The sequence below is a fragment of the Gossypium raimondii genome, chromosome 7, assembly GCF_025698545.1.
Source record: "Gossypium raimondii isolate GPD5lz chromosome 7, ASM2569854v1, whole genome shotgun sequence".
Classification (NCBI taxonomy): Eukaryota; Viridiplantae; Streptophyta; class Magnoliopsida; order Malvales; family Malvaceae; genus Gossypium; species Gossypium raimondii.
In genome coordinates, this window is record NC_068571.1 from 16,035,355 (window position 1) to 16,106,693 (window position 71,339).

Genomic DNA, 71,339 nt, shown 5'->3' on the forward strand with positions numbered 1-71,339 from the left:
CCCATATATATTTCTTTCTCATTCTCATCTTATCTAATATTATTTTTGAAACATTATTTCACTCACTAATGGTGACATTCACAAGCCAAAAGACAATATGAAACAAGCATCGGTCACATATTTCCCTTTATTTTTATTTTTTTTCTATTTCAACTGTTTCTTTTCAGGTATTAGAATATATATTTTCTTTCTTTTTTCTTCCTGAATACTCATTAACAGGTATTTTAAAAAATACATACGCATATCGCCTTGACACAATGATAACAGTAAAAAACATTTTAAAAAATCAATAATTAGCTAATGATAAGTGGACGATACTATCAATATATCAAGCTGACATTAATAACCATTATGAAGAATAAATCATTTACGTAAATAATTTTCTACTTGAATCATTTTCATAAATAATTAATTCTTTAACATTGGTAGAAAAAATAGCCGGAATTAGGAGTAATTAAAGTAATTAATTGACACTCGATAGATAACAGCAAGCGACCATTTTTCATTTATGCCTTCGATGTTTGACAGTTGGCTTACGTATCATAAAAAGCGTCCTTTTAGCTAACTTTATTTTTTAGGTAAATTGTACAATTGCCCACTAAATTATAGGTAAAATTTTATTTTGGTGATTTAATTAAAAAAAGTTACAATTTGATCATTGAATTATTCGAAAGTTTTTATTTAAGTCATTAAACTATTTAAAAGTTTTAGTTTAAGTTACCGGACTATTAATTTAGAGAAAAAAAAAGCTCCACCAATGAGCTCCAAGCAATAATTTGATGATCAGTATGGTGGATCAGTACTCATCGGCGAGTAGAAGAACGTACCGTACCTTAAATCCAAATTGATCTGTTGGTCAATGTCAGAGATCGAGGAAAAAAGCTATTTGAGTTTTATTTATAAATTTGTAACGTCCAAAGTTGTTTAATAAAAGAAAAATAGTATAGAAGAAGAGAAAGAAAATTTCGATTAGTGCAGGTAGTATAAACAGAGAAAGCCATATATAGCATCAATTGAACAACCTTTTGAATATTTCAATGATCAAATTGTAACTTTTTTAGTTTAGTGACCAATAGTATAATTTACCCTATTTTGTGGGTACAATCCTTTTGGTTAACTTTACATTAAGATGCGGTATGGTGCTTGCTCACCTCACCCTTTAATCATGTAATTGAGGATTCGATCTTACTCATGGGATGGAGCACATTTATAAAATAATTACTATTACATATGGTCGATATCCTGGTTTTGAAAAAAAAAACGTAAAAGAAAAATTAAGGACATTGTTTGTCCATGATTATGTAATCTTATCCTATCTATCATTGATCTTCACGCTGTTTCCAGGTACTATCATATTTGTATTATTGCTCCTGACTATCCAGCATTAATAGGACCTACCTTGAACCATAGCTCTTATCCTTACTATTGGTCCTGACTATCCAGCATTAATATGGTAAAATATTATAAGATACTTCCCTTGAACCATAGCTCTTATCCTTTCTCCAGGCCATTTTTACTTTCTTTCATCTCCTTCCTCTACAATCTTGTTAGATTGACATAACAATCCGCCTCCGACCTTACCTTCATCTTGTTGTAAGAACTAAAAGCATCCAAACCTATTTAGCAATCCCATAGCAACGACACAATTACACAAAGAGAAAAGGGTAAGCAGGGCAGGCAGCTAAATTACAATCAGTTGTGACCTTCACCGATCTTTCCTCCACATTGGTTCATATGTCTTTTACTTTAACTCCAATTTCATTCTCTATTACCCTACACCAACAAATCAAATCAAAATACCTTTCTTTCATTTATCTCCCCAACTTAATTTTTTGTTTTCTTTTTTAACGTCATTGTTACCGTACATCTCCACTTAATGTAATCTCGCATCCCATTGCATTATTGCATTGCACTGTATCTATCTGTATGTGCCCTCCCTACCTTTTCCTCCTCTTCTGTTGTTTTAGCCTCACATATATTCATTTGTGCAAACCTGCTGCTACACAAACCATACTCATCATCATTGAAAGAGGGCTGCTGCACTGCACCAAATACATTTTCTGTCTCACTCATTCTCATCTATCATATATAAACAAATTAAAAATATGGGTTTCTGGACATTGTTCGAGGTTGCTGCCATGCCTATCTTGCAAGTACTTATAATCAGTTTGTTAGGCGCTTTCCTGGCGACTGATTACTGCAAGCTTTTCCCAGAAGATACGCGCAGATCCTTGAATAAGGTGTTAATTACTTGACTATTTTCATGAATAATCGTTTCTATAGGTGATTAAAGGCTGCATAAGTAGGCTTTTTTCATGCTAATTAGTTAACTTGACTGTAACATCATCATAATATCTTCTTCAGTTCTTAGATTTGTTTATGTTGTGTAATTAAACGCAGCTTGTGTTCGTTGTGTTTACACCCTCGCTCATGTTTGCAAGTCTGGCCAAGACCGTCACTCTCCAAGACATTATTTCATGGTAGGATACTTACGTACATGCATATAGACTTTTTTGACTTGGTTTCAATGTGTTTGATCATCTATCAACTCACAGGTGGTTTATGCCTGTAAACATGGGAATCACCTTTCTAGTGGGAGGAATTGTGGGATGGTTTGTGGTTAAGATACTGAGACCAAAGCCCCATCTGGAAGGTCTTATTATTGCGACATGTTCAGCTGGTAAGGTCGAAACTTGAAAGAGCTTTCAAGGCCCCCTTTCCCCTACATGTGACTAAGTTGTAGTTGAAATTATTTCTAGGGAACGTGGGAAATCTTCTCCTTATACTTGTCCCTGCAGTCTGCAATGAAGATAGAAGCCCATTTGGGAACCGTGATGTTTGCAACTCAGTTGGACTCTCCTATGCATCTTTCTCCATGGCGGTAATTACACGTGGTTATTTCAAGCCTACAGAAGGACTGATTAATCATATTCACATATGCTTTAATTTGGGTAATTAATGCAGCTTGGTGGTTTCTACATATGGACAATCAGTTACCAAATGGTAAAATCTTCAGCAGTGAAATCCAAAGCACTTGAAGCAGCTGAGGAATTCGTTTCAAAAGTAGAAGCCAACAACAACTTGGATGCCACCGCCCAAACTCAGCTTCTGAAAGAAAGAAAAGAGGAAGGTGCTATAACAACAGTTGCAACAAAGGAAGTTGAAGATCCAGAGCAACATGCAGTGGGTAGCCTTGCCTTTTTATACAAATAATTAAGATATAAAGTAAAAAGTAGAGAGGATATAATTAAAAAGAGGTAGCACTACTCATTCATTAACTCTCTCTAGTCTTGACCTTACAAATGATTGTTGTTGCAGAATGTATCACAAGAAAGTAGACCAAAGCAAGAAGGGAAGGGATTGTTGTGGGTTAATGTGGTGGCCTTTCTTCGTCAGATCTTAAAAGAGCTGATGGCGCCGCCGACACTTGGTGCAGTAAGTTTTTATATTGATTTGCCAAAAACCATCACACAAGTTAGTAATTAGTAGGAGGTGGGCATATCTAATAAATAGTTTATGTTTTTGAGGGATAAAATAGTGATTTACATATATTATGTATGAGTAACAGATAGCGGGATTCGTTTTTGGAGCGACGGTGTGGTTGAGAAAGCTTATAATAGGCGAGGGGGCTCCATTACGAGTGATGCAAGACTCAACAAAACTGCTAGGGTACGCCCTCTTCTCTCTTAATAAAATGTGAATAAGAAAGGGTAATTAAGAAAACAAAAAATGTGCATTGCAGAGATGCAACAATCCCTTGTATCACCCTCATAATAGGAGGCAACTTGATAGGAGGATTACGATCGTCCAAAATAAAACCATTGGTAATCGTAGGAGTGGTGTGTGCTCGATACATTATACTGCCGGTTATTGGTATTTGGGTTGTTAAAGCTGCTGCCAAGCTTGGGTTCCTACCCTCCGACCCTTTGTTCAGCTACGTCTTGATGCTTCAGTTTACTGTCCCACCTGCCTCCAATATTGGTCAGTAACCTAAGCCCTTATTTGCATTTGATGATGACATGTTAATAACACAAATTATATATTGCAGGTACCATGACCCAGTTGTTTGATGTGGGTCAAGAGGAGTGTTCAGTTCTCTTCCTGTGGACATACTTGGTTGCAGCTTTTGCACTCACTACTTGGTCAACAATCTTCATGTGGATCTTGACCTGATCAACACTCTTTCATTTCATGTTTCGACATAGCATATATATATATATATATATAATAAGTATAATTAAATGTTATTGGTTACTATTATAAAATATTAGTATAAATTAAAAGTGATCTAATTTAGTTAAAGTTTATTAAAATTTAATTAATAAATAAAGTATAAGTCAAATATGTGTAGATACTCTCGTAACTTATTTTAATTGATGATGAACTGATTAGAAGTTAAGGTTAATGTGCAAAAGTTATATATTAGGGCTATGGTGTCAAAATTATACATAAGTAACTTTTTTGATATCTCATCTTCAGGAAAAGAGAGAGTTATCTTCTTTAAATTACTTGTGTATTAATTTGGAAGATCCAAATCGCAAGACAGGAAGATTTCAAGATATTAATGCATTCGGTATGCTTTTACATTTAATTTTGATCTTGATAATTTAACATAATAAAATCTTAATTTATTAACTTTTATATTAAATTTTCGATTCTAACACCCATTAATACGACCCACAAAACGCATCTCTACAATTTTATTTGTATGATGCATGTTGTGGTACCTCAATTGTAATAATAAATTAAAAGATACAGATAGGTATACATTTTTTTAGTGTTAGGAATAAGGGTGTGTTTGAATGGACAATATTTATATGTGATTAATGTAAAAATAGTGATGGTGGTGAAATTAAATATTATAACATGAGATAAAAAATAAATTAAATACATCACACCGTACAGCCTATCCAAACCCACGTTAAATCACAGTTTATTATGCTTCTGAATAACAAATACTTGGGTTTTTCTTCTTCTTAGTGGAACCCTTGAAACTTAAGCAAGAATGTTTAAAATTTGCATCTGTACTGTCAAATAAAGAAGTAAAAGATGGGGAAAATATTTAAATAAATATATCATGGGAGACACCGATTCCTCGCATAAAATAAATTAACCTTGAAATCATTAATTGCTGTGTTTGGAATTGAAAAGGTGGGTTTAATTAATTAGCAATGAAGGGCGTTTTTTGTTGTAAGTTAGAACCAATAAATAAATAAGAAAGAAGTTTTTAGAATTAATTAATTCCAAAATAAATAAAACTGAATGTCTTTTCTCCTAAGTTAGAATTTAATTGGATCCATGAAATAAAATGTGGTAAACTAGAGGCAATACATATTTACCTTTAGCTATATATATAAACCATGCTCTTTTCGTTTCCTTTTCTTTTCTTTTATAAAATAATTTATTTTTAATTTTGGTCCTTCTAATATACTTAATTTGAGATTTAATTCTTATACTTTATTTTTTAACATAATTTGGTCTTTATATTATTATAATTTTACTAATTAGTTCAAATAGTTAATGTAATAGGCCAAATTCATCCTACCCAAACCAAACCAAAAGAAAAAAAATAGTTAAAAATAATAATAATAATAGTCCATTAGTTAAAAGGGTCTAGTCTATTTACAAACCCAATGACCCAAATCCATCTACTAACCTAACCCTAAAAGCCCAAATATCCATCAGTCGAAAAGCTCAAAACTTAAAAACTTTTCAGAAACCCTAACTCCCCCTAAAAGTCTCCAACTGTCGCTCCCCTCGCCATGTCAGCAGGTTTGCCATTTAAGGCCTGGCACCACCGCCTCGTCCTTGCCCCATGTAGAAGACAGAGAAATGGAAGCAAAAAAGCAGAAAAAGACAAAAGTAATATATTGTAATTCAACTATAAAAAGCCAAAGAAACATTTGTAACTTTTTTCTTTTACGAAGTAATTCAACAGAGAAATACAAAAAAGGAAAAAAACCAAGTTTAAAAGAAGGTAGTTTTTTTTTATATATATTTGCCTTTTTGAATTTAAAAAAAATATAAAAAAATCACAACAAAAGATTCAATTTTTTTTGGGGTTTACCTATTAAAGCGCCGTCGTGGAACTCCCCTTTTCTCCGACTTGAGAAGCTTCGGAACCCTTAGGGTTCCGTCGAGGGCCTCGTTGGAAAAGGGAGAAATTGAAGGGTTTATTGTTCCATAGCCGAACTTTGGCTAGGTTTTTGGGGACTTTAACATCGGATCTGTGTTCCACATGAAAAAGGGGCAAGAAAGGGATTTTTTGGAAATTTTTTGGCCACAAGAGGCGGCAGTCATCGGCGCTGATGACCAGTGGCCATGGCAGATGTGCGGTGACCTTGTGGCCGGAGGAGAAGGGCTTGAGAGAAAAAAAAATTGAAAAGAATTTTTTTAAAGGCTGTTAAAATGAATTTTTTAAGATTTTTTTAAACTTAAATAGGCCCCCCAAAACGACGTTGTTTTGGTCTTGCCTTCAGACTCCCAAAACGACACTGTTTCGAGCACGACCCAAATGGTCCCAGGGTCCGTGTGTTTCGGAGGAAGGGGTTTAATTGCTGCCAAGTCCTTCCGCTTTTAGGCACTACTTAATATGGTCCTAATTTTGATTTTCTTTTCTTTTTAATTTCACCATTTAATTTTAATTTGTTTCCACTGTAGTCCTCAAACTATTGAACCCTTCCAGGAATGACACTATGCTGGGCTAGGGAAAATAACATCCTGGGCCCCTAAACATTTCTATTTTGTTTTAATTTAATCCTTTATTTGTTTTTTTTTGTTTTCTTGCAATTTGGACTTCAAAATTTTTTAAGGTTTCAATTTAGTCCTATTTTTTTAGATTCGGTCCCTTTACTTTTTTATTTAAATTCCAACATGTTTAAAATTTTATTTATTATTTTTCCTTTAAATTATAAAATTTACGCTTTACCCTCAAATTTCTCGATTATTTCCTTTAAGTCTTTTGTTTACTTTTTTTAAAAAAGAAATTGCACTTTAAATTTCATTTAAATTTTAATTAGTCCTCTATTTATTTTATTCAAGATACTTATCTCTTTTAATTCCTGCACTTTTAATCTTTATTATTTATATTTACGCCTTTAAATTGTATAATTTGTTATTTGGTCATTATTTATTATTAATAGCACTAATTAACATTTTTATAACATTAATTATTAGTTATGATATATATTACATTATTTATGTTCCTATGACATCATATAACATACTCATGTATCTCATATAATGTTTTATGATCAAATAAGTCCATAGTATGTCATATTAGAAGCTTCATTTTCATACATTGTATATTTAGCAATTTGAACTAAGGCGGCGTTCTTTAATTATGGGATTCGAGAAATTGTGCCTCTAACTTATGGAGTACGATCATCTCTTTTAATCGAAATAATCAAACATCCCTCTTTTTTTAAAAAAAAAGAATAATTTTTAAAAATATATAAGATTTGAGTAATAATTAAAAAGTGAACGTTCTTATTTTCGAGAATTTGAGATTTTGTGCCCCAACTTGCGGGACATGATTTTTCGCCTTGATCGACCTGAAATGAGAAAACCACCTCATTAAAAATTCAATTTAGATAGAGACTTTTTCAATACCATCAAATAACATTGCGCGAAAGGGATCGCATTTTAAATTCTCTTCAGATTTTCAAATTTTGACGTCAAGACATTAAGTAATCAACTAGGTACCAATTTTGGGCATTATAAGGGTGTTAATCCTTCCTCATACGTAACCGAATCCCGAACCCTTTCCTGGATTTTGTAGACTGAAAATCATTATTTTAGTAAATCTAACAATTTTATTAAAATGACCAAGTTTTGAGGTGGTCCAATCACACCTAATTAAAAAGGATTGGTGGCGACTCCATGTTTTTTTATAATAAAAAGTCGAATTCAATAAAAGGTTTCAACAGCTTGGCGACTTCACTAGGGAGAAATAAAAAAGTCGAGCTGCGAGTTGATTACTTTTTGGTTTTTTGGTTGAAAATTGATAATTCGGTTTAAATTGATGATCCCTTCCTTGCATTTCATCCTTCATGTTTTATTTTGGTGGTAAATAATGTCTTTGTTATCTCGGGTTACATCTTGATCTAATACATCTTTTTTATTGGTTCGAGAGTTTCTCTTTGTATGTTTTCACAGATTGTATGGCATAGTTGTTCCATTTTACCCTTCTTAAGTGGGAATGAGAAGCTATTCCTTTGTGAGGTCTTTACCTCCGTATAGGATAATAGATCACTTACGGGATACATCCATACCTATTTCTTCGTGAGGTCTTCATCTCCGTACAAACATAGGGAAATGTATTCTCCTGAATTGAACTAGGTTCGTATGAGCCTAGAATGGGTAAGGATCGAGGAATCTGTCAGTTCAGATACCTTTACTTTAGAACCAAACCGCATGTAATAAACCCTAAGAGTCAACCATAAGAAGAACCATGTAAAATCTTTAGCGTTTACCCGAATAGATTACAAAGAAAGAATGTTTTGATTGTTATTATTTGCTTCATATTCAAGTTTTATACGAAAGTACTGACTTGTTTCGTTTTGTTTTAGCTGTGGTTGCATTGCATTTTCATCTTAGAGGAAAGGTGTTGATTCGTGTTCAATTGCTAAATATAGAGTTTGTCATGAAAAAAGGGTTTCTTGATAAAGTTGAAGTATTCATTTTAAGTAAAGAAACTTGTTTTCTAGTAAAGTTGTTCTAATGGAATCGAACTAGAATCAATGCCTTTTTGTAGGCATCTTTTCCATTCATTAGCATTAAATTTCATTCCATGCATTAAATTTCATGAAAATCCCTTAATCAATCAAAAAATATGACAGTTACCTTGGAAACTACAAAGAATCTGCCAACTGAATATCGCTACGATACCTGCAGTAAAACTAAAGCCATGGATCAAAGGTTAGATAGACTAGAACAAATGCAGAAGGACGTGCAAGCCTAGTTGCAAGCGCAGTTGCAGGATCAATTAGCTAAGGTGCAATAAGACATGAAGGACCAAATACAGGAGTCCCTAAGAAACATAATAAGCCAGTTGACCTAGTTACTAGCCGGTGGAATTGAAAAAGGGAAGAGTATTGCAATAAACTCTGGGGACGATAACAAAGACCCTACATACCCCCCGGGCTTTACCCCAGTGAACACCCAAGCTCAACCAGAGACATATCTACGGAGAGTACTTGTCACGATAAGACCACAACAATACCATGCTGGCACCTCAGGACCGGTGAATTACCCAATGGGTTCAGGTTCCAACCCCGGAGATAATCCAACCAACCCCATTATTCCAAATTTAGACAACAGAGCGAAAATGGAAAGGCCAAGAGTAGAACTTCCAAAAAAACTGGAAGATCATTACAAGTGGTTGGAAGAAAAATTCAGAGCTATGGAGAGTACCGACTACCTTTGTGGGGTCGATGTAAGGAGTTGAGTTTGGTCCCAGATCTAGTGCTCCCACCAAAATTTAAAACTCCAGAACTTGAAAAATACAATCTAGACAAATTTAAATCGTATTTTGAAATCGTGCATTTGAGATTTATTTATTTAGTTTACTTAGTTTAAAATCTTAGTTTTTAACCATCCTCTTCAAACATAGTATTTTTCTTCACCAAAGTGTTTTAAATAGCATTCATAAATAATTCTTTTCACAGTCCTTGTGGGTACGATAACTCGACATTTACTTGTCACTTTATTACTTGTTGCGATTGTGTACACTTGCATATATCCTTCATTCCATAAGGCGCAACACAACTTCTCGATTGGCGAATATCTTGTCTCGTATTCCGTGAACTTCTTACTGAGGTAATAGATTGTTCTTTCTTTCCTCCCAACTCATTATGTTGGCCTAGTACACATCCCATAGAATTTCCAAAATACTGCCAAGTATAGTATCAGTGGTTTTTCTCGGCTAGGTGGTATTAGCACTGGGGCATTGGACAAATAATGTTTAATTTTGTCGAAGGTCTTCTGGCATTCCTCATCCCATACACCTGGATTATGTTTCTTAAGGAGATGGAATATGATGTCATATTTCTCGGTTAGTTGTGAAATGAACTGGGCAATGTAATTTAATCTCCTAAAGAAACCCCGAACTTCCTTTTGGGTACTCGGCGGTAGTAACTCCTATAAAACCTTGACTTTATCTATGTTAATCTCAATTCCTTTCTCGCTGACCACAAATCTTAATAATTTGCTCAACGTGGCCCTGAAAGTGCATTTTGCTTGATTTAGCTTTAGCTGGAATATTTTTAACCTCAAAAATAGTTTCCTCAAGAATTTCACATGATCTTTCTCAGTTTGGGATTTTGCGATGATATCATCAACAAAAACCTCAATTTATTTGTGCATCATATTATGTAACAAAGTCACTATGGCTCTTTGATATGTTGCTCCTACATTTTTCAGCCCAAATGGCATCACTTTATAACAAAATGTTCCCTACACTGTTACGAATGTGGTCTTCTCCATATCTTCAGGATGCACCTTTATCTGGTTGTATTCGGAGAAACCATCCATGAAAGAGAATAGCGAATGACCTGTCGTGTTGTCTAGTAAAGTATCGATGTAGAGTAACATAAAATTATCCTTTGGGTTGGCCTTGTTTAAATTCCTGTAATCTACATGCATCGTACCTTCCCATCTTTCTTAGGGACGTGGACTATGTGGCTAACCAGTCTGAATATTTGACCACTTGTAGGAAACCAACGTCAAATAATTTTTTGACCTCTTCTTTTATTTTCAACAGTACGTTTAGCCTCATCCTTCGAAGCTTCTACTGATCTGGCTTGCATTCTTCTTTTATGGGAAGCCTGTGTACCACGATATCAGTACTTAGACCATGCATATCTTGATACGACCATGCGAAGACATCTTTGAATTCTTAGAGTAACTTAAAATATCTCGCCTTGTTTTTGCAGTAATGCAAATTCTGATTTTCACCTCTTTCTTTTCTTGTTTATCCTTAAACTCACAATTTCCATCAACTTTTTGTGAGGTAGGATCTGTTTCTCATATTGCTCTATCATCCTTGACAAATCAAGAGACAAGTTACAATCTCGATCATCTTCAAAGTCTTAAGGTTCCTCTAGACACATATACTGCTCAAAAGGAGACCTCAAGTCAGCAATAACATCACTCGTATCATTGATATCTTCCTGTCATAGGAATAAAAGAATACCTAAAGAATAAATTTAAGGATGATTATCTGCGTGGTATGAGTATGAATGAAGGAAATAGTAAAGTGTTTTCCAAATGGGACATAAAAATACATTGTTTTCATTGAAATAAAGATAATGGACATGCGTTTTTCACAAAAGGATCCTTATTGCTCTTAGGCTTAGAGCAATGGGTATGTTCTAAACATTACTCTGAAATAGTCCTAAAAACTACAGGGATCTCTTTCGGAGTCCAATTGTTCAGAATACTTCCGGGGATATAAGGACAAATTCTTGATAGGTTTTCTTCTTCAGCTCCCTCTTCAGAGGAAAATACATCTTTTCCCTCAAAACCCTTGATATTTTCAAAGAATTCCAACTCTTTGTTGTCCATCAGACTTTACACTAGAGCTTTGAATTTGGCGCACTCTTGGATTTCATGACCTTCCGCAGCATGAAACTTGTAGTAGCTCTTCACTCCTTTTGGTCCCTCCTCCGAATCTTAAATGATCAAGTCCACGTTTATCATTTTTTTCCAATCCCATTTTAGAGGGGATTTCACTTCCTCAACATCAATTTTGGTCCTCTTACTCCATTCTAGCCATATTAGGCCCTAAGGGATCATCAAACCTTACCATTCCCTTCTTGATAAACCTCTCGATTAACTTCTTGAAGGCAGTGCATTCTCGATCAAGTGTCCCGTTATCCCTGAGTGGTATTTGTGCTGAGCATTCACATCATACCACTTTGGGAATAGAGGTTGCATGGGCTTTAGGTAAAACGGTGAAACTACATGAGCATTAAATAGATTCTAGTATAATTCTCCATATGTCATCGGGATATGAGTGAATTGGAGTTTTTCTGTGTTCAGCCTTAAATTGGATTCTTGCATCGAAGGGCCCTGATGGTTGGCCGTCATAGTCTGAGGTTGTGTCATTATGACCGGTTTTGAATAGCTCTTATTGTATACGTTTGTAGTGTTTACTTTATTTTCTTTCTTTCTTGGGGCAGACCTTTTAGCATTTTCTCTTCCATATATCTTCCCTCTCCTTATCGCGTTCTCAATAATTTCTTCAGACATAACTATATCTGAGAAGCTTTTAGTAGAACTTCTTAGTATGTGATTGATGAATAGAGCTTTCAGGGTATTGGAAAAAAGACAAACTACCCCCAAAATTGAAGGATCCTATATTTTTTACCATACATTGCAATATTGGAGCAACATATTGTGGTAAGGCACTATGTGACTTAGGTGAAAGTATCAACTTGATGCTAATGTCAATATTTAGGAAGTTGGGGATAGGTGAAGTTAGACTTACTACGATTACACTTCAATTAGCAGATCGATTCTTAGCACATCCAGAAGGAAAAATCGATGACGTATTGGTACGTGTAGATAAATTTATCTTTCCTGTTGACTTTGTGATTCTAGACTTTGAAGCAGACAAAGAGGTGTCAATCATCCTAAGAAGACCATTCTTAGCAACCGGAAGGACCCTTATTGATGTGCAGAAAGGCGAGCTTACTATGCCTGTTCAGGATGACCAGGTAACATTTAACGTTTTTAAGTATTAGCAGATCGATTCTTAGCACATCCAGAAGGAAAAATCGATGACGTATTGGTACGTGTAGATAAATTTATCTTTCCTGTTGACTTTGTGATTCTAGACTTTGAAGCAGACAAAGAGGTGTCAATCATCCTAAGAAGACCATTCTTAGCAACCGGAAGGACCCTTATTGATGTGCAGAAGGGCGAGCTTACTATGTCTGTTCAGGATGACCAGGTAACATTTAACGTTTTTAAGTCCATGTGATTTCCTGACATAATTGATGATTGTTCTGCAGTATCTGATTTAGAGGATTTAATCATGGAGAAGGAACTCAATTACGTTGAGGACCCATTGGAACAAATTTTGACATTAGATCCTTCAAATGATGAAGAGGAGGAAAAATACTTAGCTTTGTTAAAAGCTAATCGAAGGGGATTTAATCCGCAATCCCGCTTTGAATCTTTAGAGTTAGAGAAAAGGGATTATGCCCAACAAAAAGCGTCAATTGAGGAGCCACCTAAATTAGAACTGAAGGTACTTCCCTCACATGTGAAATATGTTTATTTAGGTAACTTTTCTACTCTGCCTGTGATTGTTTCAGCAGATGGAGCATTTGCATCGATTATCGGAAGCTGAACAAGGCAACAAGGAAATATCACTTTCCTTTGTCGTTTTTGGACCAGATGCTGGATAGACTCACAGGGCGAGACTATTACTGTTTTCTCAATGGATACTTGGGTATAATTAGATTACAGTAGCACCGAAAGATTAGCACAAGACATCATTCACCTGCCCGTACGATACATTTGCATTTAGGCACATACCATTTGGTTTATGTAATGCACCTGTTTCATTTCAAAGATGTATGATGTCTATTTTTACTGACATGGTTGAGAAATATTTGGAAGTTTTTATGGATGATTTTTCAGTATTCGGAGATACATATGATGATTGCCTAGCCAATCTAGCCAAGGTACTAAGGCGATGCGAAGAAACAAACCTTGTACTTAACTGGGAAAAGTGTCATTTCATGGTACGAGAAGGTATTGTTCTAGGGCATCGGATAACAAGACATGGAATCGAGGTTGATAAAGCAAAGGTAGATGTTATTGAGAAACTTCCACCTCCAATATCTGTAAAGGGTGTTTGAAGCTTTTTGGGGCACGCTGATTTCTATCGAAGATTCATCAAGGACTTCTCCAAAGTTGCTAAACCCTTATGCAAATTATTGGAGAAGGACATGGCGCTTAAATTTGATGAGGAGTGCTTAAGAGCTTTCAACAATTTGAAGAGTCAGTTAGTCTCGGCACCCATAATAGTGACTTCGCGATTGGAGCTGTCATGGGTCAACGAAGGAACAAAGTTTTTCATCCTATCTACTATGCGAGTCGAACTTTGACAGGAGCTCAACTGAATTACACGGTAACATAAAAAGAGTTACTTGCTATTGTGTTTGCTTTTGACAAGTTTCGATCTTATCTTGTAGGTACCAAAGTGTTGTTTATACGAACCACTCTGCAATTAAGTATTTACTTGCCAAGAAAGATGCTAAGCCGAGACTGATCCGATGGGTACTTCTACTTAAAGAGTTCGATCTAGAAATTCAAGATCAAAAGGGAGTGGAAAACCAAGTAGATGACCACTTGTCTAGATTGGAGCCGCAATAAGGGAACTCTCCTCTTATACCAATTCGAGAGACGTTTCCAGATCTAGGATAGGATTTTGAGCAAGGTTTGCTCCATTTCCTTGCTTCAAATTTTCGAAGTTCATCTCTTCAGTCCTTCTCTGACTTGCTTGTCTTCTTCGCTGTCGAAAAGTTCGTTCAATCTCAGGGTCTGCCGGGAGTAAATCGATGATTAGGTCAATACTCACAAACACCTAAAATAATCACAGAAAAATTAACTAAGTTAAAATTTGAACCGAAAAATAAAACAAAATGCAAAACTAACAACTTCACAAATAATGACTTTTTTAAAACACAATCCTCGACAACGGCGCCAAAAACATGGAACGACGAAAACGTGCTAGTGTACACAATCGCAGCAAGTAATAAAGTGACAAGTAAATGTAAAGTTATCGTACCAACAGAGAATGTGAAAATAATTATTTATGAATGCTATTTAAAACACTTAGGTGAAGAAAAATACTATGTTTGAGGAGGGTGATTAAAAACTAAGATTTTAAACTAAGTAAACTAAATAAATAAATCTCAAATGCATGATTTCAAAATATAATTTTAATCAAGATGACATAATTGTGTTAGATAAATTACATTTCTTAACTTAGAATTATTATACTCATGTTTATATTGTTACAAATAAGTTCACAAGAACTAGGTAATTTGCTAACTTATGAACATATTCACCTACCAAAATCCATTTATCTCTTGACTATATCCCTATGTCAATTCAACCGACTAAACAAATCTTAATAGGCAAATATGTTATTACACATACATACTTATTAAATCGAAATAATCTCTTGTACATATCCCTATGTCAATTCAAACAATTAACTCAATTTAATAAGCACATAAAAGACTATGTGAGGTAACAAAGTATCATTACCTTGAAACAGTTTAATCACAATAATCTTGCAAATGTATCGTCAGATACCGTTGCTAATCTAACCCTCAGCTACCTTAGATGATTAAACATGCACTGATTAAGTACTATGTCCATTAATTACAATTTCAACCCGTTTAAATAATTAATTCATTAGTTACCTAACAATTGTAATGCAAGAATAACTTAGTCATGATTTTACTTAATCATGCATCTTACCGAGGCCTATAACAACATAAACATAATTTTAATAATTTTAACAAACGAAATGCTATCAACCTAAAATGAATTAAATTCTCAAGCTAAATTTATTAACTTAACCATTCCAAAACCATAAATATTCATAGATATGTTCAGCATAACAACAACAAAAATTAAAGAGATAGGGAACAAGAATCAAATCCGATATTTTTCCGTGGCTTGACTAGTTGCTCCGTTCTTCCTTCTCCGTTGTCCTCATCGACCAAGGCTGCTATGAACACTTAATTGCTACTCCAAATTGCTGATGAGTGCCCCCTTCACGAGAGGAGAAATCGGCAAGAGAGTAAGGGAATTTGGAATGGAAAAGAAGAAAGAAAGTGGAGAGAAGAAAGGAAAGATGTGAATGCTTGAGGTGTGTTTTCCAAATGACCAGGCTAAGGGGGTTTTTATAGCTGAGGAGGGTTGATAAAAATAGCTAAAATTATCAGCCAAAGAGCCCTCCCTTGGCCGGCCACACATGTGGCAAGGTTGATAGTTTCAACTTTGCTAATTTAGGCTTGGGGCAAATCTATAAAGCCACCAATTGTGGAGGAGTTTGAATGCAACTTGAACAAGTCTTCAAGGGCCTCTTTGCAAGCTTAAATAATCAGCTAAAAAGCTGATTTGGGTCAGCTCTTGGGATGGTTTTTGGGCTGTCCCTTTCTTGGTCGGTTCAGTTCACTCGGTTCAGTTCAACTGGACCACTTTTTCATAATTAATTAATAATAATTTATTAACCCAAATTAAATTGTATATAAATTAAAATTAATTATATTATGAATTAATACATATAATTTTAGACCGTCTTTGGCTGAAATTTAGTTCACCTCAATACTTCAAATTGCTTTTCGGTTTTGCGCTTCTAGTAGTGTTTGCCGAGCCATTTTTCACCCATTGTGCAAATCTGTCAAAAATAACCAAAATTCATCAAAATTAATTATAAAATTAACTAAAATTCAACATGTTAATATTTTAAGTGCACTTCAATTATTTTGTAAAAACTAATTATTTTTTCGACAAGAATTTTATCAAAACTGTATGATTTTAAGTTAAAAAGGGTATGTAAATATGTGTAAATTTCTGTGTTTCCACCTTAGTCTGGACTACCCGAAGGCTGAGATTGTACATGTTGTACTATACGACTTGGCTCATTTCGAAAATGGACCCTCTAAAGTATATGATGGACTCGACCGCATTGAATGGAAGAATGACTCAATAGTAAATTTTGCTCTCCAAATTTGATATAATATATGTAAACTAGAATGCAGTAAAGGAGAGTGCAATAGCATATTTCCTAGCTAGCAGAGCTTTAGAAGATTACGAGCCTTTGAACTTCGATTTTCCAAATGAAGATCTGATGTATATTGCGACCACTGAAGAAGGTGTTCCAAGAGAACATCCTTGGAAATTGAATTTTGATGGCGCCTCAAACGTTATGGGTAACGGAATTGAGGCAGTCCTGGTATCTCCAGACGAATATTACTATCCTTTCACTAGTAAACTTGATTTTGATTGTACAAATAATATGGCAGAATACGAAGTATGTATCATGGGTATCCGTACAACTATAAACGTAAGATCAAAGTGTTTGAGGTATATAGAGATTCTACACTAGTAATCTATCAACTTAAAGGTGAATGGAAGACGAGAGATCCTAAGTTAATTAATTAACGAAATCTAGTTCTCGAGTTAATTAAGGAGTTTGATGACATCACCTTCTCCTACTTCCCACGAGATAAAAATCAGATGGCTGATGCTTTGGCTACCTTAGCCTCCATGGTCAAAGTGAACAAACAAGAGGATGTAAAACCTATCCAGATAAGCATTTATGAGGCCCCCACTCATTATTACAACATCGAGGAAGAAGAAAAGGATGATAACCCTTGATACCATGACATAGTGTAATATGTAAAGAATCATGAATACCTTGAGCAGACAACTGAGAATGATAAAAGGACGCTAAGACGGCTGGCCAATGAGTATGTCCTAGATGGGGAGATACTATACAAAAGAAGAAAAGATCAGGTGTTACTGAGATGTGTGGACGCTGTTGAAGCTAAAAAAATCCTAGAAGAAGGTCATGAAGGCATTTGCGGAATACAAGCTCATGGTTTTACAATGACTAGACAAATCATGATATTCAGATATTATTGGTTCACCATGGAAAGGGATTGTATCAATTATGCCAAAAGGTACCATAAATGCCAAATTTATGGGGACAAAATTCATGTACCTTCTTCACCTCTCCATGTGATGACTTCTCCGTGGCCTTTCACTATGTGGGGCATCGATGTCATTGGGCCAATCTTGTCAAAGGCTTCCAATGAGGATCGATTCATCTTTGTGGTCATTGATTACTTCACCAAGTAAGTAAAAGTCGCTTCTTGTGCTAACATCACGAAATCAACAATTAGCAAATTTTTGAAGAAAGAGATTGTATGTCAGTACGAGATGCCAGAAAGGATCATATCTGACAATACATTGAACCTAAACAATGACACGATAGCAGAGGTCTGTAATCAGTTCAAGATCAAACATCAAAACTCGTCAATATATCGCCCAAAAATGAATGGTACAGTGGAGGCAGCTAATAAGAACATTAAGAAGATTATGGGGAAAATGAAAGACCTATAAAGATTGGCATGAGAAATCACCATTTGCCCTCTATGCTTATCGAACGTTTATCAGAACTTCTACTAGGGCAACACCTTTCTCATTGGTTTATGAAATGGAGATAGTTTTACCCATCAAAGTTGATATTCCTTCTCTCCGAGTTTTATCAGAATTAAAGTTAGATGAAGCAAAATGGATCCAATCTCGATATGATCAGTTAAACTTGATCGAAGAGAAGAGGCTGAAAGTTATCCGTCATGGTCATATGTACCAAAAACGGATAATGTGAGCTTATGACAAAAAGGTTACCCTAGAGAGTTCATGATGGGGAGCTGGTGTTGAAAAAAATCCTTCCCATGCAAAAGGAATTAAGAGGAAAATGGATGCCAAATTGGGAAGGACCTTATGTGGTAAAGAAATCATTTTCTGGAGAAGCACTGATTCTAACCGAGATGGATGGCAAAGATCTGCCCAGTCCTATGAATTCGAATTAGTGAAAAAATACTTCACCTAAAAAAAAGAGGAAAGGCCAAGGCGAAAACCCACAAAGGGAATTTTAAGACCAAAGGAGTTTTGAGTTGAAAATTCGAAAAGGGCGGCTCAAATTTTGACCAAAGAATGGGAATGTAATAGTCGTTTCCCCTCAAAGATAGCAAAGGGGAGGAGCTTTACATTTTGGGACATCGACAAAGTATTCTAGATCTCCTAAACACATATCAGGCTCAGAATGGTTCCCAGCAAGTTTGCTTGGAGAAGCTCATACTGCGATATCTGGGGCACCTAATTTGATTTTCACTAACTTTGTGTTCTAGCAATGTTTTCCATTTTTCTTTTCATTAAGAGCTTTGCCCTCAATAAATTTCAATCTCGTCTATTTTTACGATATTTAAAGCATTTTTTGCATTGAAATAACAATTAATGGACTAACAATATTAAATTAAAAAGATTTTTGCATATTGCTCTGAAAGATTTCTAAATAGTATAGAGACCTGCAATAGGACCACTAATTAGAACTAACCAAATTTGAAGGTTGGAAAGAACTTGAAACGAATAGTCCAAATTGTGATTACCTCTTCAGGTTTCCTGTCAAAGATACCAGACCTGAATAAGAAGGCATGGTAACACATCAATGATAGAACCTTGACGAACAATAAGCAATGTCAACCTAAGCACCAAAAATGGGACCATTCTCGAAAATGACATTTTTCATTCATACAAATATGATTCATATACATCTAGATAGGAACATTTGATTCATTCTAATCATAACATCCTAATTACTTAGCAAAATATAAGCCTATAAAATGGATTCTACAGGTCTTGTTCCCTAGAGAACGGTGTAACAGATCAGTGAAATAGTGACTCCCATATCCTTGAAGATGTAGTGGATCAGATCAAAATTACAATTGAAAATCTTACCTCCCTAAAGTTGTAGTGGAGTAAGATAAAACTACAAATCCTATATCCTTGAAGTTGTAGTGGAATGGATTGAAATTACAGTAGCGAATCTTATCTCCCTAAAGTTGCAGTGGAGCAAGATGAAGCTACAAATCCTATATCCTTAAAGTTGCAGTGGAATGGATTGAAATTATTGTAGCAAATATTATCTCCCTGAAGTTACAGTGGAGCAAGATGAAGTTAGAAACCCTATATCCTTAAAATTATAGTGGCAGGGATTAAAATTACAGTAGCAAATCCTATCTCCCTGAAGGTGCAATGGAGCAAGGTAAAGCTACAAATCCTATACCCTTGAAGTTGCAGTGGGTCGGGATGAAGTTACCATGGCAAATCTTATCTCCTTAAAGTTGCAGTGGAGCAAGATAAAATTATAAATTCTATACCTCTGAAGTAGTGGGTTGGAGTGAAACTACAACAGCAAATCTTATCTCCTTGAAGTTGCAATGAAGCAAGATGTAACTGTGATACTAAATCTTACCTTCCTAAAGTTGTAGCAAAGCAGATATAATGGAGTAGAGTAACCAATAAATTGAAAAAGTGAGTTATTTGAAAAGAGAAGCACCAGAGAAATCGAGATTCAGCAGGACCGGACAAAATTGGTCCTCTTTAAAGTTCTTTGCTTCCTTCCTGTTACACGACAATGAGCAAAGAGAGGCAGTTGTAATAGGCCAAATTCGCCCGGCCCAAACCAAACCAAAAAAAAAAGTTAAAAATAATAATAATAGTAAATTAATTAAAAAGGGTCCAATCCATTTACAATCCCAATGACCCAAATCTATCTACTAACCTAACCCTAAATGCCCAATCTAAAAACTTTTCTCCCTCTACATGTCTCTAGCTGCTGCTCCCCTCGCCATGTCAGCGGGCGTGCCATCTGAGGCCTGACTCCACTGCCTCGTCCTTGCCACCACCACTTGTAGAAGACATAGAAATGGAAGCAGAAAAGTAGAAAAAGAAAAAAAGGAAAGAACAAGATAATATGCTGTAATTCGGCTATAAAAAGACAAGTTAAAAAGAAGGTAGTTTTTTTTATTTGTCTTTTAAATTTCAAAAAAATATATAAAAAATAAAAAATCACAACAAAAGATTCAATTTTTTTGGTTTACCTATCATCGTGGAACTCCCCTTTTCTTCGACTTGAGAAGCCTCCGAACCCCTAGGGTTCTATCAAGGGCCTCGTCGAAAAAGGGAGAAACCAAAGGGTTTCTTGCTCCATAGCTGAACTTTGGCTAGGTTTTTGGGGACTTCAACCTTGAATTTGTGTTACACGTGTATAGAGGGCAAGAAAAGGATTTTTTTGGGAATTTTTCGGCCACCAAAGGCGGTGGTCGTCGGCGTCGATGACCGGTGGGCGCAGCGAATGTGCAGCGACCTTGTGGCCGAAGGAGAAGGGGGCTTGAAAGAAAAAAGAAGAGGGAAAAGAGTTTTTTTTTAAAAGGCTGTTAAAATGAATTTTTTTAAAATTTTTTAGAAACTTAAATAGGCCCCCTAGAACGACGTCGTTTTGATCTTGGCAACGTTGTTTCGAGCACGACCCGAATGGTCCCAGGGTTTGCGTGTTTTCGAGGAAGGGGTTTAATTGCTGCCCAAGTCCTTTCGCTTTTAGACACTATTTAATATGGTCCTAATTTTGATTTTTTCTTCTTTTTAATTTCGCCATTTAATTTTAATATGTTTCCACTTTAGTCCTCAGACTATTGACCCCTTCTGGGAATGACACGTGTGTTGGGTTGGGGAAAATAACATTCTGGGCCCCTGAACATTTCTATTTTGCTTTAGTTTAATCCTTTTTTTTGTTTTTTGTTTTCTTGTAATTTGGACTTCAAAATTTTTTAGGGTTTCTATTTAGTCCTATTTTTTAGATGTGGTCCCTTTACTTTCTGTTATTTAAATTCCAGCATGTTTAAACTTTTATTTATTATTTTTTCCCTTTAAATTATGAAATTTACAGTTTTACCCTCAAATTTCTCGATTATTTCCTTTTAGTCTTTTATTTACTTCGTTTTTTTAAAAAATGTACTTTAAATTTTGTTTAAGTTTTAATTTAGTCCTCTATTTATTTTATTAAGCATACTTATCTCTTTATAATTCCTGCACTTTTAATATTTGTTATTTATATTTCGCCCTTTAAATTGTATAATTTGTTATTTGGTCATTCATTATTATTAATAGCACTAATTAACATTTTTATAACATTAATTATTAGTTATGATATATTGCATTATTTATGTTCCTATGACATCATATAACATACTCGTGTATCTCATATAATATTTTATGATCAAATAAGTCCATAGTATGTCATGTTAGAAGCTTCATTTTCATACATTGTATATTCAGCAATTTGAACCAAGACGGTGTTCTTTAATTAGGGCATTCAAGGAATTGTGTCTCTAACGTACGGAGTACGATCTTCTCTTTGAACCGAAATAATCGAACATCCCCCCCTTTTTTTTTTAAAAAAAGAATAATTTTTAAAAATATATAAGATTTGAGCAATAATTAAATGATGAGCATTCTTATTTTCAAGAATTCAAGATTTTGTGCCCCAATTTACAGGACATGATTTTTCATCTTGATCGATTCGAAATTAGAAAATCTCCTAATTAAAAATTCAATTTAGATAGAGACTTTTTCAATACCATCAAATAACACCGCGCGAAAGGGATCACATTTTAAATTCTCTTTGGATTCTTAATTTTTGACGTCAAGACATTAGGTAATCAACTAGATACCAATTCTGGGCGTTATGAGGGTGCTAATTCTTTCTCATACGTAATCGGCTCCCGAACCCATTTCCTGGATTTTGTAGACCGAAAATCATCATTTTAGTAAATCTAACATTTTATTAAAATAATCAAATTTTGAGGTGATCCAATAATTTAAAAGGATTGGTGGCGACTCTATTTTCGTTTTTCTTACAATAAAAAGTCAAATTCAGAAAAAGGTTTCGACAACTAATATCATTAACTTTTCAATTAAAATGTTATATGGTTATATATAATTTAAAAGTGATTTTTTAAATCCAAAAATTTGAGAGATTAAATTCTTAAAATAAAAATAAATGAACTAGATTTTAAATCTACGAAATGTAGAGACTTAGAATCATGGTTATTTGAACCAGATTGGTCGGTCGAATTGAGAACTAGCTAGGGTAATAGTCTGGAGAGGCATCCAATCAGTTGATCTGCGAATCGGTATGGATCGGTTGAATCAAGCTAAAAAATAGATTGAACTAAATTTTTTTATTTTTATAATAGTTTATTTAATCCAACCGTACTAACCAATGACATGACTAGTTTAACTATTGGTCCAATTTTAAAATTTTGATTTAAAATATATATTTTAACTTTCAAATGTTTAACCCAAATAAATAATCCAACCTAATGTAAAACAGGATTGAAAATAACAGTAAATTTTATTTTGGGGCATAATACATATTAAAAGGAAGAGAAATTTTGGGGAACCAACCCTCAACTTATATTTAGTGACGTCCGTGTTAGATAATAATTTATTTGGTTTTCAATTTTACAAAAAAAATTTATTTTTATTTTAATATTTTTATAGTTTTTAAATTTATGTTGTTTGTCAAATCACCATAATAATTAATGTTAATTAACTTTGTTAACATGATATACACTTGAATTGCCACATCATTTCATGATAGCAATTAAATTTTAAAAATTAAATATATATAAATTAATTTAAAAATATATAATATTTTAATTTCAAGAAAATTAATTAATTATTTAAGTGGATTACTTCTATCTACTTTGAAGTGATTTGACAAATGATACAAATTTAAAAGTTAAAAGAGAAGAAAAATTAAATAGAAACTAAAAATAAGTTATTGTACGTTTCTAGTTAGGCTATTATTCCATGAGATGCTATCTGAACAGTAACAATACAACAATCTCCATCATATTCCTATTTATGTTGTTGGTTGGATACTTAATCTTTCTCCTGTGCTCTACCTTTGTTTTTTGATTGAATATTTTGTAGTTATCCTTACGCCCAGGATCAGATATTCTTAGTCTGCCAGCACATGCACCACCTGACATCTCGTGGTTTTTTTGGGGACCTATAATCCTACATCGCCTATGTACTAGAGGTCATCTTGCAAGTTGAAAGGCCAAGATCAGGCATCAATAACAAGTTATTAGTCCGCAGCCAAGTGCTGTTAACTAACTGGAAGCTTTCCCAAAGAAGAAAAATCCTATTTTTATAAGTTGTATGATTCAAACTCTATAGCTCACTTCGGCAACGAATTGCCTGGAATCATGTATAGAATTTGCATAGATGCTTGCTAACCCAATCTCCATTAAAAAAAAATGGTCAGGCTTACTGTTTTAAGGTTAGGTCATGATGGTTTTAATGCTCTTGCAAAGAAAATGTCTACCCCTGCAATTCGTCAACATCCATTTCTTAGTCATTTGCAATCATGCTTTACTTTCTCAAACTGTCCTACCATTCTCAACTCCAACTTAGGAGAGTAGTTGAAGAGATGTAAACAACAGGATCCTCAATATCCTATCAGAGTTAATGAATTGCTTCAACTTGCAAATCCTTTTTTATATATATTGCTATCTTTAATCATCTGAAATCATTGGCACGTGGGAAACTATAGCCAATTCCCAAGTGCAGTTCTACGCTTATTAGGTGGAAGGATGGGATGGTACTTGATTGATGATTCTCACCTTTTCTGAGACAAAAAGACAAGATGACAACTTTTGGGTTCCCCCAACCAGCCACCTCTAAGACAAAATGGAAACTTAAGATGCAATTTTTCCTTGTTTCACTCAATAACTCTAGACACACACCAAAAAAAAAAAAAAACAAAGGGCTCAGAAGATCTCTTTTCAGCCTGCTTTTCCTCATTTTCAATCAATTAATCCTGTAGCCTTTTGCAACCCCAACATACATATCACCAAATCAAACATGCATGGAAATTTTTATTTTTAAATATTCCCAACACCACTCACAACTCCATCATAAATACTCCATGGATTCAGTAATGACCTGTTCTTTATTTCCTTTTTAATTTTCTTCCTTGGCTGTCAAATGAAAAATATTGATTTGAAACAAACAAGATATATTTATAACTAGAACTATGAGATTTCCACTGTAGGAACTTCTAAGTCTACATTCATGCTTTGTAGCAAGACATCATACCAAGCCTCCTATAACAGAATTTTAGCATGAATGGATACATTTTATGAATTACTTTTAGGTATAACGTTTACCTGTAGCTGGTCCGCAACAACAGAGATAAAATTTCAGAAAATTGCGGTCGCTTTGACGGGCAACCATTCCAGCACTTGGTCATCAGAGATTTGAGGATTTGTGGGCAGTCCTTAGGGATATCAGGCCTTAGACCACACGCAGCTATTCCTACCGCTGCTTGCACTGGTGAACATGCAGAATAGGCTGCCTCACCTGTCACCATCTCCCAAATTACCATCCCAAAACTATAGGAATTACTCATCCATGTCTCCATAACATTCTCTGGGTCCCCAGCAATGATCTGGCATCCAAAAAAAGTTAGGGCCAGAAATGATCTACTGTAAGTTGTACAGAACTGGAATATGAAAAGAAAATTAGATAATGTAGATATAACATATTATTGTGCGTGCCACTCAAATCATGACATAATGCATTGAAACTCTTCTAAATTCTATTATCATGTTATTTTATGCCAAATTATCAACCGCTATAAACACTAAACATATTAATTATGGAAAATTTGGTATCCAAATAGCATAAATGTGAAACATCTGAGAACAGTAAAGAGATGCAACTTGCACGGATTAAAAGTTGGAACAAATTTTCATTGACAGAACTCTTCCTGTAAGGTGCCATGCATGTCAGAAATACAAACAATATAATATGGCATCACTATATGGTCACTGAAATATATGAAATAAATCTGGTATCCAAATAGCATAAATGTGAAACATCTGAGAACAGTAAAGAGATGCAACTCGCACGGATTAAAAGTTGGAACAAATTTTCATTGACAGAACTCTTCCTGTAAGGTGCCATGCATGTCAGAAATACAAACAATATAATATGGCATCACTATATGGTCACTGAAATATATAAAATAAATCATAATTTATTTCCTCTAGTTTTGTTCTAAAGATAATCACAACATCAATATCAATTAGGCAAAGTAATAATCACAGTGGCCTCAGGTAAGGAAAAGGACTGTAATCATGCTAAAATTAAAGCTCCAATTAGGCTCCACAGACAATTTGGCAAATGTGGCACTTAAACAGCATTGATGCTTTGTTAATTGAGAATAAAGTAGTGCATAAATAAAGGTAAACACAATATTGAAGTGTAAAGCAAAAACAATAATTAAGACATGTTACGCATGCCCAAACAATGATGTTCTCAATGGGTGACATAAAGTCTCTTTTAGCAAAGATTAACAGTAACAGCTGTACCCACATACACTAAACCATAAGAACATCACATAAAAACAAGGAAAATCAATCTGAATTCCGCATAAGTGATAAATCAACTGTTGAATAGGTCTGTTTAGGTGAACTAGTTTACTATAGCTGGACCGTGTGATTGATGAAGTAGACCGGGCATGATGGTTATGAATTATGACCAACATTGGCAAATAGAATTTGTGCACTTGGGGAGGGGATGGTATGAGGTTATGACCACACAATGACATTAATTCAAAGAAAAGTAAGGTGATGCAAACCTCAGGAGCAAGCCAACGGTAGCCATCGGTTTCATACTCCATTGCTTCACTAACACTCTTGCAAGCAGTGACTATACCCATGTCCGCCAAGCATGCATTACCATGCTTATCTAGCAGAATCCTCTGTGTGTTAAGGTCTTTGTATGCAACACCATGATCATTCATAAACTTGATTCCTTCTGCTACATCAGCAGCAATCCTCATTATCTCCTTAATCTGAAGCTTCTTGTTCTTCAGCATCAAATCATGGACTGATCCACCTTCCGTCAACTTGGTCACAACGCACAAACCATTATTCTCATCGACACAAACACCATAGAATTGCAAAATGTTCCTATGCCCACAAGTCATAAGCTCTAAGAGATCTTTTCGAAGTTCAAACTCGTAAGAATTCCCCTTGTCACATCCTTTAAGCTTTTCGATTCCAACACGTTTACCCTTGTAGATGCCTTTAAAAGAGTTGGGTGCAATCTGATCAATAAACTCAAGACTGTCGGAGTTCAATAGCCATTTCCCAATCTCGTCTGCCCCTGATTGAATGGTTTGCCATTCATCAACCAATACGACAAACGATGAAGAGGGCAGAGGCATTGGAAGCTGAATCCTGGTATTTGGATTTTCAATCCCTTTTCTGTGAGTTTGCTCACTTGGTTCTTCCTCAATTTCCCCAAAGTCTCTCCCTTTAGTACTCTCCTCCTGACATCCACAAAGTCCAAATGGTAGTTTAACAGTGGTCGTCTTGGGCTTCCGAAGAGCAGATTTAAGGGCACTCTCGACATGGGATTTAAAAAACTTGTCGTGGGCGGATTGAACCAAGAAGAGAATAATTCCAAGGGTGAACCCTTTCTTCTCAAATATCTGTATCTTCTTGCAACAGATGGAAGCAGAATCAAGAGCACCAGACATGGCAGACCAAGAAAAGGAAGAATTACAAGCAAATGTGAGCTTAAACACGCAACCTTGTACCTCATCATCAGATGTTTGCTGAATAAATATAGCAGGGTGATCATCCCCTGATGCCTGCTCTATCAATTTTATATGTAGAAATACTTCTTTCATATCAAATCCCGCCTGTGCATAACTGTCAACATAATACCCAATCAAAAGAAAATTACAAAAAAGAAAAGCATAATTGGGGGGGAGAAGAACTAGAACATTTCAGCAGTAACTAAGGCAAGGCCACTTTAAACATTTGAAGAAAATAATAATAGTAAAAATAATTATAAGAAACCCGAACTTTCACTGTTTGAAAGCCAAGGAAAAACAAAGATGAAAAACCCATGCTGATAGGAAACTGCTTTTAGGATCCTGTTGATTGTTGTTGCAATTTTCAGAGTACCCTAAACTGAGTAGGAAGAAGGAAGAGGCAAGGGAAGGGAAGGGAAGGGGACCTGAGAGGCAAGGAATCATAATGCTTGCGGATATTGGAGACAAGCTTCTCAGGCAACTGGCTTCCAGGGTAAAGCTGAGTCAAGTTCCGTACAACGGTACCCCAGACCACTTTCCGGCAAACGTCGGCCTTGGAGGAAGATGAAGGGACAGAAGGAACAGGAGGAGGAAGCTGATCACGTGGGGAGGAAGTGTCGAGATTGAGAGAGTTCTTGAGAGAGGCAATGGCCTCAGAGACGTTCCTGCTCAACCTCTGGAACCGTTTGTTCTTGGCGGACGGGGCTTCAAGTTTGGCAGAAGCAGAGGAGGAGGAGGAGGTGTCCTCGGATCGGTCGTTGGAGCGCATCAAAACCTGCTCGACCATGTCGTCATCGGCGGTGGTGGCTCGGCTGGACCAGCACTCGAGGGCTGCAGCCATGGGCGGAGATCGGAGTGGCTGAGGTCTCCAAAAGGGGGATGGTAATGTAGATGGGAAATGGGTTCAAAGTGAAAGGTAGGGGAGGAGGCGAGGGCGGTGGTGTGTGATCTGCTACAGATGTCTGTCTCGTGCTCTACTCTGCTATGCTCGTCGTTGTCTTTTTTTTTTAATTTTATTTTTGAAAAAATTAATAGTATTTATATTAAATTAAAAGGGTGTGTGTGTTGGATTTCTGACAAAGGAGGGAAATGTGGGGGAGACATCGGAGTCGGAGGGAGGGAGGATGAGGTGACACTGAATGAGTTTGAGCCTTAAGGAGGCTGCCTGCCTATTAATTTGACTTCATTTCTTACTTCATACAATGGAATCACCACAAAAGGACACACTACATCCGTCCCTCTTTGGTCTTCATCTCCATGCTCCATCCATCATCATGCATGCTAATAATACATGTACACTTTGCATTGCATTTCTTACTGCAATTTGAGATTGAAAATGGGGAAATGGGCTTTCCTGTAAATTGCAATAGGTGAGAGATGACATGGTATGATGATGGTAAAACGTTACAAGGGGGGTTCTCTGCCAATGCCATGTGACCCACATCCACGAATCATGTGAAATCAAAACCAATGAAAGAAAAGGGGGGGAGATGTATTTTAGGGGCGTTGATTAAGGTCACTTTAGGACATTTATTTCATTGCAGTTTCCTGGGTCCCACATGTTCCATGCATCAGCGCATAAAATAATCAAAATGCACATCCATCTGATTAGGTCTACTTGTTTGTCGCCCACCCAAATGCATTTTTCTACTATCTAGCAGTAATAACAAGTTGTGTTAGTTTATTTATTCATTCTTTTTGTTATTGCAAAAATAACATATAGAAATAGGAACACGCACTCCATGAACAAAAATGTTTCTTGTGTCAATCCAACATCAATTAACCCAAACCAAAGGCCAGTTACTATAATTACCACAACAAGATTCATTCCATTTGCATCTTATATAATAATACAACACTCTATATAACCTAATAAAAGCTCCTCCTTTGTGCATGTTGATGTTATCTTCTACTTCTAGGAAATAAGAGTAAGCTGCAGTTTAGGGCGGTTGGGTTGGGGTTCCACAACCTCCATGTGGATCCTCACTGATTGCAGAACACTGTAGGAAAGGCTATTACTATTACTATTGTCCATCTTTACAATCTTCTGCTGCTGCTCGTCCACATGCCACTCCCCGCTTCCCTTCTCTCCTCTGCCTGTCAAGTACACCGGGCCTTCTATTCCATATCTGTTCATTTATATAACATAAACTCATGTTACTTTTTTCTCCACCCAACAAACACAAGTGCCAAAACATTATCTTTTCCTGCCTAGACACAGCAGATAGAAAAAGAAAGACACGAGGAACATATACAGATAATCCAGCATAAAAGATCTAAGTTCATACTTGGGCACAAACACAATGAACCCGTTGGACCTTATCTTCACTATTCTGGCTTCTGTGTCAGTGGGCCTGCAGCATAAGATAAATAAATAAATTCAAAACATGTGCAATTATTCATTATGCTCTATAGAAGGCAGTTTCAATTCCATGAGAGAGGCCAAGGCAGTTACCGTTTTCTGAAGTAAATGAGAGTATGGAGCTCAACAGAGGCCCTGCTTGCCATTTGGGCATTCCTATGTCGATAATTCAGATCTGAAACAGGTAAAATGCATAGGAAGCTGAGAATGGATATCATGGGTATGTGAAGTTTGTTACCCAAATCCATGGAAGCCTCAAAAACAGTATGAAAGGAAAAAAAAACTTACTATCAGCAATGCTAGTTAGTTGAGATCTGTCCTGGAAAACTGGTGGAAGCTTATCGATCCCTAGAGATGCAGCAAGCAACCTGTGCACAATCACATCTGCAAGGAAGGTTCCATACTTGAGCAATAGTATCATCAAGCATACATCAGCAAGAAAAGGTAAAGTAACAAACAAATTTTTGTTCACAAACCTGCATATCTCCTAATAGGAGAAGTGAAATGAGTATATAGGGGCGCAGCAAGCCCATAATGATGATATTCTGGAGGGCTGAGATCCCCACTACAGAAATAAACAGCCTAATTTGAAACCAAGGCAAATTAGTACCAAGTTAAAAAGTGCGTAGGTCAAAACCATCTGGAGATTGAAAAAATTTCCTAGCTAACTTTACCTGAGTCATACACCTAGTTGCCAGTATCCGAATCAACTTATTAAAGTAAGGATCATCACGCTGCAAGGCAGTTTTTCTCAGATGTAAGAATCAACTATGAAAGAGAGAGGCCAAACAAATACATGAACGTGTCCCAAGTAGCAAAGATGGAAAAAAAAGAAAAGAAGCCAGACAAGCAAGAAGTTGGATGAAGAAATGTCTAGAAAAGGAATCATCTGAGGTGGTAAGTCAGCTGAACTGTCAGACAAATATATAACGAATAGGAACCTTACCACAGCATGGTCAAGGGAATCAGCCAACGCCTTTGACGATGAAACATCCAAGTCGAGTCCAATGGCAGCAGCAGTGCACAACAAAGGTTCAAGCATTTCTCTGGTGGGAGTTGGATGCCGCCTGAACCAAAAATTAATGTCAGGGAGGCAAGGCCGAGTGTCAAACAACAGCAGTGTCAATGTCAAAGAAATAGCCACAACACTGGAATTTTCCAGTGATAATCTGGATTGTTGAAGAGATTACATGATGTATAATAGTGACAATTATCATCCGCTAATGCTAATTTTATGATTAAACACCATCTTGGACCAAGTGGCTCACATTAAAAATACTAACATGCAATCTTATTTATCCTATGATAAATAATTCCAGTGATATAAATTTAAGCAGGATCATCAACTGGTTAGGATTTCTGCTGGCATTTACAAAAATAAAATAATTTTTTTGATGGGATAAACCTTATGGTTAAATCATAAGCACAAACCAGAACTAGACAGTGAATGAAAGAAGAGGTACAATAGAAATGCAAGTCCCACAAGAACATTATAGCAAAGAAGTACAGAAAAAACAAGTTTACCTTAGTAGTGAACAAGAAGGAAAACAATCACGGATTTGTTTGGCAACTGAAACATTGGCAGCAAGCATGAATTCCTCAACCATTTGGTTTGCTTCTCGAATCTGATACATGCCTGAATGAATAACTCAGATATCAGACAAAAATTGAGGCATGACCAAAAATGAAAAACATTCTTTCTGGATTTTGGGATCACAAAACTATCTAATTTAATTAGTATTGTCTTGATCACAATTCTTAATTACTACTGGTCACCATTGGACAAATGAAGAAAAGGCCAAATGCATAGGAATTAAAAGGACAGAAACAGTGAACTAATAGAAGAAAACCAGCGTTATGCAGACCTTTTATTAAACAAAAAAGGTTTAAACAGAAAAGGTTCTAAAATATGGTTCCTAAAACATGACATCATGGTCTGCAGAACATATTCTGCTTGCAGCAATTTTTGAGATTACCTTTTTGTTTATTTTTATGAGAAACTATAAAATCATAATGAACCACAAATGAAATATTAGATTCCATGTTCATGTATAGTTACTACCTTTAGCACCTCAAACATAGCCAACTACAGGAAGACCTTAATAATTTTTTAAAAAAGATCTAGGGTAAGTTATCATGTTGAAAAATTGGGTCAAGAGCAATAATTAGCATCATGATACAATTCCATTGTCTCACTGCAACAACTCATGGTTGTTGACAGACAGACAAAAAGGATCATTTTGTGGAAGGACTGATTTTTTCTTCTAATTGATGTTAAAATATCTTGATTCGTGTTCCAGATTAAGAGTAAAACAAATGGCATTAGGCAACAAACCAATATCAAGAGGATCATGAGTCTCAGTATCAATTTGAAATTTGACTTCGGCAGAAGCAAGAGTTAAGGCTCCTCTATCGATACGTCTCTGCCTCATTATCTGCAGTTTCACATGTGACAATAAACATGGAGAAAATTAAATTAAAGGCTAATTAACCCCACTATACTGCGATTAAGAGCAGAAGCAGGCTCTTTGATATCAGACCTTAGCCAAAGCATTCAAATTTCTCAAATCTGTAGTTAACGGGTCCATCAGTCGACTGCAAAAGTACAAAAGCAATCAGAATGCTCAGACACCAGCCACAACTCAAGACAAAACTACTAGGTCCTAGGAAACCAGATATCCGCAGCAGAATATGAATGACAAGTATATATTAGGAAGAAATAGAAAGAAATACATGAATGTGCTAAAATGAAAATTTCCAAGATTGTATTCACAATTTTTTTGGACCAACTGAGCAAGAAAGGAAATGGCAAATAACAGTTGAGAAACTTAGACAACTATCAACCTTTACCGTAGACAAAACCCTAAAAACCAGCATTCTCCCTATTAGAAGCAAAATAATAGAAGCTCTCTAGCAAATATGTAAACTAACATCTTGTAAGATCCAAACTCAACACCCTAAAGGGAATGATCCTTTTGTCTCCAAATTAACCCAACTAAAGAAATCTAGCTTAAGAGGGAAGCCATGCCCGAGTATTTAAGCAAAGACAAGAAATCACAATAACTGGACAAGAAGAAGAAAGTGTAGCTCCATAAATCAGATAAGGGTGCAATAAATTAAAATGAGCTGATCTTTAAACAATTAGTCAAAAGGCTACATTAGAGCACCTATCATCCATCCTAGCCTGGGCTTCAACATAAGACAAAGCAGCACAAGATTTGATAACACTTTTTGTGAATCTTGTCGAGATAATCTCTGCGTCAGGCGTCATTTCCTGGAATTTATGTGAAAGTAAGTTTTTATTTATTTAAAAAGAATACAAGAACCTAACCTTAAAATTATTTGAATAATTTAGTAGCACATACCCAAATAACTGAAAAGGCTAGCCTTTCTACATCAGCCCTAAGTGAACATATATCTGCAAATAATGATCATTAGTACTTTAATATCGGAAAAACAATTAAAAAACCAAGTATAGAATCCAACAAAACCTTTTTATTACCGTATACAAGACTAAAACTTATTGGCAAGGGGAAAAAGAAATACAAAAAAGACCTTCTGTCAAAGGTTTAGGAAGCATGTCAATCCGGCGCTCAACAAGGTAGACAGATGTGCCCCTCTGGGAAGCTTCACCATCTAGCGGGGTGCCAGGGTGAACAAAATTTGTTACATCAGCAATGTCTGATCAGATATTATTAAAGAACATCCAACCACATGAAGAGACTTTAAATACATAAAAGCCCTTTTATAAGGAAAATATAATTGTTGCAAACCTGTTATCATCTTTATACCTTCATATGGAAATGCATCATAGAGGTAGAAAAGAAAAGGGCTCAACAGAGGAATTTCATTTTTAAGAAAACGAACATACTACAGTGGTAAAAAGCACATATTCTTACATAAGAAGAAATAGATTTCAGAGCACTAGATAATCTTTTGTGTATATATTTTTATTTGGAAAAATGGAATAAAAATCCTTCCAACAAACCCTAAAGTTTTATAAAAGGTAAATTGTAAAAGATGCATATCTGTGTCAACTCCATTCATCACATCACATAAAATGCAAGTCTGATTTTATAAAAAAGAATAAATAGACAGTATATAGGATACGAACTCCAACTTCATAGTTCCCATTAGGAAGAGCTGTACAGTGTAGTGCATCATCAATGTCCTTGCAACCTGCACAAGCAAGAGGCATGTCTATCTGTACAGCATTTGCAAAATACATAATTCACTACAGTCCACTAAGAATACGCACCAGGTGGATCCACGCTAAAGACACGCAAAGATCGTAAATCCTGCCGGATTGAATTTGCCACATCTTCACTAGACACAGACCATGGTAATGGTGGCAGGCAAGCCAAAACTTGGGAAGAAAAGGGCCTTGAGTTTATGTCATTCTCGATCAACACCACCTGCAACACAATATACAAGTATTACTAAGCTAATTACCACCAAGACATATATAGAGAGAGAGAGAGATGAAGAAGCTATTATCACAGACCTCACTCTCGGTGTCTCTATCACCTATTTCTCCAATGACTCGTACATAATGACCAGAAGGATACCGAGACTGACGGTCCCAAGAATCAACTGCCACAATTATCCTCTTATCCAAAAGATTTTCAAGCTGTCGGGTTTGGATCCGAATCTTAGGAATTCTATGATCTTTGGAGACAAATAGGGCAGATGTAAAGCTTCCAGTCCCAGCAGGCATAGACATTGGTTCCAAAGACCCACAATAACTGCAAGTGATCATTTAGACTATAAGCAAAATAACAAGAAATAATCAACATCATTATGCAGGGAAAAATGAAGAACAATTCTTAAGAACATGTTTGATTCAAAAAGCAGTGAAGACACTGAACCCACAAAGATTAAAAGTTTACCACATGACCACACAATAGGATATATGAAGAATACCTCTCAAATTCAATTATTTGAAATAACTTCACGAAAGATAAAACTTGAACAAACTGATAGAAATACACTAAATTAAAACTAGAACAGGCTGAACTAGGAGAAAGAAAACAAGTTACAATCATACTTATTTAGTTCATAACTGGGCCCTCACCCGGTTGAAGCAGTTACGAGGTATGCACCAGCAAAAGAAAACAGAAAAAACAGATATTAAGTGCATTGTGTTAATTATGGTAGCAAGATAACTTACGAGTGCCAGTTCCTCTTTATAATACCAACAACACGGCCTGATGGCCGTGATGGAGTGGAGTTCATATCAGTGGCAGAATCTGATACCAGATTCGTAGTTCTAGGGGCATCATCAGCACTGCTTGGAGCTAAATGAACATCATCTTCTTCCTCATCCTCTGAAAGGGAAGAGAGAAAATACTAACTAACTAGATGCATGTGAAAGAGATAGCAGTATGTTTAGTATTTTGTACCCTTACGCAAGGGAGACCATGATAAAAGTATTTATTTATGGAAGAACCAATAAAGATACCAAGCATCGTGCTTAAAATGAAAACATGTAAGCACCCTTTTACAACATTAATGTGTACCGGCAGCATACTCATAATCACTTATAAACATGAAAAAGCATTAAACGTTTCCAATGAACCCAGAAAACACAAAAACCTTAATACCTTCATCCGCGATGGATAAGTTCTTCTCCTCATGCCATTGATCTTGGGGCAGAAGTTCTACAGCTACTATATCACCGTCAAAAGCTCGGTTCATGTTTTGACGTCCATATATAATTATTTCATCACCTATGCTCTCACTTCCAACATATGCTTGAAATGGATTGTAACGATTAACACGAAGCTTTCCTTGATGGTATATTCCACGATGCAAGCCCAACGTAATCTCAGACATGGGTTTATGCTAAACAAAGAAAAGATTAAGCCTTAGAGAACCAATTTGTTTCATGGGAACAAATCTTAACCAAATTCATTGTTTACAATTAAAAATGGCAAACAGCATTAGCAAACATACTTCTTGATAAACAACTTGTCTCTTGGAAGGTCTCAAATCTTCAACTTCTACCATGACAGTATCTTCAGATTCGGATGCAGGTTGAACAAGCAGGTCAAGCAACTCCGGTTGACCCAATGATTTTACATAGGACTGAACTGAAACAAGTTGGCCATTGAACAGTTAGCATACCACATGAATAATCCTAATAATTTGCAAATAGAGGTGGTATTAAATAATTAGTGGTAACTGGTAAGCCAATATATAAAATATCAAGTTGATAGAAGTTCCTAAGCAAGTAGAGTGTGCATACTTGTGTCAGCAGAAATGCCCTCTTCGCCAGCCGTCCTCTTATTGTCTCTGTCATTGGTTATAAGTAAAACTGTTGCTGCAGTACCAAGATGAGTTTGATACCATCGAGTAGCCACCCGAATTGCTGAAGAACAACAGAACGTAGTAAACAAGCTGAATTTCAGAAGCAAATGCTTAGAGAGATATTAAAGTGCAAATCTAACCTCTGTCATTGTAATCATTTGGAGTTTCACCATCCATGCGCTTTACAAATGTGTCTCTGTTAACAAAAAGAAAGAAAATAGTGGATATAAGAGGCTGAAAATAAAATCATTTTATTTGCAGCTGTGAGTGAAAAGTAGAGAATTTGATAGGAAATGAATGGCGAGGAATGAGAAAACCAACTTATGGAACTGGTTACTGAAAACATAGAACTTGCGGAGAGGATTGGTGGAAAGAGCTCTAATTCTATTGTAAACGGCCATGTTCTTGTTCTTAACTTCATCCAGCACCACAGATAGCAGCACCGCATTGTCGATGGCAGAGTTCTCAAGCAAGTCGATCTTATAACATATATTAATAATAGTAATAGTAATAATGAAAATGAAACGTTAAAATTTGAGAACACAATCAAGAATTCAGTATAATTATATTGAAGCCAAAAGAGAAAAAGAAAAAAACCTGATGAAGAAGGACATTGGTATCAAGAATGAGAAGGGGAGAAGCAACATCCAAAGGAGCACGTGACGTGGAAGTGTCACACGTTTTGCAAGCAGCAGCTCCACAGTAAATGTCGTCTCTCAGATATATTTCTCTAACTTCCTGTCCCATCCCCATCCCCATGCCACAAGCAATTGAAATACATTCCATTACCATCATTATAAACTAAAGTAAATACCTCTGTTACTTAGTTAGGGTTTCAAAATCTTTTCCTTTTTTATATGTAATAAATTAAAACAAAAAGGAGGAGAGGAATCGGAACCTTCTTAATTCTGCCGGCCTTGGTCTTCCTGCTGAACGTGTTGCTCTTCAACATCTTCTCTTCTCTTCTCTTCTTTGCTGAAGATTTCTGCCTCCAAATGCTTAGCCCTTATCTTTAAACTTGAAGTGGGAGTGTGGAGGCAGCAAAGAATCAAATTACTAGCTAAAGATATAAATTATTGAAAAATTAAACAGAACCGAGTGAACGCCTTCTTCTTCTTCAGTTCTTCTTCTGCCATTTAAAACCTAATAATTGCCCAGCCCAGCCCAGCCCAATTACTTACCTATTCCTTTTTTGGTTAATTGCATCAAGACACCCCTAAATTATAATCTAAATTATACTTCAAATGTTATAATTAAGTCCTTAAAGTATTAATATCGTATCAATCAGGTACTTAGGCATTAAATGCTAGCTCGAATATAACATGTGGATCAAATATTGAATATATATGGCTTAGTTATTATAACTATTACAAAGAAAGAATAGTCCTAAATTTTAATATTTAGATGTTTAAAATTTGATTTGTCTATTTAATATCATAAGTAAATAAAAGGACTTGATTGATGTAATATGATACCATGAGCACTCAATTAGATGGGTTTAAAATTTGGAATCAAAGTAATTAACCAAAAGTAAAAATAATACCTTTCAATTTGCCATTTACTATTTGCACCCATTTATGTAATTTTTCCAAGCCCAACATCGTTGGGAAAGAGAAAAAACAGTAGGGTAAGCAAAATCAAAGAGAGGCATGTCGACCCTGAAAGAAATCCTAACCCGCCGTCCAGTGGCGGCCACCATCAGGCTGACTGTGCCGGCGGGAGGAGCACGACCCGCACCCCCAGTAGGTCCAGCCCTGGGTCAGTACCGACTTAATCTAATGGCCTTCTGCAAGGACTTCAACGCCCGAACCCAAAAGTACAAGCCAGACACCCCCATGTCTGTCACTATCACCGCCTTCAAAGACAACACCTTTGAGTTCACTGTCAAGTCTCCATCCGTCACCTGGTACTTGAAGAAGGCAGCGGGTATCGAGTCCGGAAGCAGCCGGCCTGGCCACGTGGTCGCCACCACTTTGTCCGTCAGACATATTTACGAGATTGCCAAGATTAAGCAATCCGATCCCTATTGTCAGTACATGTCCCTGGAGAGTATTTGTAAGTCCATTATTGGGACTGCTAATACCATGGGGATTAAGGTGGTGAAGGACTTGGATTAGATTCTTCATTTACTCTTCAATCTAAAAAAAATGGTAATGTTCTTCTTAGCTTTTGGATATGATGCATCTTAGCTGTTCGACATATTGTCTGTGCTGAAAAACCTTGAAACGTTTTTGTTGGATGAATTTCTGCAACTTTCAAACATTATATTAATTCACTGCATCACTTCTCAGTTGTTGTTTTCAATATCCAAAATTTTCAAGTAAATTATATACTCCTAGTTGCATTATACTTTGATCATTACATGTCTGTACTCCTAAGCTAGGCTACTCGAATTTGGTGTAAATGTCAGATATATGTATTAGACATTTCTAAAGTTTTGGGACACAATGGCTTGTATGTATGATGAGAAAAATATAAAATTGGAGTCGTATGGTTACATTAAACTTGAGTTGGAGAGTTTCAGCGTTGTCAACCATAGAAGCCAAACTTAATGTAAAATCGCTTCTTTCAAGACTTGCATCCTTATGTTCATGAGCAAATTCACTTTTTAACACTAGACCAGACCAGAAATCAGCCCAAGCAACCTTCCAGCCTTGAAAGCTCCTAAATTTCACTTCACCCACTCTCAATCCTCTTACAACTGCTCCAAAAATACCCATGTTCTTAAATAATTTTCTATTCGATGCTGCACCTTCTTGTTAAGGAAGATGATGATTTGGCTAGGGCTTTTATTGTTTGCCTATGTTTTTAAACTTTTGTAAGTCATCAAATCTAGCACTGTAGTGTAAAACCAGACACTCTGGCCTATGACGCTTTGATTCATGCTCTATAAAAATTCTCTGCAATGCTGGTGTCATTTAGCTGAGGCCTTGTAAAGAAAGTTGAGATCAAGGGAGGTGTTTGTTTGAGAAGGGTTATTATTGAATAGCTAAGGTGAAAGTGGAGCAAAGCTGCCTCCCAAATGCTGACAGTTACAATATAATAATAATAATCTGTTAGTGTGGCATGTTTTATTGTGGTGTAGAGATATTCAATTAAATGAAGACAGATGGGATCAGTTAGAAGTTTTTTCACATGCATGAGGAAGGGAGGATGGAATGTTGTGTCAGCGCCGCATATGCGCCACATATTAGTCCTTGTAATTCTGTGTTGTGGTGTTTATAGGAGAAATGTTTGGAGGGAGAGCTAGATTTTCTTTTCGATATGCAAACTCAACTTATTTCCAAGAAACGTTACTACGACTGAGCATTGGGGTTCTGTGAGTAAGGTCTTGAAATCATTCCACATTGATTACTCTAGGGTGTACTGAAGACAAAAGGTTACTTTTCTCTCATGAGCTGACTTTTTTTGAAAGAAAACTCCAAGAATTGTTTTCTCCTTTGAAATATATAATACTTCATCGTGGGCACAAATGGCCCGTAAAAGATGGGATGCGGACAGTGTTGCTGAGTTGATTATTGATATGGTTGATTTGGCTGTGTTTATTGTTTTGAAGGAATAGGGCAATTGTAGTCAGTAACAAGATACAAAGAGTTTGGGAAAGTGTTGGGCTTGTGCATGGCCCTCTTTTTTTTCTTTTGCTGTACGGAGAATTTGGAATTGTGGGATACCTTGGAAGAAACTTTGTTTTGTTTGGTTTTGTTTTTGTTTTGGCTATGCATATTACTACTACTGTACGTAGATTGTTGTAGAACAACCAAATATCAATCAGTTGATCAACTTTCAAATCTCCAAGGTAATATTAAAAAAAAAATTACCACTAAGTGTAGGCCACAGGAGATCTTTTGTGCTATCAAACCTAACACCATTAGCACAAAATCATCCTCTACTCCATGCCATCAGGAAGACAAACATTCAGCTAATACAAATATATACTAAAAAAGGAAACCAGAAACCATAACAAAAAAACGGAGTGCATGAGAAATGAGTTTATACAAATTTTACGTTCGATATCACGTACAATGATTATTACCAACTATTTTGAAACAACAACATTTCGTGAGTCCAGACCTGTCCATGAACAAGGATGATTGAAGCTTCTACAACTAAAAACAACCAGTTCAAAGAAAAGACAAAACGAACAACGGTATAAAGTTGCAGAAAAGAAAAAAAACAATAAAGACACTGCCACAACCACTCCATTCCAGTCGCTATTTATACTAATAAAAGAATCAAAGCCGCCACACAAATGACCAAAATCTTCTTCACCTACAAGGCTTAACATGATAACCACAACCCCATTAGTCCATTTAATCCAATTTATATTATATTATATACTTTTATATCTAAAACGCACTCCATTTATTGGCATCTCTCCTTGGTGTCTGACTCTCCAGTGATGTCCTAAATGGCCCCGTTGACCCAAATGGATCAGCATCATCGAACGATGAGAACTCGTGACCATGATCAAACCCTGTAGTGCTTCGCATAGAATCAAACCTCGTTAGCGAATGTCTTGGAGATTTGTTTAGCCCACTCTCAGGTTGATCACTTGCATTAAATGAATCAAACCTCAATGGGGGGAACCCATAACCCTGATCAAAGTCTGTTGAGCTGCGCATGGAATCAAACCTGTCAAATGTGCGGGATTGAAACAATCCACCATCTTGCATGTTGAATGAATCGGACCTAGAGAAGCTGTCAAACGAGTAACCATCTGATCCTTCACCAAAACCCTGTTGGGAGCTCCCATAATGATAAGCAGGGGTGCTTGGAACAGAATCTGCAAAAATAGATGAGCTCTTCCCCTTGAACATGTTATCTGCATAGGCAGGAGTGCTTGGAACAGAATCTGCAAATATGGACGAACCCTTCCCCTTGAACAAGTTATCTGCATAGGCAGGAGTGCTTGGAACAGAATCTCCAAATATGGATGAACCCTGACCCTTAAACAAGTTATCTGCATAGGCAGGAGTGCTTGGAACAGAATCTGCAAACAAGGACGAACTCTTCCCCTTAAACATGCTATCTGCATAGGCCGGAGTGCTTGGAACAGAATCTGCAAAAACAGATGAGCCCTTCCCCTGGAACATGTTATCTGCATAAGCAGGGGTGCTTGGAACAGATTCCCCAAAAACAGATGAGCTCTTCCCTTGGAACATGTCACCTGCGTAGGCAGGGGTGCTTGGAACAGAATCTGCAAACAATGGACCTTTCCCAGGGAATAAGTTTTCAGACTGTGACTGCGTTTTTATGGGCTTTATGTTGAAGCCGCCAAGACCAAATATAGAGTTATCATCATGCCTCTCAGGATCCATCTCCTGCAAGAAAAGTTCTCTTTAGACCAATTTGTGATTCTCAATAAAATTCTGACAAATCAATCGTTTCGGGTAGTGTTTGGGAATTAGGACTTTAATGGCAAATCCATGTTTTTTATACTTTTCTAATATATATTAGATTGAATCTCAACTAATTTGTCTATAATATATGCATTTCATTATTACCATTTACATAATAAATGAAATCCAAAATTTTCAAATCCAAGTTCCCAAAAGGGGCATCAAGAAACAAACATCCATCAAGAAAAATATTGAAATCAAGACGAGCAAAAGAAGCTGGCATCCAAGAGAGAAAACAATACATGGTTTCCTTTGATAAACTAATTCGACACTAAATGGTCCTGAGATATTAAACTAGAAAATGTTGGCACTACTCAGCCTCAGCCAAAAAACCAAAAGAAAGAAAAATCATGATAACTGAAACATAATTCTTTTTCATTGGCAGTAGAACTGAAACAAATAAATGACCAAGAAAACCCAAGCCAAATAGAGAAATAGGTTTCATTCTCTTGATTTGACTTGAGAGAGAAAACAACATGCAGTTTAATCTGAATGAGTGCTGAAAGACAAAATCTGCTTACCGTGCCACGTTCACTGTCAAAGCCCCAAATTGCATCTGTATGCTGAGAATCAAATTTTCCCCAGCTAGGTTCATCAAAACCCTTGTCCTCAGAAAATAAAGATTCGGCACCACCCTGATCACTGTAGAGGTAAATCACCAGTCAGTCAAGACACCTTAAGCTAAACATCAAAGACTTAAGAAAGAAAAAAGGAAAAAGAAAACAAATCCCTACCGCACAACCATGTGTAGGTTCACTGCTTGCAGAAATTAGATGCAAGAGGAATGGTTGCTGGAGAACTACATAATATTGCAAACTAAACAACATACCTTCTAGACTCTTTAGCGAGAGCTGAGCTATCATTATCACCAGTTTTTTTGGCACGTGGAGATTCATAAGGACCACTCGCCTTCTGAGCATGGGGAGAACCTTCACCACCACTACTCGTCACATGGGAATCCTGGAATTCTTGAGATTGCGTATCTGTTGTAACAGCAGGATTTCCAGATGAACTTTTTGCCACGCCATCCTCACTGTGGTCAACTGCAAAGTCTTTCTCAGGTATCCTTTCACTTGTATCTGGAACCTTGTCTGAGTCAGCATCAGCAGCTGTCTCCTTTTGAACTAATGAAGATTTTGGTTTTGGAGGGGCTATGACATTTTGAACATCAAGTGTGAGCTCCTTTACAAACGTGAATCCTAGAAGGAGAAGTATGATTCATCAGAATAGTATACGGCGTATTCAGAAGAAAGCACCATATCAAATTTTATGTAAAGGGCATGCCAAATCATTCTTGAATGTGGTTCACCAAACGCTAGGCTGGACATCAAAGGAAAAGCCCTACAGGCACATACCTTCATCTTCAAACTTGTCCCAATCTTCATCCCAATCAGCTGTGCCTTCTTGGATTCCAGGTTGCCAGCCTAAGAAAAGTTGACAATAAAGTGAAAAATCTTTTAGGTATGTGTTTATAAAAAATAAACATGAGTTTAGTTGCATAATGAATTGTTTAAAAAAAACACAGCCTGATTTAGAAACCAAAATCAACTAAAGCTCTCTAGATATCTTAAATTTACAATATGAAAAAGGAAAAGAGGGGGGACTTGCAAGCATAGTCAGCTGAACGCAAATTAAAAGGCAAATAAAAAGTGACATGATTATATTAGTATCACATAATACTTCTTGAGGAGATTAAGAATGGTAGCATAAACAGAACAGAACAAGCCACAAACTAAACCAACAAGTATTATTCCCAATATAGTTGGGATCGGCTAAAAGAACCAAGACATAGAAATATTTACATTTGAGTACACGATTCCTCCTCCATAAATCATTCTAATCAACCACCACAGTGTCTTCAAGGTCTATTCATATCATTATTAACCTCCAACCATGTCTTTTATGTATTTATTTATCAATTCCAGTTCAACCTTTTACCCTGTTCATTGCCAGTTTTCTCCATCCTTCTAAGATATGCATTCTATGTGGCCATACCTTATCTTCTACAGGAATCATTCTAACTTAAAGACAAATATCCTCATTTCTATTATAATCCTTCCTAGTTTTCCTATACATCAATCTTAACATTTGAATCCCTTGATATGCATTCAACCTTTCTAACTTTGTTCTTTTTTATCTCACTTCAGCCTTTTACCCTTTGCAACAATTTGCATCCCCTCAATTTGCATCCTATGTGGCCATACCTTATCATCTACAGGAATCATCCCGATTTGGACAAAATACCATCATTTCTAGTGTTCATCTCCAAAAGATAGGGAAAAAGAGGTACTGGTACTGCAGATATAATTTCTGACAAAGAAGTCCCTTGGCAGGAACATCATAGAATATCCAGGAAGTACATTGCTCAACCAAATAAGCCCAGACATCATATAATAATATAACAAACATATATGAAGAGGAAATAATACCAAATGGAAGCTCAACAAGTGAAGTCGGTTTAGCACGTAATCCATATTGTTTGCAACGCTCATTAACAGATTTCACTAATTCCTCCAGACTTGATTGTATATGATTAGCGCGATCCTGCACAAGCCAACAGAAACCATGCTCTTACATACAAGTTTCAGTTTCCATGACCAAATCTAGTTAATTACAATTAGATAATACCTGGAGAGCACCATCCTTATTGTCTCCTTGTTCTAATTTGACAATTGCCTGATACAATTCCATTTTTTTCTCCTGCAAGTGATTGAAGTCAATTTATCAGAAACTTCAAATAGAAACAAAGCACACGAAAATTTTCAGCACAAGGAAACTCAAGCATGGCTATCAAGCCAATCAACCATTAGCTATTACTCAAAGCATAGGACATTCCTAAATACCTGAATATCACGAAATGTGGACTCCTCAATGGTTAACCTAGAGGCTACATCTCCAGACAACCTGTATTTCTCTTCATACTTCTTTGACAACCCTTCAACCTGGAATACAGAATAATTCAACCACCCAATAGCAAAAAAACCACATGGAAAGTAGAATTGAATTGTGGAACATTGAAAAGAAAAAGCACAGTACCTCTCGTTTGTCAGCAGAGGCTCTTTCAGTAATCTCATTAAGTCGATTGTCACATCTGCTTTTATATAAAATCTATTTCCAAGTGGCAACAAAAGGGCAACAAATCAGTAGTCTGAAGATGCAACATCAAATACACCAAAAAGAAACATATGCATTTAGCAATAATATAGTTCAAAGATGATTCCCGCCTAAGGCATTCTTACATCTTTAGCAAACTAGCATTCTAGTAGATTAGGGTTTGTGTAATCCCAAAGAGGTCAATTATAGTTGAAAGATGTACAGACAAAAGAAGCATACTCACAAGTTCCTGCATCTTAGCACGGAAGAATTCAGTCTTTGCTCTTGAATCTTGTATCTCCTTTTCCAGCTCTTCAACCTTCAGAAGAAGGGAAAAAAAAATTGAGGCTGACTTGAACAAATTTCTAGAGAAGATAATACCAGGCATTTCGGAGAAAATAGATCCTCAAAAGAAATTAAATTAGAACAGTTTATTCTGTATCACATTTCACAAGAAATTTCCTAGACAGAGTTACTTCAGCCACCTCTCAAGAATAGTTAACAATAAGAGATGTACTAACCAACTAAGTGCAGGACAGCCCTAAACCTGAGATCAAATTTATAGCATTGATTGAGGAAAAAAGAATTAAAATATAAAGAAATTTCAAGGCAATTAAATACAAACGAATCAAAAATGGGAAAGGGTTGGGGGTGGGCGTTTCAATAAATTATTAGCCACTTGAACATAGCAAGTAACGGAGAAAAAGAGGAAATGCCTTTTTATTTGCTTCTGTTGCCTCTTTGAACTTTGAGTTAAGAGCATCTCGCTCCTCTTGGCTAAGTTGATCTACAAGGTTCTTTTCCAGAACTGGAACCTTGGACTTTTGCTGAGTGGGCAGCGGCTGTGCATCAGTCTGAGGACCTGGCCCTGGCCTTGGCGGTCTTCCCCTAGCAGAAGGTAAAGGTGGTCGCGGAGCACTACTAGCTTGTGGTTGCTGGAAACCTATTGCAGATGTTCTCGTAAAAGGAGATGATCCATGAAGAAAACATGGAAAAGCAAAATACAGAAAAAATATGACACAATAGGGAAAGAATACCAGGAGAAGGCCTCCAAGCTACATTTCCGTATGAAGCTGGTGGATGACCTGAGGTGGACAGTAGAGTTTCATCAGATATGATGGTACTTGGGAGCACAGAAGGAAGAGGGCGGCCTTCTCTATAGCGTTCCATTAAATAAAGTGCAGTACAAAACTCTCTCAAAGAAAGCATGCTGTCATTATCTCGATCAGATAGGTCCCACACCTGCTTCAAGACCTCTGAAACACCAATAAGTAATATCAGAATGACCATCATGTCATAAAGTGGCACAAATTTCCTTTCAAAAGAAACACAAAAATATTTCTGAATGTAAGCAATGTATAAGATTCTAAAAAAGAGGTGTAAGTGCTCATAAGAGAAAAAATAAATAAAGTGAAAAGAAGGGAGAAAAAGGTTAATGTACTAAAAATGAACTAATTTGGTTTCTACTATATGAATTTTTAAACAAATTTTACTGAAAATATTTTGTTAAAATGGTTTCCAAACTGAGTAAGCCAAAGCATATGAAAAGAATAAAAATCATTTAAGATCGATGTTCTCAATGATTTATCAAACAAGTCCTTACATCAATAACACCTCCAGTAATCAAATTGATTGATGTAAACCAAAGAAACTGGCTTATCTTTCGAATGAGGGAGAAGGCAAACCAGAAGGAAAAAGAACACATACACACAGAAAGAGAATATAATAAATCCATTAACTAAAACTGGTAATGAAAGAGAGAACAAAGGTCTTTGAACAGAAAACAAATCTTAATTTTCAATTTTGTTTCCCAAAATCTTACTTTGGCCTTCTTTTTAATTTTTCTTCCTTTTCTCTCCTTAAAATTACATATAACCTCAACAATTAACACTATACTTATTGAATACAGTGGCCTGAACATTTAAAATTAATGGCTCCAAATAAGAATGATTGATTAACATTTCATCAATCAATAGTAGAATTCATCATTTTACAACAACCCTACCTGCCTATCATGCATTTAAGAATTACTGCAAAGCAATTTTTAATATTTCTTTACTCATTCTGAAAGTTCCAAAAGAAACAAAGAAAACTTTACGCACAAACTCTACTTCTCTGACCTATTGGCTTGGGCCCTATCACTTCAAAATGAACTCTTGTTTTCCATTGATCTCAATATCATGATTTCATTTTTCATTTTTACTAAATTTCTGTTTCATCAAGGATTTTTGTTTATTTTGGCCATTAATACCAACCATAAGTTTTTCAAGATGCTAAAAGTTTTATGTTTCATGATTCCACAAGAAGATATTCACTCTAAATAAACTCAGATAGCAGTAACAAGAATAGAGGTACTTGTGTAGATGGAGCCTTGAAAGAAGTGATATCAACTGATCAGTTAAAATAATAAAAAAGAATCTCATCTTTAGACTTATAAGTAGGTAGTTAAAAAGATTTGTGAATAGCTGTTAAAAAGAAATATCTAAAAAACAAAATACAATATTAATGATCTGCCAGTTATGCCCATGCAGACTCCACATGATCTATTGCATTATCACCATAAGATTGCGAAAACAAAAGGAACTTAACCAATGCAACTGAGCTAGCAGATATAAACCAAAAGCTGACGATCACTTATAGCCTACCTCTTGGAAGCCTCCAGCTTAAGAACAGATTGCGAGCCTGATCACCAGTAATTTTTCCATCTCTATCAGCGTCAACTTGTACAAATACTTTTGTATACTTCTGTATATCAGATTGAGTCATCTTTGGCCATGGGGGTTGAGTCTGAGTTGACTGACCAGAAGCCAAGTTCCCAGGTCCAGTAGGAAACCCAGATGAACCAGGTGCAGCATTGCTTTGAACTGCAACCTGCTGGTACTGTCTTCCTGTTGGATGACCTGGGTGATACTGGCCACCCACAGATTGTTGAGAAAGTGTACCCTGCAAAGGCTCAGCTGGGCTTGACTTAGCAGGAGGATGGGACCCAGAAGCTGGAACAGACGTTGAAACAGTGGAGCTAGTTGCAGACGACGTGGTTGCCAAAGAAATTTGCTTTGATTGCAATGAAGTTGCTGAGAAGACATCACCAAAAAGAGAGTCAGAGGCAAACCCATTTCCTGAAACAACCAATGCCTTGGGATTGTCTGCTCCTGACTGGCTGGATGGTATGGATGAATCTTTCGGGTTTGGAGCAGTAGAGGATATCTGCCCAGGAGTTGCTTGTGGTCTCGGTTGCATAGAAGATGTCAACGCCGAAGCTGTAAGCCCAAATCCTTGGCTTGTAGAAGGACTACCACTTCGGTTATGAACTTGGTTACTGACACCGGTTGGGAATCCACTTCCACTTTGCCAATTAGTTGAGGAGTTTGATGTTGGAAGACGAGAAGGAGCCACCATGTTACTACCCCTCAGCATGCCTTCCGCAGGAAGTGCTACTTGGGTTTGTGATGCAGTGCTGGGAGGCATGGTTTGAGATGGCCTTGCAACCTGACTTTGTAGCGGTTGTACATACTGCTGATTCACACCGACATTGCCAAGGCCAGGTGCCCCTTTGAGGCCAAAATTTTGGGATGGTACAGATGCATTGCCACTGGCCTGTGAAGGAACTGTAGCTACCTTAGGCTGAGCTGCGGGTGTGGCTGCAATGTTTATCTGGGGAGCAGGAATCTTAGCAGAAGCATGGCCATACAGTGCAGCTTTGACAATATCTGGTGTCAGTTCTCGCTTACTTTGTGCCACAGTTACGAGTTTAAGGGCATTATAAAATTCTTGTCTACCAAGATAACCGAGTTTCTTCTGGTCAGCATACATCCACACCTGCACGGATCAGAAGAAAAATAAACAGTCAAGAAACTCCAACAAAAGCTATGTTTCTGCATACTAAGAGCTCCCTAAGTAAAGCAGAAACAAGAATTCTCCAAAAAAATCTCCAAACCCCTGCGTGTTTCAGATTTTTAAAAATCCGACAGTTAAAAGAAAAACAAAATCAATAACATTTGCGAATTGAAATCAGATTGGGTTGTTAAGATTAGTGTAAACCCTATGTCAATTATGTGTTTTCCGTCACCCTTTTCTCTCAATCGTCAGATATTTGCCAACATCCGAAAGCAACAAATATGAACGACTGAATCGGGGGAAAAACTCCAAAAAGAATCCACTGGCAGTTAGCCGATCCATTAGAGCCAAATCTGATATAGTCCAACATTTTCAATAACCAATAGCAGCTAACCCTAACTAAAGAGAAACATTGTAAAATTGGCGGAATGAAAAAAAAAATCAAAACTGATCTATGCCTCGGAGCCACCAAAGAAGAAAGGTAAGTTGTCAATATGTAGGAGAAATGTGAAAACAAAGAGGGAAATGACCTGAGCGAGAACGTGTTTGGGCAAATTGGAGCCTTGGAAAAATGCAACAGCCTCGGCTCCACTGATCTGGCCGTCGCCGTCCAAATCCGCTTTCCTAAAATAAGCATCGAACAGATCGGTCTGGTTTTGCGCCGCCATTCTTCAATTTCCAGTCAACCCGAATATTTATGCAGCGACCACCAAGCTGGGATTTGAATTTCAATTTGTATTCAAATCCACGAAAACATGGAACAAAAACGAAATCAGAATCAGACGGGAAATGGATCAATAACCATAGACCATCCAGTTCCTCACTTGAAACATTAAACACCAAACTTCAAAAGGCGATGCCAGAGACCAACGAAAGAGAGTGGCCTCCTTTTTTTTGTTTTTCCTTTTTATCTATATTTCTTCCCTTCGTTGATGGCTGTTTGTGCAGTGCACCGGAGGAGAAACAATAATAAAAATTTTAAAATAATAATAAGAAGAAGAAAAAATATTAAAAGCTAAAGGCCTAATCCAGGCCCACGTTTCGACACGAGGATTGGCTTGGGTTGCAAGCGACGTCGTTTGTGTTGTATTGCTGACTGCACGAGTAATTTTGGTTTTGGATGGCCATTTGCCAGCCAATTTGATCAGTGCCAACTGGTTCCTTTACGGATAGTGATATTCTGATAACTTAACTTAAAATTCTAATAGCAATTTATATTATTATAAGTTTGTATTTAATGCGTCAATCATATTAAAATGCAGAATTATTTTTCATTTTTCTTGAATTTGTATCATCAACTGATTAAATTCAATTAAAGAAATTACAAAATACTTTTTTATAGTTAAAATAAATTATATTATTCAAAGACAATTTAATTATATAGAAAACATTTTCTTAAGTTGATATCCTGCATGAGATGAAGGGCTTTAAAGCATTGTTTAGTTTTTCAATTTTTAATAAATGCATTAAGTATTTTATTTAAAAAAACATAAAATGTGATTTGAGTATACATCCAATTATATTAGTAAAACCTTTTTGTTTTAATATTTTTATTTTATTATTAATATTTTATTACTTCCATCAAATTGTATATATGATAAATACTTTTTTTATAAAAAAAAGGTCATCAGTAGCCTTAAGACCAAGTGGTCCTTACATGAGTTTTTCCAAATTTATCTTCTAGCAACGTCTTTCTAACAATAGACAAAGCGAAATCGAAAATAACTAACTCAAAATACTTTTAAACACACATTTGTGTTCTATATTTGTGGTTTTCACATGCATACACGTGTGATAGGATTTCTAAAATTAATAATGTATTTGATTGAGTTGGTGTCACAAGCTAACTCCACACCAACTTAATATTGATGATAACACAGTGATAAATAATTTAAACAAACATGGTTTTCTATATGTGTAGTTTCCACATGCATGCACATGTGATAAGATTTCTAGTACTATTTATTAAATGTTTTACTGAGTTGGTGTCACCCTCAACCGAGTCACTAACTCAATTAAGAAAATTACGGAAATGTTTTTCGTAATTAAAATAAGTTATATTATTCGAGGGTACTTTTAGTCTTTTTATTTAAAAAATAAAAATATACATATGGTAAAATTTGAACCCGAACCAATTACCCAAGTAAAACTTTTAATTTACCTCTCAACTAAAACTTTATTTTAATATTTTTATTCTTTTAATTTTTATACATTTGTGTTATATATTTGTGATTTCCACACGCATGTGCATCGATAGGATTTCTAGTATAAATTAATTATAAAATTTAAAATTATTAATAATTTTTTCATTCATGGTGTCTTGTGATTCATTAAAGTGTTCTTCGTACATGACTATAAATTATAGGGATAAATCTCAAAATTACACGTAAATTTTGATTTAATGTGCAATACTATACAATAACTTTAATTTTATGCAATTTTTACATTAAATTTTTATTCAATTTCATAAACTACTAACACTATTATTAATATAGCATTATTTTAATTTTACATATTGCATACACAAATAATTAATTTATTTATTTATTATAAAATAAATTGATGTATTTATTTAAATGTATACTATTGATTCAAAATTAAAGTTCCATGTATGTTTTTAAACTACAATAAAAGTTTCACGTGTATAATTACATCAAATCAATGTTCATATATCAAATTACACATCGTATCAAAGTTTAAATATAAAATTAAAATTTATCCCTAAACTTGCAATTCTCTTTGCATAGCAAGTACAAAACGAAAAGTTGAGTGAGAAAATAACTCAATTGTTCCAATGAACCAAACCAAAAGAGGGAAAATCATGTTGTATTTCTCCTTCTCTAGCAGGAACCTTTTATCATTAGGAGCGGTGCAACATAACGCGTAACTTTTATGTGTCGTTTGGTTACTAGTGTAATAATATGAGGAAAAATTTATCTATTACATAAGTATTACAATAGTTAGACATGAAATAACGAATAGTCAGTACAAATTTAAACTTTAAATTGAAAAGGGGAGTAAAAACTCTTGTAAAAAATAAAACTTCTTAAAAATAAGCAAAAAAATTTCTCTTTGCTAAAAATAAGTGATAAGGCTGAGTATATATTACCAACTGAAATAGTTTATTGCTAACTTATATATTAAAATATACACACAAAAATAATACTCTAATAAAGCGTAGCATTAGGGTTATATTTTGAAGCATATTTAAAGACAAAATTTAAGGGATTATAGAAAAACAATTAGAGAACAATTCTCTTGGTATGAAGTTAGCTTTGGACAACACAGAAAAAAGAGGGAACGATTTACTTGCAAAGACAAGAAAAGGGTGATGTAGAGTGTTTGATTTAAGTATTCCGTTGTTTTCTCTCTTGATTCTTTTTTTAATGGATTTTCAACTCGTTCTAGAGAAGTCTTTTAAGTATTATCCATTTGGAGTTGGTGAACCCCTCTACGAGTCGGTATCGTCTCCAATTGAAGTTTTGGTCTCTCTACTTTATAAATCACCTAAGTGCCTCTTTAGGTAGCCTTAATCACTCGTGCTTTTGTGAAAAAAGGGAAAAAACCCCATCGAAAACTATATTAGACGTGTTGAGGGGTTTATTATACTCTAGACAAACGATACTTCGAATACTTCTCATGTAACATCCCAGAATAACGCCTAGGAGTTTAAGGCCTGGCGAGCTCGGGTTCGCTAATGGGCCTGACGAGCTGTGATCGTTGTTTTGGGTCAAAAGTCAAAAGTAGAAGTAGTTAAAGGGTAATTATACCAAAATTAGGAAGTCAACTTACTTTTCTCTTAGTAACACCATCCATGCACGCAACTCTTTCCTACTTCTACTACGACTAAGGTTTCCTAAGGACATTGAAACACTTAATGCCTACAAATTAAACCCTTTTCATTGAAAATTCAAATTCTTTTGAATGATAAAACTCTCTAAAATTTCTTCATCTATTATCTTGTTGTCAAGTTTCCATGAAAACAAGAACCTATCACTTAGCTCTTAGGATTTAAGGTAATACTATGTTTCTCTATTCTGTAAGCAATTAAGAACGGTTCGCAATGAAGGAAACTAGGTTCACCAAAAAACTAGCATGTGCGAACCTAGGTTCGCTTGTGTTTATGTATGATTTTTAATGTGCTTTGACTGTTAGTGACTTGTGTATGTTTGTGAAATTGCTAACTTATAAATTAATCATATGAGTTGCTATATGAGTAAGATGATGCATGGTATATATGCATGTGAAAGCAAATATGGAAGTGTATGAATTAGTCAGGGGAGTGAATGAATCTGGGTTAGTGTAATTGATGTTAAGTGAGGAATTTGTCCATTTGTGATGCCTTTGGTATGGCAGGTACATTGCTAGCCGAACAGGCACATCATGTTGATGATAAATATACTCATGATGTAACATTCGATGAAATGAAAATCGAACTAGTAGAACACGACATGAGGATGTGTAAGCCCATGTGGCTAAGATCCATGGCATAATACGACAATAAAAATACTCATGATGATGCCTCTAGTAAAATATGGACTAGGCCGGTAGATCACGACATAAAGTTATGTATAAGACCATGTGGGAAAAACCCCATGACAACCTCTGAGATTGTCCAACTGGACAGTAAACACGTAATTCTTTGTGACACATTCGTGGTGTGTTCTGCAATGTCTTTATGGCGTATTTGATGAAGCCTGTGTGGCTTATTCTATGATATCTGTGTTACGTAATCTGTAACACCCTTGTGGCGAAGTTTGGTCGAAAGCTTCTGTGTCATGATCTGGGTAAACTTTGAGACTTATTTGGTAACTAATGTGATGATAGAGAATTGATAAGTTTGATGACCTTTCTACTTGGTTAGTCTTAGGGCAGAATTTGAATATGATCCAAGTAAAACTTTTGAAAGAGTCTCCAGCAGTGTTATTTAAAGGGTGAATCCGCCATAGTAGTCTATCAGTATAGGAAATCTGGCATATTCGCAACTATGAACAAGTAATTGTTTGACAGTCTCAAGTTTGTCAACGCTGTGTATTGAAGATATTTAAATTCTATCGTATCTACCAATTTGAGGCTTTACGCTATATAAAGGTTATCTAAAGTTTAAGTTGTCCGCCAAACTTTGTGTTCTCATGATATTTGATATGGTTGTCTGTAATTCTTCTAGATGATCTAAAACATTTCATCATCAATATAAGTTTTGATTTGGGGTTGATGCAAGATATGATCTGATTGGTAATCTGATAGTTATCAAACTTAGTATGAGAATCTGCCAAATGTAAGATCAACTAGTTTAATTAAAATATTTAGTGTTCGTCTGAGTGAGAGTCTGTCGAAAAATGTTCTATTTGGATATTCTTCTGAAGAGTACATTCGGTTTCCAAGTAAGGAAATAAGGTCTGTATTGAGTGTTAAAGTCTAGAATCAGTTCAAAGAGTGACTTGTGAATAGATTGATCAAGTATGAAAATTGATGAATATGTATATGTCGTTATGGGAAAGCATCTGCCAAAGACAAATGGAACCCAAAGCTTTCAAGATGATTAATTCAATTAGAAATGCTTTAAGGTAATATGGAATCAAAGCTCACTAAGTTCGTTTGAACTTACAGGTGTTTGTTTATACTTCAGGTTCTGTTGTAATAATAGGTATGCTAGGAGGGACCAAGCTAGGAGTGCGTTTAAGTAGCAACAAGTTGGGATATTATGCATACATAAGACATCTTAGGAGTATGATACATAGTACATTGCACCATAAGAGTATGTTTTTAGCAAAGTTTTATGTTGTAACATTTTTGCAAAGACTTAAATGTAATTATTAATTACCCTCTTTTATGTTAAATAATAGTTCAAAAGAAATAAGAAGTATGTTTTAAAATAGATTACGCCATATGTATAAATTTTTGTTAAGTGCTTTTGCATTGTAACATCCGATATTCGAATTTGGTGATTTGGGTCGGGTTAAAGGTGTTACAGGAAATTTTCTCTCTTCTTTACGTGTGATTAATTTTGATAAGATGAGACATTCTTGTAATTATTAGCATGTTTAGGGCTACATATGTGAATGAATGTATGATATTATTTTAGTATTATATATAATACATAATTTTGCCAAAGTTGTGCTTCCTAAAAATTTGAATGTAATTATTATTAATTTTTGGGTATGTATAATTAAATTGTGAACTATCATCTCTATGCAGGATTTATTTTATTGTTATAGAAAAAAATTATGTGAGACAATAACAGGCATAGGACTTTATGTAACCTATAAAGGAACTCGGAGAACCGAGACACATCCAGGCTTATTGAGATGATGCAAACTCAACCTAACCAAACCGATAGTAGACGAATGGTTGTTTAACAGCAAAGGCTTCCAGTGGTCTAATGGTGATGATCGAAGGCAAGAGTTGATGGTGGAGGTCGATGGTGGTCGATGGCGGTGGTTCGACAGTGGCCCAAGGCGGTCTAGTGGTGGCCCGTGTTAGATCTGGTGTCCTAAGTGTGGTATTTATTCGTTTGTAAACTTGTAATTTTTTCAAAAAAGATTGGTTAATAAAACGATTCATGGATTACATTAATATTCTTTGTATAATTTTCCTCATGTGGTTTTTGCATGTATAGAAAAATAGAAGCAAATATTAGCTCACTGGTTGACTACTGTTTAAACTAATACTAAGTAGTATTACGTGGTTAGATTGTAATATAGAAAGACAACTTATATTATTTGATGACACTAAACATGTCCTTAGTCTAATAGGAAATGAACAAATCGATTAAAAAACTAATATGTCTTCTATCAAGTCCAATTGGAGAGATGCTTTATCTCGGGCATTGAAGCAAATGACTCCCAGAAAATAGAGTCATAGATGTGATTGATTGGACTGACATTACATTGGACTGGACCTAAGAAGAATAGATCCTAAATCCATTTCTGGATTTATTCACTTGTGACATTCATAGTGTGGCATACCTAAATCCTAAGTGGATGATGGACTATGTATGTGTGACTCGTATAGTTTGATGCAAGTAAAAGCCCAAGTTCAAATAGATAAGGAACCGAAAGCTGGTGCGTTAGGTATACGACTTCTGTAGTATGTAGCATCATTCACAATAGTAGAATTCATAGCCCGAGACATAGGTAAATGAAAAGTAAACATGACCACGATTCGTTCGTCTTTGTGATGAATGACTTGATTACTATTTGATAATAATTGACTTTTCATGAAGGAAGAGATAATGGTTGCCATGAGATAAATTAATATCATATTAGGAGAACATATTTATCCCAAAAAGATTATGGATATCCTATAAGGGTAACAAAATTATGACAAGGTCATTACAAGAGCACTGATCAAGTTGCTTTTGAAATAGTATGCCGTTGGTTAGAGCTCAGTCACGATACTATACTGGAATGACTTCATGACTAAATGAGTTTATAATTAATAGGAAGCTAGAACTTAATTATAAATCATTTGATTCCTAATCACATATGTCCAATCGGTCCCTTCGCTGGCTCGTTGAAACCAAAATTGAATTACTAGTTGAATCAAATGAACAAAAATTGATAAAATGGTGAAAATGGAGAAATGGGAAACATTTGTAAATGAATGTGGTTTTCTTCAAAATGAAAATGAAAATGAAAATGAAAATGAAAATGGAGAAATGAAAACATTTAGACATGAATGTAGTTTTCTCCAAAATGAAAATGGCCTACAAATAAATTTATGGTTTTTAAATTAAATGAAGTTCAAAAATGGAAATAAATCATTTTGTCATTGTAAACTGGTTGAATGTACAAATATTAAATATATTTTCTCATAGATTATTGTACAGACCCAATTTTACCCGGGCCTAGTGCCAAAAATATTAACCCGAGGCCCAATTACAAAAACAAATACCCAATAGCCCAAGGCCCAAAATTTAAAACGCCCATTGGGGCCCAAAAACTAAACAAAGACAGGAACCCTAGGGTTCCACGCCTTTCAGCCGTAGCCCTATCGCCCATGTGCGCTACTCCCTCAAGGCGTACCATCCGCGCCTCGTCCCGAGGCTTACCCGACACCCTAGCCACCGCTTAGCACCAAAGCGGCAAGCCACGCCTCGCTTTCGTCAAGTACACTGCAAGCAACATAAAAAGGGAATAGAAGCGAGAAAAGGGCAGAGAATGGTTGATTTTCGACTTTATAAGCCTTGAAAAACAATGTAAAGGGGGCTTCATCATCAGTATTTTGGGGATTTTTCTTTGTAAAACCCACATCGTAAATCAAAAGCGATATAGAAATTTTAAAAGGTTGAATCCTTACTATTTCTTCTTGTTTTTATTTTATCTTATTTTGTTTTATTTTTTCTTTGCAAATCTATTTTAAAGTAATTAAAAAATCAAAAGAGAAAAGAAAAGACTCACCGAATCGACCCTGAAGCCGTCGTCGTCGCTTACCCTTCGCAATCGTCGGACGCGAGTTTAGGAAGGCGAGGCTTTCGCTTCCCTCGCTTCCCCGCTTTGAGTCTTGTCGTGAACGCGCTCCAAAGCGCTGGTGGGAGACGCCTCAGGGCTCCGCCACCCAAGGCGGGGGAGGCGCTGGCGGCATGGGCTTCTAGCCTTAGAACCCAAAGAGAAAAGGGATTCTCCTTTTATTTTTATTTTTTATTTGTGTTCTTTGCAAAGAAATGAAACTGCAGAAGCAAGAAATTTCTTAGCTTTATGTTGATTGAAACGGTGTTGCCTCGATGGGGATCTGCGCATGCTTTGCCCTAATGGGTAATTTACGCATTTAATCCTTCCATCTTGCGTTGAGATGCAATACGACCCTTTATTTCTTTTAGATTTGGGCTGCAAATTTTGATTCCGTTGCAATCGTGTCCTTTGACCATGTATGGTCCTTCGCGTTGAAACGTTGCACTCTAGGACTAGGGAATATTTCCTTTTCGGTCCTTCCTTTTCGCTACTCACATTTTAATCCTTTACTCTATTTCATTTTTGATTTCAAATTTAGATTTCGTTTCCGCTTTGATTTAGTCCTATTATTATTATTATTATTATTATTGTTATTATTATTATTGCCTATTTGTTTGTATTTATTTTATTTAAATTTTCGTACATATATGTACATACATATATTTTTGTGATATACATGCATTGTTTTATAACATATATATATATATATATATACTTATATAGTTTATATATTTTACAACTTATGCACATATCTATATATCTATATGCATATTTTCATTTTCCTAAATATATACATATTTATATATAATCTTTATAGTTTAGGACATACCCTTTTTATAAATCCGTATATACATACATATTATTATTAATTTATATACATACATATCCTTTTATTTTATAAGTATATATATTTTATATGCACGTACATACATATTTTTGCATATCTTAATTTACATAAATATATATATACATTTTCAATATATTTTCTAACATGTATATAAATTAACGTATTTATTTGTATACATATGTATATTTTCATTATTTTTAAACTTTAATTTGTACATACATACTTTCTTTTATTTTTCAACATATATATGTACTTACTTTTATATGTATTTCATTATTTTCATATTCCATAGTTTTATACACCTATATATATGTACATATTTTTATATATACATATTTATTGTTTCTTTTATATATTAAAATATACTTTATACATTTTGCTAATTTATGTATACACAAATTTTAGTTTATGTCCATGTATATCTTTTTATATTTAAGTGTATTGATTATTTATTTATTTCATTTTCGTTATTATTTTGAATGAATGTTTAAATTGTATTCGTTTTTTATATTTTATTATTTTGTAAGTTTAACCGCTTATATTGATTGCTATTATGCAGACGCTTTTATACTTTCATATTCATTATAGTTTTGCCATGCATAAAAATGTAATTTACTTTCACTATGATTTTGTGTTTTATTTTACTCGATATAATAAATTTTTAAATGGCATTTCGTGTTTGGATTCGAGAAAAGCGTGCCCTAACTTACTGGGTTTCGATTTTCTTGATAAATCTAAATGCATGAATCTTTTCAAAACTCAAGTTTTAAATGATCTCGGGATTTATAAAGGATTGTGTCCTAATTTACTGGTCGTGATCCTTTTTAATCCAAGATAGTTAAATATCTTTTAAATAAGCATTTTTCATTCGCATCGGAATACGAGATATTGTATTCTAACTTCATCAATATGATTCTCTTTCTCCAATAACGTGAAATATGCTACTTTTCCCAAAATTTTCTTTTTAATATAAGGATCGATTTTAAATTTTTCCAAGTTCTTAATTTTCGACATTAAGACATTAACTAATTAACTAGGTACCAATTTTGGGCGACGAGGGTGCTAATCCTTCCTCGTATGTAACCGACTCCGAACTTGTTTTTCTCAATTTCAGGATCAAAACCGTTGTTTTAATAAAATCAAATCATTTATTAAAAACAACCACTTTTCAAGGTGACCCGATCACACCTTATCAAAAAGGATTGGTGGCGACTCCATTTTTTCGTTTTCATTTTCAAAACCCAAGTCGACCCCATTTTCATCCAAAAAATGGTGTCAACAGCTTGGCGACTCCGCTGGGGACTAATACGAGAGTCAAGCCATGTGTTGATTACTTTTTGTCTTTTATCAAAGATTGAAAACTTGACACGATCCTTGTGTTGCATTTCATTCGTCTTTATTTCAGTCATTATCATTTTGTTTATAATTACTGCGTTTAGATGTATATTTCTGCACATTGCATTGCATGACCGTTGGTCACACCCTTTTAAGTGGGAGTGAGAAACTACGCCTTCGTGAGGTTTTCACCTCCGCATGGGATAGTGAATCGCTTCCGGGATACATCCGTACCTATGTCTTCGTGAGATTTTCATCTCCGCATGGCCATAGGGAAATGTATTCCCCTGAACCGAACTCAGTCCGTATGAGCCTCTAATGGGTGAGGATCGAGGAATCTGTTGGTTCGGGTACCCTTACTTTAGAACCGAGCCGCATATAATGAGCCTTAAGAGCCTACCCTAGGTAGAACCACACCGAATGCCTAGAGGTCACCCGAAAGCTTGGTTCAAATCTACGATCATTTTGTTGTATGTTTGTCCGTTTTTGTTACGATTATCCTTACTTCAGTTTGTATTTGCTCTATTGGTTTGAATGTTGATATATTTCTGCATATTGCATTACATAATCGCTCGATTATTCCCTTTTAAGTGGGAGTGAGAAACTAGTCCTTCGTGAGGTTTTCACCTTCGCGGGATAGTGGATCGCTTTGGATACATCCATACCTATGTCTTCGTGAGATTTTCATCTCCGCGACCATAGGAAATGTATTCCCCGAACCGAACTCGGTCCGTATGAGCCTCAGAATGGGTGAGGATCGAGGAATCACTGTTCGGTACCTTGACTTTAGAACCAACCCTCATATAGAAGACTTAGGAACTTAACCTAGGTAGAGCCATTCCAAACCCCTAGTATTCACCCAATTAGGTACTTTCTGTTTTCCTTGTTTGTTTTTGTACTAACCTTTCTTATTGTGCTTTGATTATGATTGCATCGCATCTGCATCTTAGGAAAGAGATATTGATTCAAGTCCGATTACTAAATTAGAAAGCTTGTCATGGAATACAAATTCCTTGATAAAGTGGAAAACAATACAACTTCCCGAATATATTCTGAAAAATATAAGAAGGGCGATCGAAGAGTTCGTGACCTTGTTTCGTGGCCTGAGGATTCCAGGTGATTATCTAAGAGCCTTCGATGTTCCAACCCCCTTTTAGAAGCTGACGAGCCTTATGAAGACGGGTAGATGGTGGATCGCGACCAAGATCAAGAAAATGAGTTAGCAGTGGCATCTATTGGAAATTGGCGAGATTACCTCAAACGTGCGGATGAAGAAAAAGATCGATAATATCTCTTGAAATATAAGGGCGAAGCCGTACATGCCTCTACTTTATGTAAAGGAATTTGCTTTCTAGAAAAGTTTTCTAAATGTAATTGAATCAGAATCAACGTCTCTTTAGGCATTCATTTCATGCATTTGCATTACATTGCATTACATCAATTAAAATCCATTGAAAGAGTCTAAACGAGTAAATTTATTTCAGCTAACCTGGAAAACCAACCAACCAAACACTCTTACGATATCCAAGCAAAGGCTAGAGAAATGGAACGAAGGTTGGAAAAATTAGAGCGAATGCAGATTCAGATGCAGGGGCAATTGACTGAATTTCAACAGGAAATGAAAGATCAGATGCTAGAATTACGGAGAACTATGATAAACCAGTTCAACCGATTGCTAGCTGGAAAGTCAAAAGAAGTGAAAGACCCGGTGGTTTACTTTGGGGTTGATAATGAGGATCTTGTCTATTCCTCAGATTGTACTCCAACAAGTGTCCAGGTCCAGCCAGATGGACGCCCACAAAGAGCACTTTTTACTATCGGATCCCGATATTATCAGACTGGTACATCGACACCAGTGAATTGCCTGACAGGTTTAGGACCCAATTTGAGGAACGATTTAGCTAATCCTGTTGCTAATCTAGCCGAAATAAAGCAGATGAGGGTAGAGTACCCAGATACTACAAAGTCTCCAAGGAAGAAGGGGAATAAAAGGGATAATGTAGGCGGATATAACAAGGGCCACTCAAAACCAATCACCGTGGGTAGGCCAAAGACAGAGACCACCAGCCATCAGAGCCCTTTAAAGCAAGAACCTGGAATGAAACTAGGTACTGAGAAGCTCCAGTTCACACAAATTCCGATGTCATATAAGGAGCTGTATCAAAGCTTGTTCGATGCGCATGTTGTTGCTCCTCGTTACTTGACCCCTTTACAACCTCCTTATCCCAAATGGTACGATATGAATGCACAATGCGACTACCATGCGGGAATTACGGGGCATTCAATAGAGAACTGCACTGCCTTTAAAAAGTTGGTCGAAAGGTTTATCAATATGGGCATTGTCAAATTTGATGATTCAATCAGTACAGAAAACCCGCTGCTCAATTATACGGATAATGAAGGGAATGCGATGAATGAAGAAATGTTGGGAAATGTTCACATCAGTGTCAAATCTGAAGAAACAATTGGAGAAGAGATCTTATTAGACGTTCGCCCTTCTAAACTTGAGAGTGTTCTTAATAATTAGACTACAGAAGAGACCCCTGTAGTATTTAGAGCTTACTCAGAGTAATATCCAGAACACACTTGTTGCTTTTAGCCTAGAGGCAATAAGAACTCTTTTGTGAAATAGGCTCATTCTAATAAAATACATCTTTGCATTCCTTTTTGAGCAAATATTCTTTCATTCTTTTTGAATAATTATTTCTGATTATTTCATTCTTTTAGATTCTCTTCCACATCATTCATTCACAATCATATTGTATAAATAATTATTCATAAATTTATACTTTCTTTTGTATATTCTTTGGTACTTATTATGAGTCCCTGGATATCAATGACGTGAATGACTCTACTACAAATTTTCCTTTTGAGCAAGGCATGTGTTCAGAGGGATCTCAGGGCTTTGAAAATGACAAAGATTGTAGTTTATCTCCTGACTTGTTAAGGACGGTTGAATAAGAGGACAGACAGATCCTACCTCACAAAGAATCATTAGAAATTGTGAGTGTGGTAAAGTTTAGAATTGACCTGACCGCAGAGACGAAGCAACACCTTATTAAGTGACCTCAGGGTTCAAAGATGTCTTCGTATGATCATACCAGGATATGCCCCGGGTTAAACGCCAATAATGAAATCTGCACAACAGCACGATGTTAGAAATTTGCAGTATGAACGGTGTAATTCTTTGCCAGGGTAATGCCTTTCTCGTGGAGTCAGCATAGCTTTGCCCATTTGAAATCGAATTTCTACCTCTTCAAGTTGTTGTTGGGTCCATCCTGATTAAAGAGGAAGATCCAAAGTTTTCTGTCGTAGTTGCGCCCCAAAAGGCTCATATCAAAAAAGGGAAGAAAAAAGAAAAATCAAAGTCAAAATGAAAATGAAAAAAATCAAAAATCAAAATAAAAAACAAAAAGAAGAAAGAAGAAAAAATCAAAATCAAGATCAAAATGAAAATGAGAAAAAGAAAGAAGAATGAAAAAAGAAAAGTCTAGATGAAAAAATCAGAATGAAAAAGAAAAGAAAAAGAAAAGGAGAGGCCAAAGCGAAAACCCGCAAATGGCGCTTTGTGACCAAATGAGGTTTTGAGTTGAAAACCTAAAAAGGGCGACTCAAATTTCGAGCACAATGAGGCATGGAAATCACCATTATCGAAGACTTCTAATGGGCATTGCTTCATTTTGAGAGGCTACTTCATGAGCTAAAGTCATCGTATACTGATACAAAATTTCAGAGAAGAGGGTATTGGAGAATGCATTGAGCTTAAACAATAGCACGATCGCTGAGGTCTCAAATTAACTCAGAAGTGGACACCATGATTCGTCACTGAATTGCCTAGAGTTGAACATCGAAAATTGAAGGAAAATGACTGAGACTTACAAGGATTGGCATGAGAAATTACTATTTGCCTTCTTTGCTTGTCGAACATCTGTACCGGGGCAATACCTTTCTCTTTGGTTTGCGGGGTTTAAGTAGTTTTACCTATTGAAATCATTTCTCTCCGGGTATTAGTTGAGCTAGAATTGGATAAAGTAGAATGGACCCAATCGCGATGCGATCAGTTGAACCTAGAAAAAAGGTTAAAAGCTATTCTTCAGGGTCGGATGTACCAGAAACAAATGATACGAGCCCATAATGAACAGTGTCATCTCAGAGAATTCCACGAGAGGGTTGGATGTCGAAAAAGATCATTCCTCTCCAAAAGGATTCTAGGGGGAAATGAATGCCAAACCAGGAATGTCCCTACGTTGTAAAGAAGACATTCTTCAGAAGAGCACTGATCCTGAGTGAGATTGTTAGTCCTATAAACTCGGATCCATTCAAGAAATACTTCGTTTAAAGAAAGAGAAAGGACCAAGGTGAAAACCCGCAAAGGGCACTCTGAGTCAAAAAAATGAAAAATGAGAATGAAAAATGAAAACGAAAAATGAAGAGGCTAAGGGGAAAACCCGGAAAGGGCGTCTTAGGCTAAAGGGGATTTGAGTTGAAAACCCGAAAAGGGCGGCTCAAATAATGATCAGAATGGGGCATGAGGTGATCAGAGCTATTCAAATTTTGATCAGATTGGGGCATGTGGTGATCTTGTTATACCTAAATCAATAAGAAAGGGTAGGCGACATCTTAGGGTATCGACAAAGCAATGTAGATCTCCTAAACACATGTCAAACTCAGAATGGTCTTCAGAAAGTTTGTACAAGAGAAGTTCAAGCTGCGATATTTGGGGCACCCAATTCTCATATTATTTATATTGAATTTTTTGTTCTTGGAATACTTCATTCTTTTCCAAGATATGCATTCCCAATCAATTTCTTTATTATCCTTCTTTACTATTTTGGATAATTTATTCATTTTGAGTTATGCTCAGAACCAGCTTTATTCTTATCTATTGTTATGCTCTTTTTGCAGGCATATTGCATTGGAATAATGATTAATGGACTAATAAAACTTTCACAAAGGAAGTTTTGCATATTACTCTGAAAAGTTTCTAAATAATATAGGAACCTGAAACAGGACTATTGTTTAGAACACGCCAAATTTAAAGGTTGGAAATTTGAGAAGGAAGAGTCTAAGTTTGGACTTTCTCTTTGGATTTTGATGTCAAATGCATTAATTGAACAAAATGACAAGATGTCGTGTTAATGACAAAGCTTATATAAACAAGTAAGCAATGATCACCAGGCAATAGGAAGAAGTTTCCTCGGAGAAGGAATTTTTTATGAGCATTTGGTATGACATCATTAGAATGGTATAAAGGACCAGAGAATTTCACATCATGTATCCTCGAATAGTGAATGAGAAGATTAAGGAAAAGCCACATATTTTTACCTTTAGATTACAGTGGGAGAGTGATGGTACAAATTTTGGCGTCCTAGTGGATATAACTTTGAGGTTTACAGTGGGGGCAGCCTGGCTAAATGTTTCTTCAGAAAACGCCAGTCGAGAAGGAAGGTGTTATAGTACTTCAATGACAAAGCCTTAATAAACTTCGAGTAATGATAACCTAAGCGAGATCATTCACGAAAAATAAAATTCTGCATTCATGCAAACACCATTCACACATGTCTAGTTAGGAGCATTTGATTCGTTTTGATCATGACATCCTAATCATTAGGCATAATTAGGTTCATTATACAGGTCATGTTCCCCAGGGAATAGACCGAAGAATTTCAGATCTTATCTCCCTAAGGTTACAGTGGAGCAGATTGAAGCCAGAGATCTTATCTCCCTGAGGTTACAGTGGAGCAGATTGAAGCCAGAGATCTTATCTCCCTGAGATTACAGTGGAGCAGATTGAAGCTAGTAACCCTATCTCCCTGAGATTATAGTGGAGTGGATTAAAATAAAGGATCTTATCTCTCTGAAGTTACAGTAGAGTAGATCGTATCAGGTTTTATCTCCTTGAGATTACAGCGGAGCAGATTAAAGATATTAATCCTATCTCCCTGAGATTACAGTGGAGTGGATTAAAATAAAGGATCTTATCTCTCCGGGTTACAGAGAGTAGATCAGACGTCTTATCTCCCTGAGATTACAGCGGAGCAAATTGAAGCTAGTAATCCTATCTCCCTGAGATTACAGTGGAGCGGATTAAAATAAAGGATCTTATCTCTCTGAGGTTACAGTAGAGTAGATCATATCAGGTCTTATCTCTCTGAGATTACAGCAGAGCATATTGAAGCTAGTAATCCTATCTCCCTGAGATTACAGTGGAGCGGATTAAAATAAATGATCTTATCTCTCTGAAGTTACAGCAGAGTAGATCGCATCAGGTATTATCTCCCTAAGGTTACAGTGGAGTAGACCGAAGAATTCCAGATCTTATCTCCCTGAGGTTACAGTGGAGTAGATTGAAGCCAGAGATCTTATCTCCCTGAGATTACAGCGGAGCAGATCGAAGACACTATCCTATCTCCCTGAAGTTACAGTGGAGTGGATTAAAATAAATGATCTTATCTCTCTGAAGTTACAGCAGAGTAGATCGCATCAGGTCTTATCTCTTTGAGGTTACAGTGGAGCAGACTAAAGCTAGGGATCTTATCTCCCTGAGATTATAGCGGAGCAGATCGAAGACACTATCCTATCTCCCTGAAGTTACAGTGGAGCGGATTAAAATAAAGGATCTCATCTCTCTGAAGTTACAGTGGAGCGGATTAAAATAAAGAATCTCATCTCTCTGAAGTTACAGTAGAGTCGATCGCATCAGGTCTTATCTCCCTGAGGTTACAGTGGAGTAGACCGAAGAATTTCGAATCTTATCTCCCTGAGATTACAGTGGAGCAGATCCAAGAAACTATCCTATCTCCCTAAAGTTACAGTGGAGCGGATTAAAATAAAGGATCTCATCTCTCTGAAGTTACAATAGAATAGATCGCATCAGGTCTTATCTCCCTGAGGTTACAGTGGAGCAGATTGAAGCCAGAGATCTTATCTCCCTGAGATTACAGAGGAGCAGATCGAAGCCACAAACCTTATCTCCCTGAAGTTACAGTGGGGCAGGTTGAATATGCAAGCCTTATCTCCCTGAGGTTACAGTGGAGCAGATTGGAGCTAGTAATCCTATCTCCCTGAAGTTACAGTGGAGCGGATTAAAATAAAGGATCTCATCTCTCTGAAGTTACAGTAGGGTAGATCGCAACAAATCTTATCTCCCTAAGTTTACAGTGGAGTAAACCGAAGAATTTCAGATCTTATCTCCCTGAGGTTACAGTGGAGCAGGTCGAAGATGGTAGATCTTATCTCCCTAAGCAGTAGTGGAGCAGATCGAAAATAGCAAATCTCATCTTCCTAAGGAGTAGTGCAGCAGATTTAAGCCACCAGTCCTATCTCCCTAAGCAGTAGTGGAGTAGGTCAAATATGGTAGATCCTATCTCCCTAAGTAGTAGTGGAGCAGATCGCACCAAGTCTTATCTCCCTAAGCAGTAGTGGAGCAGACAGAAGAAACCAATCCTATCTCCCTAAAGTTGCAGTGGAGCGGATTAAAATGGTAGATCTTATCTTCCTAAGCAGTAGTGGAGCAAATCGAAAATGGCAAATCTCATCTTCCTAAGCAGTAGTGAAGCAGATTTAAGCCACCAGTCCTATCTCCCTAAGCAGTAGTGGAGCAGGTCAAAGATGTTAGATCCTATCTCCCTAAGCAGTAGTGGAGCAGGTCAAAGATATTAGATCCTATCTCCCTAAGCAGTAATGGAGCAGATCGAAGACGGCGAATCTCATCTTCCTAAGCAGAAGTGAAGCAGATTTAAGCCACCGGTCCTATCTCCCTAAGCAGTAGTGGAGCAGGTCAAAGATATTAGATCCTATCTCCCTAAGCAGTAGTGGAGCAGATCGAAGACGGCGAATCTTATCTTCCTAAGCAGTAGTGAAGCAGATTTAAGCCACGAGTCCTATCTCCCTAAGCAGTAGTGGAGCAGATCGCATCAAGTCTTATCTCCCTAAGCAGTAGCAGAGCAGACAGAAAAAAACACAAACATCGTCCCCCTGAAGTTGCTACAAAGAATATTGAAGCTACAAGTCAGAACTCTCTGAAGTGCAGTGGAGTGGATCGAAGCAACAAGACACAGAGGAGTGGATCGAAGCAACAAGACACAGTGGACTGGAACGAAGTTATTTGAAGAAGAGAAGCACCAAGAAGTCAAGACTCGGTGAGACCGGGCAAAATTGGTCTTTCTTAGTCTTTGCTCTGTTCTCGTTACATGACAACAAGCAAAGAGGGGCAGCTGTACAGACCCAATTTTACCCGGGCCTAGTGCCAAAAATATTAACCCGAGGCCCAATTACAAAAACAAATACCCAATAGCCCAAGGCCCAAAATTTAAAACGGCCTATTGGGGCCCAAAAACTAAACAAAGACAGGAACCCTAGGGTTCCTCGCCTTTTCAAGCAACAGTAGCCCTATCGCCCATGTGCGCTACTCCCAAGCGTACCATCCGCGCCTCGTCCCGAGGCTTACTCGACACCCTAGCCACCGCTTAGCACCAAACGGCAAGCCACGCCTCGCTTTCGTCAAGTACTGCAAGCAACATAAAAAAGGGAATAGAAGCGAAAAGGGCAGAGAATGGGTTGATTTTCTTTATAAGCCTTGAAAAACAATGTAAAGGGGGCTTCATCATCGTATTTTGGGGGATTTTTCTTTGTAAAACCCACATCGAAATCAAAAGCGATATAGAAATTTTAAAAGGTTGAATCCTTACTATTTCTTCTTGTTTTTATTTTATCTTATTTTGTTTTATTTTTTCTTTGCAAATCTATTTTAAAGTAATTAAAAAATCAAAAAGAGAAAAGAAAAGACTCACCGAATCGCCCCCAAATGCCCGTCGCCGCCGCCCCTTCGCCATCGCTCGGACGCGAGTTTAGGAAGGGCGAGGCTTTCCGCTTCCCTCGCTTCCCGCTTTGAGTCTTGTCTGTGAACGCGCTCCAAAGCGCCGGTGGGAGATGCCTCGCAGGCTCCGCCACCCGGTGGGAGGTTTCTGGCAATGGGCTTCTAGCCTTAGAACCCAAAGCAGAAAAGGGATTCTCCTTTTATTTTTATTTTTTTATTTGTGTTCTTTGCAAAAAATGAAACTGAGAAAGCAAGAAATTTCTTAGCTTTATGTTGATTGAACGATGCCGTCGATGGGGATCTGCGATGCTTTGCCCTAATGGGTAATTTACGATTTAATCCCTCCATCTTGCGTTGAGATGCAATACGACCCTTTATTTCTTTTAGATTTGGGCTGCAAATTTTGATTCCGCTGTAATCGTGTCCTTTGACCATGTATGGTCCTTCGCGTTGAAACGTTGCACTCTAGGACTAGGAATATTTCCTTTTCGGTCATTCCTTTTCGCGCCTCACATTTTAATCCTTTACTCTATTTCATTTTGATTTCAATTTAGATTTCGCTTTCCGCTTTGATTTAGTCCTATTATTATTATTATTATTATTATTATTATTGTTATTATTATTATTACCTATTTGTTTGTATTTATTTTATTTAAATTTTCTACATATATATGTACATACATATATTTTGTGATATACATACATTGTTTTATAACATATATATATATATATACTTATATAGTTTATATATTTTACAACTTATGCACATATCTATATATCTATAAACATATTTTCATTTTCCTAAATATATACATATTTATATATAATCTTTATAGTTTAAAACATACCCTTTTTATAAATCCGTATATACATACATATTATTATTAATTTATATACATACATATCCTTTTATTTTTATAAGTATATATATTTTATATGCACGTACATACATATTTTTGCATATCTTAATTTACATAAATATATATATACATTTTCAATATATTTTCTAACATGTATATAAATTAATGTATTTATTTGTATACATATGTATATTTTCATTATTTTAAACTTTAATTTGTACATACATACTTTCTTTTATTTTTCAACATATATATGTACTTACTTTTATATGTATTTCATTATTTTCATATTCCATAGTTTTATACACCTATATATATGTACATATTTTTATATATACATATTTATTGTTTCTTTTATATATTAAAATATACTTTATACATTTTGTTAATTTATGTATACACATATTTTAGTTTATGTCCATGTATATCTTTTTATATTTAAGTGTATTGATTATTTATTTATTTCATTTTCGTTATTATTTTGAATGAATGTTTAAATTGTATTCGTTTTTTATATTTTATTATTTTGTAAGTTTAACTGCTTATATTGATTGCTATTGCTCAGACGCTTTTATACTTTCATATTCATTATGGTTTTGCCATGCATAAAAATGTAATTTGCTTTCTATGATTTTGTGTTTTATTTTACTCGATATAATAAATTTTAAATGGCATTTCGTGTTTGGATTCGAGAAAAGCGTGCCTAACTTATCGGGTTTCGATTTTCTTGATAAATCTAAATGCATGAATCTTTTCAAAACTCAAGTTTTAAATGATCTCGGATTTATAAAGGATTGTGTCCTAATTTCATCGGTCGTGATCCTTTTAATCCAAGATAGTTAAATATCTTTTAAATAAGCATTTTTCATTCGCATCGGAATACGAGATATTGTATTCTAACTTCATCAATATGATTCTCTTTCTCCAATAACGTGAAATATGCTACTTTTCCCAAAAATTTTCTTTTTAATATAAGGATCGTATTTTAAATTTTTCCAAGTTCTTAATTTTCGACATTAAGACATTAACTAATCAACTAGGTACCAATTTTAGGCGTATCGAGGGTGCTAATCCTTCCTCGTGCGTAACCGACTCCCGAACTTGTTTTTCTGAATTTTGTGGACCAAAATCGTTGTTTTAATAAAATCAAATCATTTATTAAAAACAACCACTTTTCAAGGTGACCCGATCACACCTTATCAAAAAGGATTGGTGGCGACTCCCTTTTTTCGTTTTCATTTTCAAAACCCAAGTCGACCCTGTTTTCATCCAAAAAATGGTGTCAACAATTATTATACAGTAAAGTCGTCACGATTTTAACGAAATTAGAATTGGTTGAGAAAAGTATTTAATTAGAAAATTAATTGAGATGTTTATTGTTGGAAATAGAAAAACAAATATCGGGTTGGATTGAATTATAAAGTATTAGATTAAAAGTCAAGAAAGTACTTCTAATTTGACTTGATATGAGAGAGGCCCCAAATTCCCTCATGTTAAAAGGGAGGGATGGCAGACCGTAGTATTATTAACTAGGGTTGCCTGCCCCTATACTTCTAGTTAGACTAGGAGTTTATTTTCTATTTGAAATAGACTTCTATAATTCAATAAGAGTTTTACTTCTTCTCTATATAAATAGATGGCACCGGTAAGGCAAAATACACAAATTTAAGATATTGTTATTTTTCCTAAAAATAGTTAGAGTTTATTCTCTAAGTATTAAATCTATTTTCTGGAATAACAATTCTGTCGATTTCTATTAAGAAGAGATTTTCATTTTCAAATTAAAAGTAAAGAAAACTATTTCTAGTTCTGTGTTTGATTCGAATCGTTTGAGCCCATACTCGAAGTAGTTTGTGGTACGAGAATAATAGAGAAAGTCATTTAGTTGAAAACTAGGAACGATAAGGATTCATCTAGTAGAAACACAAGTGTGATTATAAATATTACAAATCGACTTGGTTTTCAAAATTTTTATTTTTATTTTGTGTAAGATAACCGTTTACGAACCAGATTTTATCCAACAATTGGTATCAAAGTGCCAGGTTGTGCTATGTTTATTGTAACACCCCTAACTCGTATCTATTGCCAATTTGAATGGCGGTCAACCGGTTCAAAGAGTAGAAGCAAACATAGCTATTGTTTCTTCCTCAAAACAGAAGGGAAAACACACTAAGAAATTCTGTGGGCCACTACAAGTGGAAAGGAAGAGAACAAGGAATCCTAAAGACTTATCTAAGTTTAAAATACTTCTTCTGTAGTAAGAAAAGACACTTCAAGGCGAACTGTGAAGAGTGGAAGAAGTACCTAACCACCAAAGGCAAAGGTACAAAACTCTTTATGATAGAAGTTTGTTTAGTGGAAGATTCAATAGACCATTGGTTCATTGATTCGAGAGCTACTAATCACGTATGTGTTTCTTTATAGGGGTTTGAGGAGGTGAAAGATCCTAGAGATAATAGTCTATCATTGTGGATCGAAAATGGAACAACTATGGCAGCTGAAGTAGTGGGAGATATACATATTTATTTTTATAATTTTAAGAATATTATTTTGAGATACATTTTATTTGTACCAAGTTTCAAAAGAAACTTGATTTCTATTGCATGTTTATATAAAGAAGACTTGACCGTGACTTTTCCTAACCATTTTAAAACTCTTCTGTGCAGTAAAGTAGATATGATTTTGCCAAGGCATTATTGACAATAACGTTTGATTCTAGGTAATCCTAACCTTTTTAAATCAACAT

The 71,339-nt window shown here is 35.8% G+C and overlaps 5 protein-coding genes and 1 long non-coding RNA gene across 7 annotated transcripts; 3 read left to right on the forward strand and 3 right to left on the reverse strand.

Annotated features, from left to right (window-relative positions):
- The first annotated feature begins 1,528 nt into the window (after positions 1 to 1,528).
- Positions 1,529 to 4,399, forward strand: LOC105800703 (protein PIN-LIKES 7). Its single transcript, XM_012631981.2, has 9 exons — positions 1,529 to 2,240; positions 2,401 to 2,480; positions 2,556 to 2,680; positions 2,760 to 2,881; positions 2,965 to 3,183; positions 3,319 to 3,435; positions 3,569 to 3,669; positions 3,743 to 3,981; positions 4,049 to 4,399. The coding sequence occupies exons 1-9, from the start codon at positions 2,106 to 2,108 to the stop codon at positions 4,171 to 4,173; spliced, it is 1,263 nt and encodes a 420-aa protein (XP_012487435.1). The 5' UTR covers positions 1,529 to 2,105; the 3' UTR covers positions 4,174 to 4,399.
- Positions 4,400 to 7,223: 2,824 nt separating this feature from the next.
- Positions 7,224 to 13,230, forward strand: LOC128042376 (uncharacterized). The gene is made up of 2 exons (XR_008197700.1): positions 7,224 to 12,719; positions 12,840 to 13,230. It is a non-coding gene; the product is annotated as an uncharacterized LOC128042376 (long non-coding RNA).
- Positions 13,231 to 24,603: 11,373 nt separating this feature from the next.
- Positions 24,604 to 28,869, reverse strand: LOC105800695 (receptor like protein kinase S.2). Its single transcript, XM_012631969.2, has 3 exons — positions 27,706 to 28,869; positions 26,315 to 27,395; positions 24,604 to 25,120 (listed from the first exon to the last, which is right to left on the reverse strand). Exons 1-3 carry the CDS (start codon positions 28,119 to 28,121, stop codon positions 24,836 to 24,838), a joined length of 1,782 nt encoding a protein of 593 aa, XP_012487423.1. The 5' UTR covers positions 28,122 to 28,869; the 3' UTR covers positions 24,604 to 24,835.
- A 154-nt stretch (positions 28,870 to 29,023) lies between these two features.
- LOC105800686 (exosome complex exonuclease RRP44 homolog A) lies at positions 29,024 to 37,072 on the reverse strand. The gene is made up of 24 exons (XM_012631957.2): positions 36,850 to 37,072; positions 36,549 to 36,689; positions 36,273 to 36,430; positions 36,092 to 36,147; positions 35,890 to 36,012; positions 35,598 to 35,734; positions 35,246 to 35,486; positions 34,813 to 34,969; positions 34,147 to 34,387; positions 33,901 to 34,057; positions 33,753 to 33,821; positions 33,198 to 33,323; positions 33,008 to 33,060; positions 32,810 to 32,916; positions 32,183 to 32,237; positions 31,978 to 32,077; positions 31,167 to 31,278; positions 30,589 to 30,709; positions 30,317 to 30,376; positions 30,119 to 30,224; positions 29,931 to 30,026; positions 29,736 to 29,817; positions 29,569 to 29,634; positions 29,024 to 29,409 (listed from the first exon to the last, which is right to left on the reverse strand). The coding sequence occupies exons 1-24, from the start codon at positions 36,901 to 36,903 to the stop codon at positions 29,196 to 29,198; spliced, it is 2,832 nt and encodes a 943-aa protein (XP_012487411.1). The 5' UTR covers positions 36,904 to 37,072; the 3' UTR covers positions 29,024 to 29,195.
- A 451-nt stretch (positions 37,073 to 37,523) lies between these two features.
- Positions 37,524 to 39,692, forward strand: LOC105800678 (54S ribosomal protein L19, mitochondrial). 2 transcript variants are annotated; one of them, XM_052633487.1, is made up of 2 exons: positions 37,524 to 38,101; positions 39,177 to 39,692. In XM_052633487.1, exon 1 carries the CDS (start codon positions 37,601 to 37,603, stop codon positions 38,066 to 38,068), a length of 468 nt encoding a protein of 155 aa, XP_052489447.1. In that variant the 5' UTR covers positions 37,524 to 37,600; the 3' UTR covers positions 38,069 to 38,101; positions 39,177 to 39,692. The 2 variants fall into 2 exon arrangements, with proteins under 2 accessions (XP_052489447.1, XP_012487400.1); XM_012631946.2 differs by having other exon boundaries at positions 39,037 to 39,181.
- Positions 39,693 to 39,925: 233 nt separating this feature from the next.
- LOC105800671 (uncharacterized) lies at positions 39,926 to 49,248 on the reverse strand. The gene is made up of 13 exons (XM_012631933.2): positions 48,811 to 49,248; positions 47,089 to 48,262; positions 45,481 to 45,699; positions 45,160 to 45,386; positions 44,688 to 44,762; positions 44,387 to 44,458; positions 44,194 to 44,292; positions 43,979 to 44,050; positions 43,780 to 43,894; positions 42,706 to 42,774; positions 42,180 to 42,549; positions 41,872 to 41,992; positions 39,926 to 41,272 (listed from the first exon to the last, which is right to left on the reverse strand). Exons 1-13 carry the CDS (start codon positions 48,946 to 48,948, stop codon positions 40,298 to 40,300), a joined length of 3,726 nt encoding a protein of 1,241 aa, XP_012487387.1. The 5' UTR covers positions 48,949 to 49,248; the 3' UTR covers positions 39,926 to 40,297.
- Positions 49,249 to 71,339: the final 22,091 nt, after the last annotated feature.

What these genes read in the sequence shown, in the direction of transcription:
- LOC105800703 (XM_012631981.2), top strand. Translation starts at nt 2,106, where the DNA reads ATGGGTTTCTGGACATTGTTCGAGGTTGCTGCCATGCCTATCTTGCAA. An exon ending in CTCCAAGACATTATTTCATG is followed by an intron (nt 2,481 to 2,555) that starts GTAGGATACTTA and finishes ATCAACTCACAG; the next exon opens with GTGGTTTATGCCTGTAAACA. An exon ending in ATGCATCTTTCTCCATGGCG is followed by an intron (nt 2,882 to 2,964) that starts GTAATTACACGT and finishes TAATTAATGCAG; the next exon opens with CTTGGTGGTTTCTACATATG.
- LOC105800695 (XM_012631969.2), bottom strand. Translation starts at nt 28,121, where the DNA reads ATGGCTGCAGCCCTCGAGTGCTGGTCCAGCCGAGCCACCACCGCCGAT. An exon ending in TATGATTCCTTGCCTCTCAG is followed by an intron (nt 27,396 to 27,705) that starts GTCCCCTTCCCT and finishes TTATGTTGACAG; the next exon opens with TTATGCACAGGCGGGATTTG. An exon ending in ACCGTTGGCTTGCTCCTGAG is followed by an intron (nt 25,121 to 26,314) that starts GTTTGCATCACC and finishes TTTGGATGCCAG; the next exon opens with ATCATTGCTGGGGACCCAGA.
- LOC105800686 (XM_012631957.2), bottom strand. Translation starts at nt 36,903, where the DNA reads ATGTTGAAGAGCAACACGTTCAGCAGGAAGACCAAGGCCGGCAGAATT. An exon ending in GACAAGTTGTTTATCAAGAA is followed by an intron (nt 35,487 to 35,597) that starts GTATGTTTGCTA and finishes TTCTTTGTTTAG; the next exon opens with CATAAACCCATGTCTGAGAT. An exon ending in CTCATTTACTTCAGAAAACG is followed by an intron (nt 29,635 to 29,735) that starts GTAACTGCCTTG and finishes CTTATGCTGCAG; the next exon opens with GCCCACTGACACAGAAGCCA.
- LOC105800678 (XM_052633487.1), top strand. Translation starts at nt 37,601, where the DNA reads ATGTCGACCCTGAAAGAAATCCTAACCCGCCGTCCAGTGGCGGCCACC.
- LOC105800671 (XM_012631933.2), bottom strand. Translation starts at nt 48,948, where the DNA reads ATGGCGGCGCAAAACCAGACCGATCTGTTCGATGCTTATTTTAGGAAA. An exon ending in CCACATTTCGTGATATTCAG is followed by an intron (nt 44,051 to 44,193) that starts GTATTTAGGAAT and finishes AATCACTTGCAG; the next exon opens with GAGAAAAAAATGGAATTGTA. An exon ending in CTCGCTAAAGAGTCTAGAAG is followed by an intron (nt 41,993 to 42,179) that starts GTATGTTGTTTA and finishes TTACCTCTACAG; the next exon opens with TGATCAGGGTGGTGCCGAAT.